The 72089-nt window shown below is 41.4% G+C and overlaps 2 protein-coding genes across 4 annotated transcripts; one reads left to right on the top strand and one right to left on the bottom strand.

Moving 5' to 3' along the window:
- Positions 1-32716: 32716 nt before the first annotated feature.
- LOC131251013 (F-box protein At2g32560-like) lies at positions 32717-37718 on the top strand. Its single transcript, XM_058251457.1, has 5 exons — positions 32717-33618; positions 34535-34614; positions 34823-35001; positions 35838-35912; positions 37470-37718. The coding sequence occupies exons 1-5, from the start codon at positions 32965-32967 to the stop codon at positions 37655-37657; spliced, it is 1176 nt and encodes a 391-aa protein (XP_058107440.1). The 5' UTR covers positions 32717-32964; the 3' UTR covers positions 37658-37718.
- Positions 37719-49141: 11423 nt separating this feature from the next.
- On the bottom strand, positions 49142-71339 carry LOC131251012 (heat shock factor-binding protein-like). 3 transcript variants are annotated; one of them, XM_058251455.1, is made up of 5 exons: positions 71212-71318; positions 51810-51863; positions 51505-51528; positions 50745-50787; positions 49142-49487 (listed from the first exon to the last, which is right to left on the bottom strand). In XM_058251455.1, exons 1-5 carry the CDS (start codon positions 71212-71214, stop codon positions 49345-49347), a joined length of 267 nt encoding a protein of 88 aa, XP_058107438.1. In that variant the 5' UTR covers positions 71215-71318; the 3' UTR covers positions 49142-49344. The 3 variants fall into 3 exon arrangements, 1 of the variants encoding a protein (XP_058107438.1); XR_009173546.1 differs by having other exon boundaries at positions 49142-50787; positions 50822-51528; positions 71212-71339; XR_009173547.1 differs by having other exon boundaries at positions 49142-50779; positions 71212-71338.
- Positions 71340-72089: the final 750 nt, after the last annotated feature.

The following is a 72089-nucleotide window of genomic DNA, read 5'->3' as shown; positions in this document are numbered from 1 at the left end:
CCGGATTATAAAAAGCTCAAAACAATAGAATAGATCCGGAACCAAACCGGTTTTTACAGTTCAGTTCGATTCTAAGGTGCAAATGGTCCAGTTTTGATTCTGATTTTCCTGGAACTATTATAATCAGTTCGACTCATCAAACCTTAGAACCGGACTAAACTAACCCGCATGCACCCCTATATACAATGATTTATTTTATATCTATTCCTTCCTCGCCACCACTAGTTCTCACATAAAAAATTTGCACATGAAACAACACATCGTTGGGTCATTTTAAATACTCAATGAGTAGCATCAATGTCAAAATAAGCAACATCAATATCAAAATAATTGGGTCATTGATTCAAGCTCGGGGAAGCTCAAACTCGGCTAAAAAATTTTCCGAGGTTCAAAAGCAGCTCAACCTGGACCCAGTCCAATTTCGAGATTAGCCAAGCCGAGCTTTTTCGAGTCAAATCAAGTGAGTTGACCGGGGCTACTCCACTCGTATTCATCTCCACACATGCATATACGTCACATGTGCCCATGGAACATAAGGAGTCAGTGGCAAATAATGCGATCCTCACTAGAGGATATGCCGAGTATACTCCGAGTCTTTGATTTGTACAAGCAGGGCCCCAGTTCAGTTATCCATTTTAGTCCCGAGCTTAAATTGAAGCCCATATCCATTGGCAAGTAAATCCCACCACAAGAAACGGTGGGAATTAAATGCCCACATATTAGACAACATCACGAGAAACGATGGGAATTAAATGCCCACATATTAGACAACATCACAACAAACTGTGGGAATTAAATGCCTACGCCTACTGATTAAACCACACCATCAGAATCGGTGGGAATTACATGCCCATCTTAAAAACTTTTATGGCGCACATAAATTTTAGATGAAGTTGATATTTGTGTTTTCCATTCATTTATGTGTTTGTTACCTCTTTGATGGCAAATAAACATAAATAGGGAAGCGGTTTGCGTAGCGAGAAATTCACTATGCTTAGCATGCTGAGTAAATTCTGTAAGGCCCACCATCATTTATATATTTTATCCATTCCGTCCATCCATTTTACCAGATAATTTTAGTGCTTGAGCCCAAAAATGAAGATATATAATTTTCTAATGGACCACACCACTGGGGACAATGGAATTGAACATTTACCTTTAAAAATTTCTTGGGGGTAACAGAAGTTTTGGATCAAGCTTATATTTGTGTTTTCCCTTCATCCCTGACTATATAATCTTATGAATAGGTTGGATGACAAATAAACATCAATGTGGGGCATAGCAAGGTTTCAACTATGGAAATCATTATCTCGCTGCTTCCCGTGGTATGATCAACTTGATCTTTGGATATGCTTAAGTTTGGGTCAACCCCTTAAATTAAATGAAAAGACGGATGGACGATAAGAGTAAATAGGAGCCTTTGGGTCTCCACTATTTCCAGTGGCGTGGTCCAGTTGAGCTTTGGATATGCTTCAATTTTAGGCTCCTAGTATAAAATGATATGTAAAAATGGATGGACGGCATGGATAAGTACACAATCCCCACCGTTGGTAATTGGTTTCAGATTGGATGATCCTGGCCGCAATTATTGGTCCTTTTCAGTCCCCATCAACGGTTATCCTAATAGGGCCCACATGATGCCTATGCCGACGCCACACCTGCCAACATGGCACATGCAGGACACACTTTCGGTGGATCATGTGAGCTCGACCATGAAGTCTCCATTGACGTGGCTCAAAAATAAGCAGGACCACTTATCATGTCGCCTACACGTATCCACTGAATATGGACCGTCGGTTGCTTTTCAAACCTCCAATTACTTTCTTACAAGACAGCCCAGCTACCTGGAAGCAACAGGATTTAATTGGGCCACGTGCTGCTCCTAGAGTGGACCACGGAAAGCAAGCTTTGAAAGGGACGTTGATTGCTTGGTATTTGGTAAGGACGGGAAAGGCTTCGGTGGATCTAGGATCCACTGAGGTGGGTGGATCTCTAACTATGGGCACACCTTGATGAATTTTCCTTACATCCACACCGTACATCCGTTTTGACAACTCATTTTAGGCATGATCCAATAAATAAGTAGATCTAAATATTAGCTGGACTATGCTACAGGAATCAGTGGTGATTAACCGTTAAAAACTTCTTGTGGGCCATAAAAGTTTTGGATTACGCTGAAATTTGTTTGATACCTTCGTCCATGTCTTTGTGACCTTATCAACAGGTTGGATATGGAAAATAACATTCCCTGTCCCCAGAGGGGTTTTTAACAGTATATATTCAATCCCACAATTTCCTATGGTACACTTAAGGTATGGATCTGCTTCATCCCAATCAAATCTTAAAATTATCTTTCAAAATGGATAGACAACGTGGATGTGATGTGATGTACAAAGGAATATAATATAACGGTTATTTTAGTCGAAAATAGATTGATGTGATGAATAATTATAGCACTTGCTTCTATTAGAAACATATGGTTATATCATAATGCGAAGACTATCACATACTTTTTGTGGCCAATAATAATCAATATTATTAATAGTAAGTAATTAATCAATCCTAATTAAAATAATAATTTTTTAATAGTAAATTAAATTTGTGTATATGTTATTTCATCTTGGAAAAAATATTATAAATTTTAAGCTTGAGTGTGACCTTTTATTTTTAGGTCCAAAAGTTAGGCTCAAGCCTAGCCAAAGGTCCTAAAAATTAAATCCAAGCCCAAACCATGGTGGGTTTCAATTAAGGGCTTGACGCACCGGTTGAAACCATTGATAGCCCAAAATTTTGGTCCATGTGAATCTTTGTGGGCTGCAAAATGTCTAACTTGCAAATGAATCATTGCTATTGTGTAATATATATTGTGTTTAGTTGCTTACATTTACAAAATCTATTCCTAAATTGCCTTATAATGAAAATTTCTAATATTATATTACACGATTAATTCATGCAACAGAGAAATTTTGATACTTTGAAAACATCACTGGCGCAAGAAATTTTTATACTTTAAAAAAATTACAGATGATATTATAGGCCTTCAAAAAATGCACGTTGTCATTTTGATTACATATAGCATAAGCATAGATAATTTTACTCAACAAATCAATCTTTTGATAGTAATGACTTGTGAATCGTAAAATGTCTTGGGAAGGAATTTAAATATTAATTTGAAGGTCTTTACATCATTCTTTGGATTGTCGCTAGTTGGTAGCATACAACTGAAATTTTACCCATGGGGAGCCCTGCCCTCAAGTTCTCTATATGCATAAATACAAGTGGGTACGATAGCATTTTTCTATATTGTTATATATGAACTATTTTCCATTGAAATAGTGTAAGGGAAGTTACATATATAAAGCCCCAGCAGGGGTTGTTTCCCTCATCAAATTGTATGAGATCCGATTCGAAGAATTGACTTGATAGAATATGCTATTTTAGGTATTTCTTTATACGGGGTATAAATATATATTCTCCATGGAAGTTGAATTAGGGTTGCGGAAGAAAAGCTTTTTTGGGTTATGCGGTTGTTAGAGATTTTTGAGTTGTAATCCTTCTTTTAGAAGATGGTGCTTTTGAGAAGATTCATGTGTGACGTAGGCACAATGCTAAACCATGTAAATTTATTTTGTTTTGTGTGTTGGTTTTCTCTGTCGCATCGGTTCATTTCTTATGTTCCTTCCATGTGTAAGCCACAACTAGCCCATCGTTCCTCTCTCTACATGCAGCATGGAAACGTCTCTCATCCTCTCTGCATGTACAATATTTTCTACTCAATCCCTCATTCTCTTTATCCACTAACATCACATGTGTTGAATATAAGCAAGCAATCACTAATGGGTAGGTCCACACAATTTTTTTCTCAACATAGATACACGAGAGAGAGAGATTGTGATAAAGATAAGCGCGATTGCATTTCGAATTCTTTCTATATCATTTGATCTCTCTCTCTCTCTGTCTCTCTCTCTCTCTATTAAAATATATATATATTCCCTTGATAGATGATATCATTGAGAGAATTCTGAGAGAAAAAATGAGAAAGGAATGCCAATAAAATATTAATATTTGTCTATTAAGCTACCTATGAAAGATTTAAATTGTTGATCGTGTTCAAGATTGACGCAAGGAAGGGCATGATGAGGAATATCACCATCTTTCTTAAGTGATTAAAATCTTAAATCCCCAAGGTCATTTCTTGAATCCAAAACGAAGAGAGAGAGAGAGAGAGACATAAAAGTCAGATATTTTATTGACCAATGTCTAATGTGTCTCATTTCTTGATTACATTAATATAAAAAATAAAATCCTAATTTGTAATTATCAAAAATAACAAAATTTTAACTCTAATGGAAGCTATCCAAAATAATAAAACTCATCTAAAGCTTAATTTGTTAAAAATAGAAAGTTCGGATAAACTTCACTAGATGAGTCCTAGTATGATTACAAGTAAATTTTTTAAAAAAAATGAATCTTAAAACTCTAAAATTAAGAAAATAAAATAAAAATTGAAATTACTAACAATAGTAAAAAAATAAATAAATTCCATTTTGAACTCGAAGAATGCATTTTCTCATGAAACGGATGGACACGACCCACCTTGTGATTCAATTGACCCCGGATGGCCTGTTACGATAATGATTGAAAGGTCGTGCATCTCGTAACAATACCCAGACCAAAAGTTCCAATTAATGGCTCATACTTCAAACGATAAATCCTCCCTACCCAAATTAAATTTCTTCGAACCAGATGTACCTGAGCCCAATAACATCATGCCTTATATAAGGCTAGGCCAAGTTCTAATGGAATACTAATGCTTCCATTTAGCCTTCTTTTGGTTCAGCTATACTAAATATGTATTTGTGCCACGTTCTACACCAGAGACCATCCTAATAATAGGATTAGAGAGGTGGTCAGACCACTTCCATCTCCGTTTTAGTTAGGTGAGCTCTAAACATGAGCCATTCATCTTTAACTTTATGTGAAGATCCCTGAGATAGTGTAGATACAGTTACAACATCTATCACACTCCTAGTATATGTAAACCAAATTAAACCATACATGGGCTCACTTTAATCAATTTATACGGAAACAATTATACAAGCCATACCGTAGATTGCAGAAGTGGATTGCTTGCGACAGCCTTCCGCAAGAGCTTCATGCAACGGTTAGCTAGGTTGGGCTCGGGGAGATGTTTGTGAGAAATTCATCTCGTCCATCTATTTTGCCGGATCATGTCAAGATATGGACAAGAAAAACGAAACATGTCCAAAAATCAAGTGAGCCACTCAACGGGAAATCTCAGCAGAAATAATAGGCAGGAAATGGCCATCATTGAAACATTCATGGGGCTGCAAAAGCTTTGGACCATGGTAAAATTTTTACATTTTCAATTCATCCAAGTAGGAATATGAGTAACGGTATAAATGGTATAGATGGCATACAAACATCATGGAAGACCCTGAGAAGTTTCAATGCTAGGTATTTCCCTGCCTGCTATTTCCTGTGATGTGGCTCATTTAGTTTTAGATGTGACTATTTTTTAACTAATAGACGAAACACATGAATAAGATGGATTTCTAACAAACATACAGTGCCCCCACCTAACATTCCATCTAAGGAAGTTCCTGCAAAAGCCTTTCACCATTAATTGATACCTGACGGACTATTCCAATTCAACCAGCAAAACTTCAGTTAGCATGATTACAATTATAAAAGTGCAAGGTGCCTGCGCATCATCTATCGCCGGAGTACCAAATGCCTCTTCTTAAGAAGACGACTTTATTCGTCACAATTAAATTTTGTACGGCTATTTATTCCATTATACTTTCAAACTGGCCCACCTGAGGCTCCAAAATCTTCCCAAAATGTCCTCATCCAAAATAATCACGCCATATTTCCGAAAATGCCCTCCCAGTCTCCCACCCATTAAAGCTACTAGGAGAGTTCTTTGATACTCTGGCAGCATACGAAGCTTGATACACAGGCACTAAAAAATGTACAGGTGGCATATAATAACTCAAATTAAACCACAGAAATTGTGCGTGTGCTGTCACTCAGTGACAATCCCAAAGTCAGATTGGTTTTAACAGTCCGGACCCATGATTCATGGACACTTGTTTGTTAGGATAAGACAATTAAATATTTTTCGTTTTAACCGTCCAATAAACGTCCACCAATTAGATGGCCAGATTTTTTATTTTTTTAAAAGTATAATTTTTGGTTCATGATACATCTAGATTGTGACCCATGATTTGGACATTTTACTTTGAATTACTTGAGCGTCGTGTATGCAATTTATGTATAATTTATAAGCGCCTGTGTATCATCCATCACTTATACCGGAGTATCAAAATATTTCAAGGTTACTGAAAGCTCACCTACCAACCAATATGTGAACAGGAAACGGATTGGCTACTTCCCCTGCCAGCAGCCCCGTGGCTGGTGGTAGTTGCTCCGTGGGCCCCACCATGATGTATGTGCTTCATCCATTCCGTTCATCCATTTTTACAGATCATTTTATTGCTTTGTCTCAAAAATTAGAGGGATATAATCTCATATGGATCACACCACAGGAAAACAATAGTGATTGGATATCTACCATTAAAATCCTCCTAAGGCTCACTGTAGTGTTTATTTGACATCCAATCTGTTGATTAGGTCATACAGACCTAGATGAAGGGAAAAAACAAAGATAAGCTTGATCCAAAACTTTTATGTCCCCCAAAAAGTTTTTAATGGTCGATGCTCATTCAACACTGTTTCCTGTAATGTGATCCACTTGAGATTGGGATATATCTCATTTTTTCTCTCATAACCTATAATAATCTAAAAAAATAGATGGACGGCATGGATGAAACACATACATCATGTTGGGACCCACATAGCACCGACCTTCCGAAGGTGATGGAGACTTACTAATGGTCACGAGAAAAGGTTTGGTGCTCTTGCAGAGAATGATAGTTCATGCACATGAACTCAGAATTTGCATACGTGGCATTTAAGTAGCTCATGTGAACCATCCAAATCTTGGGGCCCATCTTATATGGATTACACACACACACACACACACACACAAAAAAAAAAAACCTGAACTTAATTGATGTTCTAGACGGTTGGATTATGGATATTTATTGGACGGTTGAAATGAAAAGTAGTCATTGGTCCATGTTCAGCTAACAAATGTCTGTAAATTGTGGGATCGATATGGTTTCAGATTTATGGCGTTTTAAAAGTGGGCCTAGTGATTTGGACGGTTTATTTTGAGTTTTATATTCTTCAAGAGTGCAATTGCTGAGTGCATGCGTGTGAACTATAACATTCTGCCCAAGCATTAAATATATTGCAAGGTTGATGGAGACTGCGGCCTAACGCGAATACGGATTTGCTGGAATGCATCTCGACGTATTGAAATACGGTGCATAGCCTTTGAATATGGATCATATTCGAGTGATCCAAACCGTTTATATTATAAATCTTACTTTGAATGGTAGAAAAATAATTATAAATCTTAATTTTCAATTGGAATATTTCAACCGTTTGATAATTAGACTCTTTTTCTTTGAACATGAACGGTCATCCCATGCTTGGGCGGGGGATCCAAGGCGTGCTCCGTCAAATAAACGGTTTAGATCATTGAAAAAGGCCCAAATCCAATGGTTACAATCCCAACCGATTTTTTTTAACACGTGGGATGGATTGGAGCCACTGGACTCAGTCGTCCAATCCAGGCGATCCAAATATCTGGGCCTGTTTTAGGTGAGTCATTACTGCAAAAGTAGAAATAAAAAAGAGAAATCCTCACACACAGCTACCTGCAAGCTCAATCAGTTGGCATGTGGATCCGACCATGTTGTTTTTACGAAATCTCGACCGTCCAATAAGATTGTCCCACCAAGAAATTCGGATGCTCTAAAATTCGTGTTGATCCAACCATGAAAATAGAATTACATACGTTGGTAAATATAGAATTTTTTGGATGGTTATACATGGTTTTCTACTATGTGTCTCACCCAATATTTAGATCCACCTGATTTTCGGGGCATCCGCTTTAATGATGGGACAACCTTGCTGGGCGGACGACAAACACCATGGTGGGCCCCACACGCCAACGTACATCTAGTTGTGCGTGAGCATGTGTCATAAATAAATATTATAAATGTCTAATTTCTGGCCAATAATGATTTAATAGGAACTAATCCAACAATAAGATGATCCGTTCTATCTATCCTACTTTTCATTTATACCCCCATCTAATTAGAGCCGTTCGCGAACTGAGTTAGTTGAGTTAAACAGCTTGACTTGAGTCAACTCGGCTCGAAATTAGGTTCCAGCTAGGGGTGCGCACGAACCGGGCTAGCTCGGTTAGCTCGCCCGACTCGACTTGAAAAAGCTCGGTTCAACTCGATTTAAAGCTGAGTTCGAGCTGAGTTGAGCTGATTTTTTTTAACTCGAAAATGAGTTTGAGCTAGCCCCAGCTCGACTCGACTCTGATCGAATCCAGCTCGAATCAAACTCGGATCGAACCAGTTCGGTGACTCGATTATTTTGCTATTAATATTGCTCACCAAGTGTTTGATGAAATGACTCAACGAAGTGTGGCCGGTGGCAAGGAAGGTATGTACATAAAACAAATACTCTTTTTTTTTCTTGATTTTTATGTTGCTTAAAAGGTGTTTGCTAAAATACCTATAAAACAATTGCTTTTGTTTTACATACAGTAAGATTTAGAAGTTGCAGTCCAGGTGTTTGTGAAAATGCCTCAATGACGAACTCGGCTCAATCTTGGCTCCAACTCGGCTTGAGCTGGCCCAAGCTGCTGACCAAACTGAGCCGAGCTGGCCAGTCAGGCTTGAGGACCGAGCCGAGCCGAGTTCAAGCTGAGGTTAGCTAGTGGCTGAGCTGAGTCAAGCTGAGGCCAGCTCGACTCTGTTCGACTTGATGAACACCCCTAGTTCCAGCGAAGTCGAGTTGATTTTTTGAGCTCAAAAATTGTCTAAGCTAGGCTGAACTCAACTCAAACTCGACTTGAAACTTGACTCGAACTTCACTCAGTTCGAATCGATTCAAACTTGACCGAGCTTAGCAGAGCTGCGCAGTCAAACTTGAGGACCAAGCCGAGCCGAGTTCAACCTGGGATAGCCTGTTGGTCTAAGCCTTGCCAAGTTGGGCTAAGCTTGACTAGCCGGACTCATGTACAACTCTACATCTAATGCTGAACCCAAGATTTAGATGGTCCAAATCATGATGTATATACATGCCATGTGTATGTTATAAGTATGCGTGCCTATGCATACTTCGAGCCCCACTTGGCTACGACCCTCGATCCAATGATGCGGGTGAGACTTTGACCATATGCCCACTTTGATGTGTTCATCATCTATCCACGTCGTTCATATATTTTTATGGCTTATTTTAAGTATGTAGTCCCAAAATGGAAGTAGATACAAATTTTAGATGTACCACACCACCACAAACAATGGTCATTGAATGCTCATCAATAAAAACTTTTTAGTACCCACCATAGTGTTTGCTGAACATCCAACCTATTGATAAGGTCACATACCTGGATGAAAAGAAAAAATAAATATCAACTTGATCTAAAATTTGTTTAAACTCATGAAAGGTTTTTAATGATTAATGACCATTGTTTCTTGTAGTGTAGTCCACCTTAAATTTGAATGTAGTTTGGTTTTGGGACCATGAGTTGAAATAAGCTGTAAAAACATATAAACCACGGGGATATACATTGAAGTAGGCTCTTATGGTAACGGTCTCAACCACAACGTTGTCTCTTGGGTTAGAACCAACTTGCACTCACAAACTCTATAACTTATCAAATGACTTCTTTCATCTGTAAATATAACTCGATCAAGGCCTTTTAGGGTATATTAATTAAAATAACTCTCCATTATGATGCAATGAAAGTGCTGATATTAGATTTCTAATGCATTTTATTATTTTTTTTGTCATCTGGGCACCTTTTGACTTTTGGAAGGATGAAAATACTCATCTGACAGTCATCCTCTCATACGATGTTAGCTTGTCATGGAAGTTGAGTGGGTCTTTTGAAAATAGAGTGTGGATCTAACTAAATCAATGATTAGGGCCAAACCTCAATCAATTTATTCTGTTTACTTTAATTGGACAATCGTGATCCACAATAAAGTTATTTCAAAAAATAAAATAAAATTGGAGTTGTCTATTACCCACAACTATATTAACATTATAAGTTAAAATATTATGACGTGATCACAATATTTCAAAATCACAAAAAATTTAAAAATATCACAATAGCATCCTTATATCAACTTGAAAACAATAAATGCATTTGGGGCCATTTGGCAAGCATCCTAGCGTTGGGTAGATAGAGTAATCACGGTATAGTTATTTTATGATGGTTAGTGTTCCCAGGACAATGGAAATTTAGGGGATATTTGATTTGTTGTATTTATATAGAATATATCAAATTTTAATAATTAATACTTATCCTGGTAAAATTGGATATAAGATATTGACATCTTTAGCACATTGTGCCTCAGAAAATGAAGCTATAAGATATTGAGGTGGCAAAATTCTATAGGCCCCACCATGACATATGTGTTATATTCATGACGTTCATTTATTTTAATGGATCATTTTAAAGCATGTCCCAAAATTGAAGAAAATAGTAAAGTCACACCACAAGAAATGGTAGTAATGATCACAACTATCATTGAAACCTACAGAGAGCCCACTATAATATTTATTTGAGCCTTGGCTTATTCCCATCAGGTGGATATGAATAAAGGCAAAACTCAATTATTAGCTTGATCAAAAACTTTCCTGCCTTTCAGGAAATTCTTAACGGTTATTGTTCCATCCTCATGATTTTTTGTGGTGTGATCCACTTAAGCTTTGGATCTACTTCATTTTTTAGCTCATGATTTAAAATGATGTGATCAAATAAATGAGCAAGATAACTAGTTCTATATATAGAATTTCCAGTGGAGAATCCTTATTTGTCACAAACAAAGAAACTTTAATTACATGCATTGGAATTGGGCCACATCATGATGATTGTATTAAATGATGCGCCCAAACACAATACAAGCAAACAAGATTTTTCTGTTTGTCACAAACGAAGGATTTGGATTCTAGAATTTTAGCTTAGAAGTACTTGATGTGCGTTTGAATTTGGTTGATTTTCATGATAAAATTCTACCATCATTCCAAACACTTATATGATAAATCATAATTACATTCTTTACTTTAAATTTATATAAATTACTGCAAATCAAACAAGCCCTACTTGCCGATTGGTCAATGGCTAGGAAAATAAACCTTTACGAAAGCACTATTTGGTGTTTGGATGTACTGCATGTCCTCATCTGCCTTCACACCATTTCCTATGCTGGGCTCACCGTTTGGTGAAACGCCACCGCCACCGTTAATGATGAAATTCTCCAAAAGTATAAAATAATGGACAACCGTCCAAAAACATTCAAAATCACATGATGGGCCTGATTTTTGGAATATACGGACACCACACATTGCTTTTTGAAAAGACACCATACTCGGTTTTTAAAGTTTGTTCAAGTGAGCCCACGCTCCAGTGATCCTGACCATTGTTATGTCCAGGACCACCTCGGATGGTCCATCCCCCAAATATCATCCAGATTGGACTAACCCTGCGGCCTTGATCATGGACCGTTTATCTGTATCTCTTCTGAGCCATCGATAAATTGAATGGTCCAGATTTTTCTTTCCATAGTCCATCCATTGTGGTGCCCACCATATCAATGGTCTGGATCACCGAAACGCAGGCCTGGCTAGTGCAAGTTCAAAACCCGAGTACCCATTCACGTGCACCGCCTGAGGATCATATGCTTATAATTCGGCTTACATAAATAGCTCCAAAAATGGTGGGTCCCAGTTATTAAATATAGGGGGAATGAAATAAATGCAGCTCAGCGCTCTGATCATTCCACACGCGTGTAGATCCGTAAGATGTGGGTACACGTGCAAATATGAAACACGTGTGTGAGATATGATGTTATCATAAGGTTAAACTTTCCTAGTCGTTCATTTGTTTTGATATGATGTGGCCCACCCAAGATAAAAATGGACTGATTTTTGTGCTAGGTGATTAAAACGATGTATATCACCTGATGAATGTCTCAGATCTCAGACACGTGTCAGTTACACTGCGACTCTTGCGCCCGAGTGTGAATGTGTACATTTCCTACACGCAAACCTCTGTCCATATCAGTATATCACCTACAACCAGCTGCATGCTACCGTAGCATGTTGCCCCATCTTTCCTTCCCAACGTGTCACTTCATATCACATCCGGTCCATCCACAGGGTGGGCCCCACCATGAAAATAATATTCACAAAATGACCGTACGATCTAAATAAACGGGCGGTTGATTGTCTGATTAAAAACATACTGGTGTGGCCCACCTAATCAGTGTATCGGCCTGATTTTCTGGATTCGTGATCTTCATGGTGGGCCCCGACGTTTGTACGGGCAGGAAACCCTGCGTGGTAATTTATCATGCAATCGGTTGTAGGTGATATGGGTTCTAGGATAAAACTCCTAGATTGAGAATGATGGAGAAAGAAACGATGGCCCTCTTCCACATTCAACGGTCAAAGGAATCCATTGTTCTGATGTTTAAGATAATTTGATCCACACAAATATTTTTAGCCGTGGTCAATCTCGTGGGACCCACCTGATGAACGATCTATATTGATTATTCATCCATTGGTAAGTGTGGTGCATGGGATGCATGCATTGCATGAAATGACCATCATCCGACGTTCATGGGATCGTTCCGTCTGGAATCTTCACATTATGTGTTTGTCTATTTCGGACCGGAACACGGTGGTGGATGTGGACGAGATCCGAACCATTCATCATGTAGGCCATTTCAATGAAGGATCATAATCCAAAAGTACACCAATCGACGGTCTTAACCATTCCTTTGAAAGGCCGAAAATAAAATCGACTTTTTACCGTCAAACCTTAGAAAGAAAAAAACCAACGGCATCTAAGGGCTAGGATTTGTTCAATCAGTGTGAATTCTGGGTTATTAAACCATCCAATGTGAGGCCCACCTGATAAGCGGTTCAGATCTTCATAAAACGAGTCAGGACAATTGAAAGACAGAGACTAGCACTCTACCATTAAGTCGTCGGTAGCGTTGGAACCCGACAATCGGTTCAGATCTTCGGATCATTCCTTTCTTAAAAGGGAGGACAAAATGACCATTTCACTCTTGTGATTTATCACGAACTATGAAAACTCCAAGGACAAAATCGTCGGTAGTGTATTAGGTGCGGCACCGGCTGCACCCAACATGGTGAGACCCTGGCCGTGGGGCCCATATTGATGTAATTTTTTTATATCCACGCCGTCTATCCGTTTTTAAAACTCATTTTATGGAATTTTCCCGAAAATGAAGCAAGTAAAAATCTTAGGTGCACCACACTGAAGGAAACACTGGATATTGAATTCTCACCATTGAAACCATTCTAGGGCCTGAAGTAATATTTATTTTCCATCCAACCTGTTTATAATATACCACAGAGCTGGATGAAGGGGAAAAAATAAATATCCTCTTGATCCAAAACGTTTTGTGGCCCATAGAAGTTTTTAATGGCCAATCACCACTATTTCCTTTTAGTATGGCCAATCTCAGAAACACATGTGCTTCTTTTTTTAGCTCATGCCATTAAATAATCTGGAAAAATGGATGGACGATGTGGATATACTATGTATACATCAAAGTGGGCCCCACAGGGAGGGGCGCACCGTGTTGGGTGGGCAGGCGGCGGTACCTAATCCGCTCAAAATTAGGATTTTTAATATAATAGCCCTGTGCACTGATGTCAGCTCTAAAATGGTAAATTTCTTGTAGGGCAAAATTTCTTTAACCCTAAGATGAAATTTTGCTTTTTTTCCTAATGAAGTTGTCCTTCTATCCTTTTAGAACATGCCACGTGGCTTACGACATAAGTTTTAAGAAGATATTATTGGTCCCACGAAGCCACATATGGACCCACCACTTGGGAGATCTGAACTATTCATTCACCTCAGAGCATCCTTGGACATAGGAGCGCATTGATTTGATCTTCATTTGAGGTCTTTGTGGCCCTCATTAGAGATAACGATGGCCTTTTCTTACAGCTATTTTCTCCAATGTAGTTCATCCCTAATGTCTTCTTCCCCGATTCTTATGGTCATGCCATGAAATTATTTCACCGAGATAATGGTTGGAATGGATTTCAAGGGAAATGCATGATAGGCCCCATAGTATCATTTCCTAAGCATATATGTGGAGCCAGACCCACATTTTAATCAATTTTCAGGTTTTCGAATTTTTTTAAGGAGAGAGGACCACTGTCACCACTGATTTGAGAGAGAGGGGGGGACCACCACCACCACCAAATTGAGAGAGAAGGGACCACCACCACTAAATCAGAGAGAGAGGGGGGGACAACCACCCCCACCAAATCAAGAGAGAGAGGACTACCACCACCACTGAAGAAGGCAGTTAAGATCGTTGCTTCCACCTCCATGAGACCCACTTTGACAATCATACGACATGTTTATGGTGATAGTACCTTGATTCCGACGACATTCTGACGACATTATGAGGTGATAGTACCTTCAATCCGGCGACAATCTTAATATTGTCGATTGATTTCAAGCTTTTCAAGTTTTCCTTCAAGGGAGTGCAGCTGATATAGCAGGTAGATGTAAGAGTTCATAGTGTGGATGTTTTTTTAAAGTTTGTTGGTGTGGATCACACGTGGGCACTATGGATCCCTCGACCAGTATTGATCCCGCTTAGGCACCGTGGATCCCAATGACCCACTATGAATAGCACTTGGTGATTGTGGATCCCGCCTGGACACCCTTTTTGTGAATGTTGAATGAATGAATATGCATGTGGATGTGGATATGTTTGTGGGTTATGAATATTGAATTGTATGAATATAAGTGAGGATGTGGTTGGTGGATGTGAATTTTAAATTGAATGAATAAAAATGTGAAAGTGCATATGGATGTGAATATGAATGTCGAGATGTATGAAAGAAAATGTGGAAGTGGATGTGGAGATGGATTTGTATGAATGTGTCTGCAGAAGTGCATTGGTTGTGAATATTAAATTGTATAGTATAAAACTGTGAAAGTGCACGTGAATGTGGAGTTGTATGGATAAAAATGTGAAAGTGGAAGTGAAGTGGATTTATATGAATGTAGATGTGGATTATATAGTGTAAAAACATTGATGTATACGTGAAAGTGGATGTTAATGTTGTTTTCTATCGTTTGCATGCGGATGTGTTTATTAGTACTGAATTTTATGAATGCACATGTGAAAGTGCATATGAATGTGGCTATGAATTTTGAATTGTATGGATCCCTTGAGCAATGTGGATCTCACCTGGGGGGTGGATCCCCCCCTGAGCACTGTGGATCTCACCTGGGACTCACACTGCTCAGGGTGAGATCCACAGTCCCAGGTGAGATCCACAGTGCTCAAGGGGGATCCACCTCCCCCAGGTGAGACCTACACTACTTAAGGGGATGCATACAATTAAAACTAGCATCTTCATCTACATCAACATTCATATTCACATCTCCATCCAAATATATATCTTAAATTCAGTATCCACATTCATCACTACATCCCCGCTCACATTTGCATTCTATTAATTTCAAGTCCACATCTACATCTACATCCACATTAACATTTTCATTCATTCATATTCAACATTTACATTTACTTTATGTATTCAACATCTAATATCTGGTTCCTTCAATTTAATAGTTAGATACACATACTCATCAATTATATTCAACATTCACGTCTTCTCTTATTCTGTGGATGTGCATGTGCATGTTGTTGAGGGTCAAATATTGCATATTAGACCCCAGTTATTACCTGGATCTACAAGCATAATACCGTTTAATGGCTGATTTAATCGTGTTTGTGATGCAGAGTGTATGTACGAGCTTAGACTGAAAAAAGGATGATAAAGCATGGATTTGACGCTCTAGAATCACCAAGGCAAGGAATGGACCCCAGAGGAGCAAGATCAACGGATTTACATGCCAGAGATCCGAGAAAATCGAGAAACTGAAGCTCGACAGGCCCGAAATTGGTCCAGAATGCAAGATCACAGGGTTCCCACCATCCGTTTAGCTCGAAACTTTATATCTGGCCTAAGGAACCCAAATTAACCGTACACGTCAAATTTTAGTTATTGGATCCTTGTGGAAGTGGCCCAATGGACATATCAGCCCATAAAACTCTGATTTAGGGCCCACCTGATGTATGGATATGCTCCATTTTTTATCCCAACCATTTAAATATTGTGAGAAAAGAGATGGACGGAGCGAATTTATTACATGCATCAAGGTGGGACCCATTTATGTGAGAGAGAGTATGCACCGGATGTGCACTCGCGCCAAACACGCAGTTTGACTGCGTTTGACCCACACCCACCCGATTTTCTTTCACGCGCAGCCGACCACGGGATGTAGCAGTGGGCTACCATCATCATGTATTTAGATGATCCACACCATTCATTCACTCCAGACTGTAAGCTTGACCATCGGCTCGGTGACGGACTTCCACATGACAGCGGCGACTAGTTTTTTAACTGTCCAAACGGCAGACAGATGGTGACAAGATAGATCTTGCGGGCCACACCGAAATCGAGCCAATCTTGTCACTCCCGAACGGTTTCTCATTGTACATCTAATGAACGGTGTAGATCTCTCAAACATCAAAGAAATATGGGCCCCACAGTATTCACCGCAACCTGCTTTACGCAGGGATTGCGCGTTCGCGAGTTCCGGACGTTTCGGAACGTTGTGGCCCGTCACCGTTGATCGGTCCGTCCATCTGAAAGGTCAAAATTGTTCCCACGATGGGACCAGCCAAAGTCAAGATGACCGAATGGCTCAGATCTTGTATGAGCAACGTCCATGGGCCGAACAAGCATCACCTTACGCAACTCCTCTTGCATTTCTGCGTTTCCTGCGCACGTTGCTGCGCAAGGTGAGTCGGTTCTCCGAATCCAGCAAGCTCTCTAGCCTACCAGCTTCCCTGGATATAAAAGAAGGAGAATAGAGAGAGAACGGGGCATTCAATTCCGAGGGGGAACAGCTGGAACATGAAGCCTTCATAGGAGAGAGAGTTTGTTTGTTTTTCCTATTTTTTGTTTGTTTTCTTCTTCTTCTTTTCTTTTCTTTTTTGAGATTTAGCCTAATCATGTTTATGCGTGGCTAAACCTCTTAGCTAGGGCTAAGAGGTGAAGCTCGTAGTCTGATGGGAGAGATTTTGCTTGTGCCTCTTGTTTAGACTGACTGATGTTGATTTTAGTTCAGGGAACAACTAGGACGTGAAGCACAGGAGAGAGAGTTTGTTTGTTTTTCCTATTTTTTTGTTTGTTTTCTTTTCTTCTTTTCTTTTCTTTTTGAGATTTAGCGCAATCATATTTATGTGTGGCTAAACCTCTTAACTAGGGCTAAGAGGTGAAGCTCGTAGTCTGATGGGAGAGATTTTGCTTGTGCCTCTTGTTTAGACTGACTGATGTTGATTTTAGTTCAATTAAAAAGAATACTTTCAGTTTTTTTAATGGTTTGTTGTGACTGAAATTACAATAGATCTGCGATGGCTTTGAGTATTTCTTCCTCCTTTTGATGTTTATGATGTCAGAAAGCTCTGTTATTCACCATCGTCTCATGGGCATGGTCGGATGACGGTACCCTTCCTAAGCTTCATGCATTGTTGATTGGTTGGTAATTAGCTTAATTCTGTTGTTTGCTTTGTCTCCTGGGCATGGTTTGGTAATGGAATCCATTCTAATTCATATACATTTCATCTCGTGAAAACTAGATCAAGTAAGTTCAGTTTAATTTCCATAATTCTTGATGCAGGCATAAGATCTCCCTGATCTCTACAAGTAGATCCTCTGAATCTCTAGTTTCCTTCTTCTGAATTTCTTAAGTTTTAGAGTAATATTTCACTATTATTCCTCAAAAATCATTCGATTTAGATTTCATCTTAATATAGTTCTCGTTCTACTTAGTTTCAGATAACGTACAGGTATCAGTCCCTTGGGATTCGACCTCGGTCTCACCGAGTTTATTACTACATCACATCCCTATACTTGGGGAGTGAACACATGTGAGTATGAATTTTGAATTATATGAGTGCAAGTGTGAAAGTGAATGTAAATTTTTGATTGTATGAATGAAAATATGGAGGTAGATAAGAATGTTGAACTATATTAATGTAATTGTGGATGTGAATATAAAAGTGGTTGAGGTATGTGAATGTTGAATTGTTTGAATGAAAATATGGATGTGAAAGTGGTCATGAATGTTGAATTGTATGAATATGGATGTGGGAGTAAATATGCATATGCATGTGGAAGTGGAAGTGCTTGTGCATGTGCATGTATATGTGGAAGTGGATGTGCACTGTGGAATGGGTATGAGGGGGGTGAATCTCCCATGAGTAGTGTGGATCTCACCTGGTGGGGTGGATCACCCCTAAGCATTGTGGATTATCTACAGTGTTTAAGGGGGATTCACCCCTCATAATTGCAATCCACATTGCTCAATTGGGATCAACCCCTCCTAGGTGAGATCCAAAGTGTCTCAAGTGGGTTCCACCCCTCCAAAGTGAGTTATAAAGTGTCTTAAGTGGTATCCACACCCTTATTCATATCTTCATTCAATTCACTTTTATGTTCACATATTCATTTAAATTCACATCTTGAATTCAACATTCACATTCACACCTACATTCACGTCTGCATCCACACCCACATTTTCATTCATTCACTTTTAAATCCACATCTACATTTACATTTATCCATATTCAACATTCACATCTATTGCTGCATTTAATATGTATTTTTATATTTTCATTCATACAATTCAAAATACCCATTTACATTTATATTTTTATTAATTCTTGTGTTTTATGGGTGTACTTCTACGTGAATATCCATGCATAAATAACATTGTTCATTAATAGCAGACCAGGATGCCCATCTTTAAATAAAACAAAGAAACTCGTCTCAAAATCACCCATAAGGAGACTGGCGATAAGGAGATTCTATTTGAAAAAAGATAAAACCCATCTTCGTGTAGGAATTTTAGTTTTCTATTTTTAAGAGTTATATAATTATTTGTATGTGTCATTCATGCGACCAATTATTTATAAGAATGTTGTGATTTTTTTAGAATGAATGCACTCATCATTTTTTTTAATGATTATTAAATTGAATGAAGGTGGAAGATAAGGTACAAGTGTTGGCAAGTAATTCGATAGGCTCAATGTCAAAGAAGACAAAAAAGTTTGTATCGAAATTAACCACGCGAAAGCTGAAGATAGATAGATTTTAATTAAGAAAGAAGAATCCATCTTAGTATAAGAATTTGTAGACAGATCATATTCTTTGAAAAAATGAGAGAAGATGTGAACGTTGAATAAAATGGATGAGTATGTGTATGTAATTACCGAATTGAATAAATTAAAGAGTGAATGAAGATGTGGAATGCATGAAGTGGATGTGAATATTGAATGAAAATGAATGAAAATGTGGATGTGGATGTGGATGTGGGTTTGGAATTTAAAAAATGTAAATGTTGGTGTGGTTGTGAATGTGAATGTAAATGTGAATGCTGAATTGAAAACGTGGATGTGAATAAAGATGCGAATGTGGATATGTATAAAGATTTTAGTGTGGGTGTAGATCTCACCTGGGGGTGTGAATCTCCCCTAAGTACTGTGGATCCCCCTGGGACTAATAGGTGAAATCCATAATGCTCGTGGGGGATCCAAACCACCAGGTGAGATTCAAACTGCTTAGGGGGGATCTACCCCCATCAGACCCACTCCTTGGTGAGATTTCGGACTCCCATGTGAGATCCATAGTACTTAAGGGAGATCCACCCCCTATGTGAGATCCACACAGCTTAATGGGATTTATATAATTCAAAATTTACAACCACGTTCACATGCACTTCCACGTGTGCATTCATAAAATTCAACATTGACAACCACATTCACATGCATACCACAAAAAATAACATTCACATCTACTTTTATGTCCACATACTTCCACACTTTTACACCATACAATTCGCATCTACATGCATACAAATTCACTCCACTTCCACTTCCACGGTTTCATTCATATGACTCTACATCTATATCCACTTTCATAATTTTATACTATACCATTCAAAATTCGCAACCAATACACTTACACTTTCACATGCACATACAAATGTGAATGTTGAATATAAATAAATGAAAATGTTGATGTAGATGTAGATGCTGACGTGAATTAACAAAATATAAATATGGGTGTGGATGTCAATGTGAATGTGGTTGTGGATGTGAAAATGAATGTTGAATTGAATATGTGGATGTGGATGAAGATATGAAGGTAGATGTGAATCTCCCGTGGGCAGTTTGGATCTCACCTGGTGGGGTGGATCCCCCTGAGCACTGTAGATTACACCTTGTAGTCCTAGGTGCGATCCATAATACTCAAGGGATACTATCAGGTGTGATCCATAGTGCTCGGGGGGGATCCACCCCACCAGGTGAGATCCACACTACCCAGAAGGGATCCCCCCTCCCCCCATTCACACCCACATACACATCCAAATTCCCTTCTACTTCCACATGCACTTCTTCCACATGCACTTAGGATCTCACCTGAGGGGGTAAATCTCCCATGGGCACGGTGGATCCCCGTGCATATTCTTACATCTACTCGCCATATTAGTTGTCGGAATGAAGAAAATCTTCAATATGTTGTCAAAAAACTTCAAAATGCCATCGTAGGATTGTAAGAGTGGATCCCAAGGAGGTGTAAGCAACTATTTTAACTGTCTTGTTCAATAGTGACTCTCTCTCTCTCTCTCTCTCTCTCTCTCTATTCAGTGGCGGTGGCGGCCCCTCTCTCCCAAAAATAACGTTTTGAAAACTCTGAAATGGGCTGGAGCGTAGGTCCGGCCTCACATATACGCTGATGGAATGATATTGTAGGGGCCATCGGGCATCTCCATTGAAATTCCATCTGACTATTACCTTAAGAAAATAATTTTAGGGCATGGGCCTAAGAATCAAGAAAGAAGACATCTAAAATGTATTGTTGGGGGCAAAAGATACAGAGTTCGGAGACTCGGACTTAATACCTCAGGTCGCCAAAGGATGTGTCAGATCCAAGGCATGGTTCACTAAACCGAGACAAAAGTTAAGTCGGTTCGGACGACACATCAGCGATCCGGGCATGCATCGGGCCGATCTTCTTATCGGATCGGCCAGCGCAAGATAGAGCCTCATCCCGAATATCTTCGGATAAGATCCCCGACCCCGAAGCTCACGGGATCGGATGAAGACTGGAGATGGGCACGATCCTATCTCCGTGATACCAGGAGAGGATCCCGCACACGATATCAGGAGAAGAATCCTCGTACGATTAAATGCTCCAGCAGCTATAAAAGAGGAATCTCCATCGTCTTATGAGGTAGGCAAAAATTCTTTCTCAAAATCCCTCAATACATTTAGACCCGGAATCCAGGCCTGACTTTGGCATCGGAGGGTCCCCTGCTCAAGCCAGGGTCTCCTTTGTCCTCTTTCCGTGCAGGTATATGAAGGTCTAAGAGGACGAACCAGATTTTTGCATCAACAGTTTGGCGCCGTCTGTGGGAACCGTACAAAAAAGCCATCTCATATTTCTATATTGAATTCCATGGTGATGACTAGAAGGACGGTCCCAGAAGAAGAGATCGCGATTACAGGGCATCGCGGTCCCCGCAGCCCAGAACCCACCTAACAACCGCCAACGAGGAGCGACCAGAACAAGCAACAATCAGCGGGGTCGCAACGATGGGCGGTTGGACCAGGAGGTTCAAGAAATCCGGTCTGATATGAATATGATGAAGCAGATGCTGGAACGAATGTATCAGCAGCAAATGCAGCCACTCCCGCATCCTCAAGGGGAGACAGCGCACGTACCGACTGCGGCGGTTGATCCTCAACCTTCCGCGCCGCAGTCTTTCCGGCCGAGCCAACCCCAAGGTGAATCAGAACCATCTCCAACGCAGTCGGCCAACGCTTCCCTACCCCGACCGATCTTCGACACGAGATAGAGCGAAGAAGGCGCAACCGCCCTTCCATGGAAGGTACGGCAGAGAGCAGTGAACCTTGGAAAGCCGATATTCAAAATTTTAAAAGAGAAGTGTGGGAAGAAATGGCGAAAGAGATGTCGGACATGAAGCATGGCCGGAATATGTATTCGACCAGATCCGAAGCAAAGGCGTCCCCCTTTGTGGACTCGGTAATGAAGGCTCGGTTGCCTGAGAGGTTTCGATTACCTCAAATCACTCCTTTCACCGGCAAGACCGACCCGACGGAGCATATCGAATGCTTCAGAACCTATATGGAGCTCCACGATGCCTCGGATGCAGTAATGTGTCGGGCCTTTTCTCTTACATTGACCGATGTAGCTCGACTGTGGTTCAAACAGTTGAAACCAAAGTCCATCAGCTCATTCGTTGAGCTGAGCGACGCCTTCCTCACCAACTTCATCAGTGGAAAAAAGAAACTGAAGCCCCCTGCACATCTGAACAACATAGTTCAAAAGCAGGGAGAGCTATTGAAAGATTATATCAAGCGTTTCAATTTTGAATCCCTTCAGGTTCGAAAACATTCAGAAGAAACGGCTCTCAATGCGCTCATGCAAGGAGTTAGAGATAAGCCATTCCTGGCATCTCTAGACAAAACTCCGCCCGATACTCTGGCAGAATTTATGGCACGGTCGGATAAGTATGCAAACGCCGAAGAAACATGAATTCTACGTGAAACTAAAACTTTGGTCAAAGAGTCGGCCAAAAAGGAAGCCGACTTGGCCGGAGGAAGGAAACGCAAGAATGATCAAGCGCATGATGAGCGAAGGTCAGGCAAACGACCAGATCGAAGATTTTCCACATATACCCCCCTGAACAAGACTTAGGAACAGGTATTGATGGAAATCAAAAGCGAAGGCTTTATCAACTGGCCCAGTAAGCTCAGGAGTAATCCTAATCGGCGGGACAAGGATAAATACTGCCATTATCACCGTGATCACGGGCATAACACAAGTGATTGCCGTCACCTAAAGGAAGAGATCGAACGACTCATAAAGGACGGCCGACTCAAAGAACATGTGGTTAAAGCTGGGGTAGCTGAGGGACGTCCGACCGAGAGTCAGCCTATGGAAGAAATCCGGACAATTATCGGCGGTCCGCGAGGTGGGGGCGACTCAAACAATGCTCGAAGGAATCATGCAAGAAAACTTAGTCAGCCTAAGTCTGAGCTTATGATTATAGATCGGCCGCCGAAGGAGAAGAAAATGGAAAGATATTGCATTTCGTTCACAGAGGAAGATGCCCGAGGTATCTATCACCCCCACGATGACGCATTGATTGTCACCCTGACTATCGCTAACCGAAAAAGTGTTCCGGATACTCGTCGATACGGGGTCATCTGCAGACGTGTTGTTTACTCAGGCGTTCGACAAAATGGGGATCGAACGATCCATGCTACGCCCAGTTCGGACCCCGTTAATCGATTTTTTCGGAGGACAAGTACTGCCCGAAGGGATTGTCTCGTTACCACTCACTGCTGGTAGTGCCCCACATCAGACGACGATGATGGTGGAATTCTTGGTCGTCGATCAACCCTCAGTATACAACGCAATACTCGGCCGACCTTCATTGAGTCTCCTCCAGGCCGTGGTATCCACATACCATCTTTCACTGAAATTTCCGACTGAGTCGGGAGTAGGAATTGTCAAAGGAGACCAGCAGGATGCGAGGCGTTGTTACATGATAGCTGTAAAGGGAACCTCCGACAAAAGTCCGATCAACATATCAACGATCGAATCATTGGACCCTCGGGGCGAGAGTCATGAACGAGGGCAGCCGGTCGAAGATCTTATCTCAGTCCCCTTGGTCGAAACAGATGGATCCAAGACGGTACGAATTGGCTCGTCTTTACAGTCCCCCTTGAAAGAAAAGCTGATAGCCCTGCTCCGTAGGTACGCCGACGTATTTGCCTGGTGTCATGAAGATATGCCCGAAATCGACCCCTCTGTGATAACTCACCGACTCAACATCGATCCGTCATATCGACCGATCCGACAGAAGCGACGACCGCTCGGCCCTGAACGATACGCCATCATTGAAGAAGAAGTCAACAAACTCCTCCAGGCTAATTTCATAGAAGAAATACACTATCCAGAATGGGTCGCGAATGTCGTGCTTGTAAAGAAATCCAACGGGAAGTGGCAAGTCTATATTGACTATACTGATCTAAATAAAGCCTGCTCGAAGGATAGCTTTCTGCTTCCGAGGATAGACCAGCTAGTAGATAGTACCGCCGGACATGAGCTCCTTAGCTTCATGGATGCATATTCAGGGTATAATCAAATTGCAATGCATCAAACAGATAAATCAAAAACTACCTTTGTCACCGACAAAGGCTTTTATTGTTACCGAGTGATGCCATTTGGTCTGAAGAATGCCGGCGTAACTTATCAAAGATTAGTTAATAAAATCTTTGCTCGGCTTATAGGCCGAACCATGGAAGTATACATTGACGACATGCTCGTCAAAAGTATACACGCGGCAGATCATGTGAATGATTTGGAAGAAACGTTTCTCATCCTACGGAAGTTTCGGATGAAGCTGAATCCGAGTAAATGTGTTTTTGGGGTGGGCTCTGGAAAGTTCCTCGGTTTCTTGGTTAGTCAGCGAGGAATAGAGGCAAACCCTGAGAAGATAAAGGCTTTGATTGATATGGAATCCCCTAAAACCATTAAGGACATCCAAAGGTTGACTGGACGAGTCGCAACACTTAATCGGTTCCTGTCCAGAGCCACGGATAAATGTCTCCCTTTCTTCAAACAGTTGAAAGGAAGACAAATAATGGGTTGGACGGAAGAATGTGAAGCGGCATTCCAACAATTAAAATCATATCTCGGTTCTCCACCTCTCTTATCAAAACCCGAATCAGGGGAGTCCCTGCTCCTTTACCTAGCAGTATCCGAGGCAGCGGTTAGCTCGGCTTTGATACGAGAATCCGAAGGAAAGCAACTGCCGGTTTATTACGTCAGCAAAGCGTTATTGCCAGCAGAAACGAGATACCCAAGCTTGGAAAAAGTGGCCTTGGCTTTAATAACTTCCTCTCGCCGACTCAGGCCGTATTTCCATGCTCATACCATCATCGTGATGACCGATCTTCCACTTCGCCAGGTATTGCAGAAACCAAAAGCTTCCGGCCGACTCACGAAGTGGGCTATCGAACTGAGTGAGTTTGACATTCAATACAGACCGAAGGTAGCAATCAAAGGGCAAGCCGTAGCTGATTTTATTGCCGAAGGAACACCACCAACCGAACTCCCGGCCAACGATATGCCAAAGGATGTTGCAGTTCCAGCAATGACCACTCCCCCGACCCTACCCTGCCCTATTCCCTGGAAACTGTTTGTCGACGGTTCTTCCAACTCGAAGGCAAGTGGGGCTGGGGTTGTGCTGGAAACCCCCGATCATACCTATATACAGTATGCCTTACGACTTGGATTCCAAGCGTCGAACAATATAGCAGAATATGAAGCATTGTTACTCGGCCTCCGACTCGCCGCTAGCATGGGAGTCACGCACCTAAGTGTTTTCAGCGATTCTCAGTTGGTTGTTAATCAAGTTACCGGTGTATACCAGACACGGAAAGACCAATTGAGAGCATACGTGGAGAAAGCGAAAGAACTTATCAATGGATTTCAACTCTGTCGTGTCACTCGGATCCCTCGTACAGAAAACGGCAAAGCCGATTTATTAGCAAAGCTCGCCTCCACCGATGAAGATGATATACCCAGGTCCGTCCCTGTCGAATACGTCGATAAGCCGAGTATAAATGAACCAATTAGCGAGGCCGTCAATACAATCGACTCGGAACCATCCTGGATCGATCCAATCCGCCAATACCTTGACAAGGGAAAGCTGCCTGAAGATCGTGCCGAGGCTCGACGAGTTAAGATCCGAGCCTCCCGTTACACCATACTCAACGGAATCCTCTATAAGAAAGGTTACTACACTCCGTTGCTGCGGTGCCTCAAACCCAGTGAGGCGAACTATGTATTACGTGAAATCCATGAAGGAATCTGCGGAAATCACTCTGGAGGGCGATCTCTCGCCCACAAGGTCCTACGACAGGGATATTACTGGCCCACTATCCAACACGACGCTCGCAAGCTCGTCCAAAAATGCGACAAATGTCAATGGTTTGCGGTAATTCCGAGGCAAGCCCCCGAGGCACTGACGCCGATGACTGGTCCCTGGCCCTTCGCACAGTGGGGTGTCGACATCATAGGTCCACTCCCTATGGAAAAAGGTCAGACCAAGTTTGCTGTGGTAGCAGTGGATTATTTCACGAAGTGGGCCGAGGCAGAGCCATTACCTAAAATAACCAAGCAGAAGATCATCGAGTTTGTATGGAAAAATATTATCTGCCGATTCGGAGTACCCCGTACCATTATTACAGACAATGGAAGGCAATTTGATAATAGGAGCTTTCGCGAGATGTGCGACAACCTCGGAATCAGAAACGTCTATTCTTCACCTCATCATCCTCAAACTAACGGACAAGTTGAGGCGGTTAACAAGATTATCAAGCAACATCTTCGGACCAAGCTTGACCGGGCCAAAGGAGCATGGGCCGAAGAGCTCCCGAAAATTCTTTGGGCTTACCGAACTACAGCTCAAACCGCCACAGGAGAAACTCCCTTTTCACTCGCGTATGGCTCGGAAGCCGTCACTCCCGTTGAAATCGGATTACCTTCTGCTCAAATCACTTCGTTCAATGCGGAAGAAAATGAAGAACTCCTTACACTCGGGCTCGACCTTCTGGACGAACAAAGGAAGTGGCGCGGCTGCGCACGGAGGCACGGCAACGACAAGTGGCTCGGTTCTACAATACCCAAGTTAAGATCAGGAAGTTTCGAATGGGAGATATGGTTCTCCGAAAAGTATTTTCCAATACCAAGGAATTTGGATCGGGTACGTTGGGACCCAATTGGGAAGGACCCTATATCGTCTCGGGCACCATCCGACCAGGAATGTATCGGCTAGAAGATCTAAACGGACAATCATTGCCTCATCCTTGGAACGCTGAGCACCTCAAGATTTACTATCCTTAATGTTTAAAGACTCTGAACTAAGAAAGATTAAAGCCAAGTCAAATGAATAAAACTAAGCGTTTTCTTTCATTCATCAACCATATGCGAGTACAACATTTGAATACATCGATTTAAAAAAAAAAACACAAGGGGCCCTGGTTACTGTCCTCCGGTAGGAACGGTACCCGAAGCATTCTCGCATGTACCGGCCTCATCCCCAGCAGTGACTTCAGCAGCGGCGTCCGGATTCTCAGATTCCGAGACTCCTCCACCCTCGATTTCTGAGAGATCAAGGTCAGGAAAAGATTTCTTTATCTTTGACACATTCCAGAAATCCGCTTTGGAACAAGCGATCCCTCTCATCCTCGAACTCCGCTGACTCAAGGAAAGCTTGGACGGCTTGGTCCCTAGCCTTCTCAGCCTCCCGAGTCTTCTCGTTGGCCTGCTGAATATGCCCCGCCGCCTCAAGCTTAGCCCGAGCCAAGTCATCTGCACAAGAAGCATGGACTGCGAGAACTCGTCGGTTCTCTTCTTCAGCTCTGGAAAGGAGAGCCAATACCCGAGTAACCTCGACTTTCGCTTCATCAAGGGCTCTCCTGGAGGAAGCCGCCTCGGACTTCTCTTATTGCAGTCACGGCAGCTTTCCGGGGAAGGGCCGCCTCGCCTATCAGAACGCCGACCCGAGTTTCGGCATCCTCGCGTCGCCCTTCGGCTCCGACAGAAGAGTCTGCAGCCGACGAGTCGAAGATAACTCTTTGCTGGCCTTAACCAAGCAGGGAGGGAGTTCAAAAAGCACCCTTGCTGCATGGCCGATGGTTTGCGATGAAGGAGCGTTGTAGAGACTGATGAACCCTTTTTCGCCCCCATGGGCTAAGGCCTAGGGAACCATCCCCGACACCACCTTCTGCAGGACGGAGGGCCCTTCTTGGTTCGTTTCCTCCCCTCTGGAGGATGCAGTCCTCGTCTCTTCTTCCCCTCTGGAAGACGCAGCCCTAGTCTCTTCCTCCTGTCTCGGAACATCCGTCGCAACGTGTCCCGAGTCGGGTGCCGCCTGAGGTTCCGAGGCTGCGGCCACCGTCACTTCCACCCTTTCTTCCGGGTCAGAAATTACGACGACAGTAGGGGCAGAAGAACTCGCAGGCTCCTCCTTCCGCACCACTCTTTGTCTCTTCGGCGGCCGAGGCTCCGACAGAAGAACTGATCGCGGATGAGCCTTTAACTTCGAAACCGCCCTAAGAGGAGGACGAGCTCCAGTCATTTTCGAGGGGGCCGATTCGGGAACAATCCTGAGATGGGGTCGAGCTTCGGGCAAATCTAAAAATAATATTAAAAAAAACGAAGTAAGTCAGGAAAAATTCAGAAGATACATGAAGATACATTTTCATTTACCTGTGACGGCCGAGTCTAGACCTGCGAGATGAAGACGCTCCGGCTGTAAGAGCACCTTCCAGGACCTATCTGTCAGATCCAACGTCCTCAACTCTTTGATCCGAGCTGAAGCACTGGAGCCGAGCTTCTGCTGCTTCTTCGGAATATCTGCCAGACACAAGCCCGTCAGACTCAGAATACTACAAAAATAAAGAAGGGCAAGAGAGAAGACCCAAGTCACTTGCTCTCTGGAACGCCCGAGGAACACCAGCCTCGCAGGACCCGGACTCAGCCGTCTCCCAGCGACCGCAGGCCCAAAACCAACGTTCTCTCCAATGTTTGTTGGAAGTGGGAGGGTCAGTTATTAGGGAGCCGCCTCCGCCCCGCCAAGCAGCGAAGACATAAAAGCCGGGGTAGTTCGGGTTCACGCGCACTTGGTATAAGTGGAGAAATTCGTCAACTGTTAGCGGTGGCTGTTCCATCTCAGCCCACAACACCGCACACCCGAATAAGTTCCTCCACCCATTCGGAACTATTTGCCCCGGGGCAATCTGAATACGAGATAAAACTCCCCGGACAATGGCCTGAAGGGGCAGACGCAAGCCGCATTGCATCGAGACTTGGTAGATCGCGACCGCCCCAGCAGGAGGATGATCCGGCAAGTCATTCGGACGGGGGAGATAAGTGATAACCGATTCGGGGATGTGATATCCGATTCAGATTCTGTCTAAATCTGCCTCAGTTAAAACTGAAGGAACCGGGCCGCTTAGATCATCCCCCGATCCTTCTCCTTCAGACTCGGCGTGTGCCGACTTATCAACAGGAACCGGCCCAGAGGTTCCCTCGGCAATCAGTATTTCCTCTTCCTCCTCCTCTTCTTCCTCCATATCCCTTGAAAAATTAGGCCTTCCCGGGCGGGTTATTAAAGACGACCCACCACGAGAAGGATCAACGGAAGCAGGGCGCTCCGCCGGAGCTTCAGTGACCCTCTCAGAAAGAAAAGCAGCGTTCGCATCAACTGCTATCTCTGTCAGTAAGGAAGGCGATTCCGCAACGTTCCAAAAATGTTGCGCTTCGCCTTCATCTCCGGAAACTCCCTCCTGGGGACTTCGAGAACCTCTAGCCGCCATTATCACTAAATAAAGAGGAAGGGGAGACTCACCGGAGGGAGGAAGGAAAACAGAAATGGCGAAAGGAGCCGCTGACAGTTAAGAAAGAGGAAAGGAAGAAGACGAAAGACCGAAAAAGCTCCAAAGGAAATGCAAAGCGGGAATGACAGTAGAAGTTCGAAATGCGGGACCCCCACCGTTTTATAAGATTGCCATGTGGCGGAAGCAATTAATGGGGAAATGATTCGACGCCTGCATCGACTCCCCCACTCGACACATGGCGCACGTCGACTGACGACAATAATGCCCTTGCTACGTGTCCAACCCTCATTGGCGGGGTGAGCGATTTGACGGCTGTCGGCGCATGCGATGTCAGAAACTGAACCGTCTCCCGTCAAAGGCGACACAGAATGCATTAAATGACTACTTATTGTCTCGGACTAAGTTATGAACCGACTCAAAACTCGCTACTCCTAAGTGTCATATGAAACACACGGAGTAAGGGGGCTTACTGCTGGGGGCAAAAGATACAGAGTTCGGAGACTCGGACTTAATGCCTCGGGTCGCCAAAAGATGTGTCAGATCTGAGGCATGGTTCACTAAACCGAGACAGAAGTTAAGTCGGTTCGGACGACACATCAGCGATCCGGGCATGCATCGGGCCGATCTTCTTATCGGATCGACCAGCGCAAGTTAAAGCCTCATCCCGAATATCTTGGGATAAGATCCCCGACCCCGAAGCTCACGGGATCGGATGAAGACTGGAGATGGGCACGATCCTATCTCCGTGATACCAGGAGAGGATCCCACACACGATATCAGGAGAAGAATCCTCGTACGATTAAATGATCCAGCAGCTATAAAAGAGGAACCTCCATCGTCCTGTGAGGTAGGCAAAAATTCTTTCTCAAAACTCCTCAATACATTTAGACCCGGAATCCATGCCTGACTTTGGCATCGGAGGGTCCCCTGCTCAAGCCAGGGTCTCCTTTGTCCTCTTTCCATGCAGGTATATGAAGGTCTAAGAGGACGAACCAGATTTTTGCATCAACATGTATCATATCAGAATAAATAATCCAACAAATAAATGTCACGGTTCTCTATATTAGTGGCTACAAATGCTTCAGATGAAGATGAAATCAATGCCATCCAATATCCAAACCTGCCTCAAATTGAACAAATATATCAAATCAGCCAATTGAACAAATATATCAAATCAGCCAAGGATGGGCCTGAGCGTTGTTTTCATGGGTATCACCGTCCCTTTTTCGAAACTCCCATCATAGGTAAGGATGCAGTAGGTGGTGGGGAAAGATAATTTTGTCTTTAAAAATCAACCCAAAGACTCATCCCCTCACAAGACATAGGACTATTTTGGAATTACTCTTCTACGTGGCTATTACGTTAAAAATCGGCCTCAAAATAATCATTTCATCGATCACGCATCGGTCGGTGAAAGCTACGGGGCATCATATGGCCGAGCCAAACGATCGAACTTGAGGATTCGCCAACTGTATTCGATCATGTAAGATGTAGAGAGAGCTTCACCTCACACGTGCTAAATTGATATAAATGTGCTCAATCCGGAACGTTCATCATTTAACTAATCATATAAACTGTAAGTATACGCCAAATACAAACCGTTGATCATTGTGTCCATCCTTCTATATTTTGAAATGATAGCATTAAAGATCTAAGAATAATATTCTAATTTATTAAAATGAACGGTTTAGATTTCGACGAGGTCAGCTACATTATCAATATCTGAAGCGAATACCTAAAAATTGTACGCGCTGGAATTCGCTTGTAACTCTCAACTTCCCGTTCCAGGCTTACCTTGCCGTTCCTGCCGATTGCACCGACGAGTCCGGTTCAGTAGTCTGCATGACTACATGAATATATAATCCTTCTAGCACCCACTGTAAATGGGGCCCATATTCTATGATCGGATCCATTCACTCAATATATCCCATCATAGGTGGTTCATAGAACCAAAAAAAACCAGTGATACTCTCCGTACGATTAATATATATTCATTTGCATGGTGGAGATCACTGGATCGCCTAATCAATTTCATATTGGATGATCAATGAACGGCTACGATAACTGAGTGTGAGCTTCACATGCAAAGTAGGCTCTGCAAGCTACAATTTAAAAATACTCCTGCGAGCTACCAGTCTTTTTTTACTCCACCCCACTTGATTGACCTGAGGTCATCCCAACGGTCTACATTTTTTCACTGGTGAGCCGAGCATCTTGTAGTACGCCTTTCAAATGAAGTTGGCTGGGAGTCAGAAAAGCAGCCCAACGACCATAAGACACTCCTCCATTTTTATTTTTATTTCTGATTATTTAAGAATTTCTGAGATCTGGGTTCTTTTCTTTGGGACAGATTGAGGTGGTAGGAGGTGGATTTGGTGGTCAGTGATGGAGATTTGGATGAAGTAAGGTGGGCCCCACTTCATCATCTCCCTCCCCCACCATCTTCCTTTTCTTTTTTTTTCAGTTTTTGTCTCTTGTAGTCGGTTTGGGCTTTGTTCTCTTTCATGTTTGGATGTTTGTTGTACCTAATCTAGTCCAATTCTCAACAACCCACTTCGTATTTTTGCTTGATTTTTCAATTTCTGTTCTTATTTTGGATTTTGGTGTTGTTGGTTTTTCTTGAAATCCAGAGATTTTGAGATATGGGTCTGTGAATGCACAGACAATGGGCTAATCCCATCAGATCCCCATGTAACCAGACGCCAATGACAGATCTGGAATCTTCAACTGAGAATTGCAATTGATTGGATCTCTCTGATTTACAGCTGTCCCGCCTGTCATCATACAGTCCGACATCTGCAGACAGAGATTTACCAGAGATTCACTGTATCCAGATGCCAGCAATGTGAGGAAAAAGCATTGGCTGCTGTGTTTTTTAATCTTAACAACTCTCTGGAGTGTCTGATGTCCCTCTTTTGACGTAGCTGCATCTACCGCGGCCTTGTTTCTGTTTCGGTGTTTATAATCATCTGTTCTTTTTTAATAACGCCTTTAGCGGGCCCGCCAGTAGGCTTAGTGGGCTTCGTCACACTGACATACACTGCATCAGTAGGCAATCCTCTCTCTTTTTGTTTTTTGGATTTTGGTTTTTTTTTTTTTTTGTAATGATCATCATTGCTTTTACTCAATTGGGTTCTTGATATAATCTTTTAAACTTCTATGCAAAAATTGAATTGACCCATTTGAGAATCTCCCTTATCTGATGCTTTTCTTCTTAATATCTTGCCTCTCCTTTCTCATCCTCTCCAATTCATTTTCTCTCCTGCCTTTCCCGTCATGGGTGAATGAAATGATATTGTTATTGGGCTTGCTCTTGCGAGAATTGGCTTGTGCGTTCGTGCGCCAGTTGAGTGTCCTTAGATTTTCATCGACAATGTCTTTCAAGAAGAATGTGGAGAAGAAGAGCCTCCCAAAAGTGGAGAATGTGGAGGTGTCGGAGGAGTTTACGATATTGGATTTGCCTGAATTGCCATTAGAATCCATCTTGGGGAAGCTCCCACCGTCCGCTTTGTATAACATGGCATGCGTCTGTAGATCTTTGAGGGATCGGTGTCGGAGCGACCATCTATGGAAAAAGCACATGAGTGAGAAGTGGGGTAGAGTGATGAGCCACGCCGCTTATGGGGAATGGCAGTTGTTTATCGCAACGAGGAGAGATTTAGGTGCTTTAGATGTGGGGAAATCTAGAGGTTGGCTTGGGTCTTTATCTTGTATGTGGCATGTTTCGTGGCTCAAATCAAAGATCGACAGTGGTTTCAAGCCGAGGAGTTCTTCGCCTGCAGATTCAATCATGGCCTGCTATCTCTCACTTGAAAGCGGCAAGTTCTGGTTCCCAGCTCAGGTCTATAATCGTCAGGTATATTGATAATGAACCGAATTCCTTCTGCGATTTTCCATGTTTTCTGTATTTATTGATTGTTTTCTAATCTCTTAAGTGTCTTAAGCTTGAGTTATCGGTTTTTATCAGATACCACGGCTGTGTTTGGATGCAAAACTGAATTGATTTCTGAAATTTCATTTCAGTAAAGAGGAAACGACCGAATTTTAGTGTTGTTTCCTTCAATTGCAATGAGGACATTGCATCCAAATCGCATACCATTTGAAAATTAATATAATTGTAATTTGGAGCCTAGTCATTTTGATGTGAATACTTGAGAAGGAAAAAAGCAATTTGTATATTTGCTCAAGTAATCATAATTCAAATCATCAGTGCATCGAATTGCAGCCTTTTTTCTAGTTTTGTATGCTTAAAGATCTGATTTTGTTGCGTTGGGGACGGTCTTTGATGTTTCTTCCTATGATATGATTCATGTAGTATTTGGTGTGTTCCAGAAAAGACTAGGCTTATATGAAAATTCGCAAAGTGCAGATGCACCTCTACACGTGGCCACCGGCAAGCATGTGGAACATCTGAACTATCCATCAGGTGGGCAACACCATGTAGACAATCTTGCCCAGAAATCAGGAAGGCCAAATTCATCAGGGGAGAGAGATCCTAGTCGGATGTGAACCTTTGAGATTTTTTTTCAACCACCTGTTGTTTCCATGTATGTGTTGCCCACCTGATGAATTGGCCGGTTTCATTTTCGAGCAGGGTCATTTACATGGTGGGTCCCACCTGATGCACAGCTCAGGCGATACATACACATGGCCATTTAGTAGGCCTTGTTGCATGTAGAGGTGTATATGGGCAATACGAAACTCTAGCCTGGTGAATTCTATGATCTTTTAAATTTAGTTGGTGTCGCTTAATCGCGCATGCTTCTCTGCAGTATGGGCAAGTTGGGTTTATGCTGTCATGTTACGATGCGAAACTCAGTTACGATAGCTGCACGGACACCTTTCATGCAAGGTACATGTGCTTGAAAAGATCACCATCCGTTTATTACAGACTTTCATTAATGAGATTAGTCATCGGACGTGATTATTTAATTCTTATCTTTACAAAAGCACACCGAAATACCAATTCGATCTTTCGAAATATTAGCAGTTTCTTTAGAGGTGTGTTTATGAGATTGTTGGACCTGTGTTCACCTTCAGATGATTTCCTTTCCATATAGGTACCCACCTCATGGGCGGAGGAATATGGAGATAGAGGAAGGAGTGAAGTGGGAGAGACTAAGACCTCCACCTGTGAGGACTCCTGCACATGAACTTCATGTCTCAGACTGTTTGGATGATTTACGGCCCGGCGATCATATTGAGATTCAGTGGAGAAGGAGCAACGAATTTCCTTATGGTTTGTACTTGAAATCCACACCATTCACATTTTTATAATTTACTTATTCTGTAAGTTTTGATTTCGTTTTGAGTCTCAAGACATTTAGTTCGACTTGTGATTTTAGAGTGTGTTTGGATGCTTCTTTGAACTGAAATGCGATTCTGTCAATTCATGATATAGGAAATTAAACAAAGTGGGGAAGGCACCATTTCAATTCATAAGGACAAGCATGCCCCTAATTGCAGTTTCATGTGTTTCAAGGTCTAGAGCCAGCTTGGTCATTTGCTCTTGATTGAATTGCATTGTTGTAATTCAATTCAATGGGACATCCAAACGCAGCTTTACATAACTAGACCCAGCTTGGTCACTTGCTCTTGATTAAATTGCATTGTTGAAATTCAATTCGATCGGACATCCAAATGCAGCTTTACATAACTAGACTCATCTTGGTCATTTGCTCTTGATTAAATTGCATTATGAAATTCAATTCGATCGGACTTCCAAATGCAGCTTTACATAACTAGACCCAGCTTGGTCATTTGCTCTTGATTGAATTGTATTGTCGTAATTCAATTCAATCGGACATCCAAATGCAACTTTACACAACTAGACCCAGCTTGGTCATTTGCTTTTGAATGAATTGCATTGTCATAATTCAATTCGATCGGACATCCAAATGCAGCTTTACATAACTAGACACAGCTTGGTCATTTTCTCTTGATTGAATTGCATTGTCGTAATTCAATTTGATCGGACATCCAAACGCAGTTTTACTTAGCTTCGAGCAATAAATTTACTCCATTTCTTCATTTAGATGTGCAATTTGATAATATCTGAAATGTATCACATGGCAGGCTGGTGGTATGGGGTTGTGGGTCACTTGGAGCTCTGCGATGGAAACGGGAATCTCTGTTACTGTCATAGCAGTGGTGAGAAAATCAAAGCATACCCTTTTGGCCTTTTTTCTTGATCTTGTCCATGTTCTTTCATCTAGAATTTGGATTTTAATTGGATAATCAAACAGTTCAAGATTTGAAATTTCATTGCATGCTTCGAGACTCGAATCAGCACAAGAAATCTTTACTGTCATAGAGTCCCATCGTAAGTGAGTTCAGTGATTGAAAACATCCTTTGCTCCACAGTTCTGATTCACTTCTGGCTTGGGCAGATCACGACCAGATCAAGACCCGGCGGTCTACATTCCTGTTCCTGCATGTGTAAACAAGGCATTTTATTGATTGAATTTATTTCAATTTGTTATGCATGACTTACATAACAAGCATTCTAGATGCAAGAGATCTTCGCAAATTTTCATTCAATTAATAATATTCCCAAGAGCATGTTTGATGTTAAGACTGCATATGATGAATTTAATTGCAATGTTGGGAAACAACCCAACTGGGGGCCGGCGCCAAACCGTTCTTAACCAACATCTATCCCCAAACTGAAATTACAGTCATTTCAGGCCAGCTTTGGAATGCATGGAATTGCAATTAGGGTTTTACTTGTCAATATGAATTGAAATGGTGACACCTCCTCTTTTGCCACTTCCTCTGTAGTGAACATGGTTAAAAAGCTCAGTGACTCGGGCTCGTCCAAGTCAAAGCTGAATTGGGTCGACTTGCCCGAGTTGGGGGTGACTTGGGTGGGGACTTGTGGTATCGAACCGGTTGGGTAGTTCCAAATCCAAGTCAACTTGGACTCATCCGAGTCTTAAAACCATGGTAGTGAATAGGACTGTCATTCATTTCAGTCTAGCAAAAAAAAAAAAAAAAAAACTCCCTATAACTGTGTTTGGATGTGCAACTCAATTAGATTGCAATAATTAAGTAGCAACAAAGTGAAATGTCTAAAAGATGGTTAGTCCCCCTTTCTTTAGAGCAAATTCCCTAGTCCGAATTGTGACTACATCAATTTTAGTTGGGCCTTTTCTTTTCTTTTTTTCGTGAGCCTTTCCCTAGATATAGGAAAAAGCCCTCCAAAAATAGGTGTATGCCACTATAAGTGGCACACACACGGTATTCTTTAGTTGGGCTTGAAGCAAAATCAATTGTAATAAAATCAAGAGAAGTAACATTTCTAGTTGAAAGCTCTTGTGATCATTTGTTCTCCATGAACCAAAGATCGTCAAAGAAAAACAACTCTTTTTAATTTTAAAACAAAAAACAAAAAACCATACTTGCCATCTAAGAAGCATCAAGCAAATTGCTCTAAAAACTCAGCCGAAGAGGGAGATAACTGCTAACTCTTTCACAAAAGACTCAATTGCAATATCCCTTCCTAGATATTCAAAAATGATAATAGAGTACTTCTTAATTAGAACCAGTTGACTCATCCCTTTGGAAGTTCTTGATATGATTTGCTTTCTCCATTCTACACACATTTCCCTTAGCATTAAAAATGTAATTGTATTTTAATGCAAGTTTACTTAAAGCTTCTATATTATAGCGCTCCGCATTTCAATTTCTAAAACCCCATGCTGGCAGATACTGTGATGCTGGAGTTCAACCAATACACCCCCGGTTCGCGGTGGAGGCGAACAGCCATAAATAGAAAAGACCATCAGGAAGAAGGCAACGAAACAGACGGGTTTTACGGAGGAATCAGGAAACTGCACACCATGGAGGAGAGAGCGATGTGGAAGCAGCTGTGGCCCACCCATGTCTTGGAATAGGTTGGTGGGCCACGGTGCAGACGGATATGAGAGTATAATACGAAGCTCCTACTTCATGTTAATGAATGTTTTTTTTTTTTTGGCAAGTCGGTATCGTTGATAGCCCTTTCATGTGGGCCACGGGCCATGCAAAATCCCATATTTAGAATAAATGTGAATTCAATGTAACATATTTACTTGGTCATACTACTATATGGTTAAATTTCGATAGTATCTATTGCCCAATTGGAGTTTCTTATTGTTGATTGTGAAATTAACAAATAACAGCATTTTCACATGTTAGTAGATTTGCATTTTGCGCCGCGTTTCATTGTATTTTCGGTTCTGTTTCATACATGGGCGTTTTGATTTTGATATTTTCTGAGGGAGATTGATGTTTACATGCACCTGTTTGATAGGTACACGCTTTAATACAATAGTGAAAATAGGCACTACCAGGTCATTTTTTTTTGTTTTATTCACACCTGACGCACTCACACCACAGTAGGATTTCACCACAATGGGTACTCGAACCCATGACCTTGTGTTGAAACTCTTGTGCGTCTACCACCAAGGCATGACTTAGGACCCTTGCACTACCATATCATGAAAAAGTAGAAAAGGGTGTGTCGGAGGGGTCGCTTGCCAGCGTTGATATCAGGAGACTTGAATCCTTGAGATTTTGAAACATTTAGGTGTGTTTGGAAGCTTGGATTTTGAATCCTATGAAATCTAGAAATTATATTTGGTAATTGGATTTTGACTTAGAATTATAGTGTATATTCATGTGGAAATGAATGAGACGATGTAATAGTCTTAGATTTTCCAACATAACCAATGTGAACTTGGGACTGTAGATTAGTGACAGTTGGGGTCTAGATGCAGCTAAATGGAAGCGGATTGTGTACTCAGTAAACTCTGTGGGGGCCACCATGATTTAAGTCTTTACTCAGTAAACCCTGTGGGGCCCGCCATGATTTAAGTCTTTTATCCATGTTGTCCATCATTTTACGGATTGAGCCAAAATTGAAGCATATCCAAAGCTCAAGTGGACCACACCAAAGTAAATAGTGTGAATTGAACGTCTAGCATGAAAACTTCTTAGGGAATACAAGGGTTTTGGATCAAGCTGATATTTGTGTTTTCCCTTCATCCATGTCTGTGTGACCTTATGAACAGGTTGTATGACAAATAAATATCACTGTGGGGCCCTAGGAAGGTTTCAATGGTGGAAATCATTATTCCCACTGTTTCTTGTGGTGTGGTCCACTCAAGCTTTTGATATGCTTCGATTTTGGGCTTATGTCCTAAAATGACCTGGAAAAACAGATGGCCGGTGTGGATAAAGACACATCTATGATGGCCCCCAAAAAGTTTACTTAGTATGCTTAAGCATATTGGGTTCTTTAGTACGCAATCTGCTTCCCAGCTAACCTATGCCACATGTATTATTCTAAGTGCAAGTGTGCCAAGCGCCATACACAACTGGTGTAACAAAAGGAGGATTTTAGATTTTGCACAACAACAATTCACAAGGATTCCAAAATAACATTTTTTTTTTCTTATTTTAACTCCTCCAAACGTGTTTTAAAAGGGTTGATTTTGTTGTAGATGTCTTCAATCCAACTGAGATCAAGGGTCCGTCAATGCCATCAAAAGACCACTCGATGCCACCAAGAAAATTCGAAAAAAATTCATTTACTCGTTAGATAGTTTTGGAATTGCTTCTTGATGTCATCGTGATGGGGATATCACGCGCACACGAGCACGCACGCCGCCCCCTACGTATGTATGCGAGAAGAAGGAGGGTCCCACCGTCAATCTGGATCGATGACGATGTTCAGGAAGGGCCTCGTAGTTAAAAGACAAAGTTTTGATTCAAAAGAGTGGGCCTAATAGTCAAGAAAAGCCCATCATGGGATCTCATGATCATGGCACACTAGTCGGATTAAGTTCATATTTTAGATTTTATTTATTTATGTTATTTAGAACATCATGAATGCTTTAGATTTTTTTGATTGATTTTTATTTTGGTTTACTTCATCGCCAAGTAATAAGTTGCGCACATGACGCGAGTTTTAGGGTATAGGGTTTTCTTATAAATAGGCACCCCTTGTAGTTCTTTTGATTGATTGAAGCTAATAAAAAAAATTGTGGCGTTTATTTTCTACTCTCTGAAATTCAGAGTTATGCAAAAATTCAAGTGGGTGCGAAGCCCTCCCTTCATCAAAGGACCAACTACCATGGTGCGAAGCCACATCTAACACAATCCGCCCCTATCGCCTATCATCCATATACCCCCCTCTCTACGATCATCTTCACTTCGAAGCCGCCAGTTTTTTCAGCAGTTCTTCTCCCTACAGCCAGTTTTCATAATCTGGCCCTGCATAAGTGTAACACCCTGGAAATCGGGGGTCGTGCATATACTCAACTCCCGAGTTCCCGGGGTCACTTATAGCCAATTTTCATTAATATGCGATCCAGTCTAAATGCGCAGCCTGGAATCTCCTAGAACATGAAGTACATCCACACAAGTCCACTGAAATGAAAGAGACCGAATACAAATATATATATATATATATATATATATATATATATATATATATATATATATATATATATACATGTCCAAAAGAATACATGGGTCACATAAGATGCTACCCAACAAAATCGCAAAGAATAGTAAGTCCAAAAAGGAATAAAATTGAGCCCCCTGCTCAGCAATCCAATTCCGCCTCTCAAGCTGGCGGAGAACCGTCCATCAACTAGAAGTAGGATAACTCGTCCTCCTCCTCGAAACTCGCCTCACCAGGCTCCTCAAGCCTTGAGTCACCTACATCTATGAACGGGTCTGGTTGGTGTTTTAAAACACCATCCCAGAATGGGAGTGAGTGATCAACTCAGTGGGTGCTATTAATCTTAAGTTATCACAGGCATCAATTATAATATGACCTCAATGAAAAGCAGTCAAGCATAAGCATCACTAATCTTATTAATGCGCATGCATGCAGGATGATATGATGCATGCCCTCGCCACAACGCTCCCTCGAGCGACTCCATCTAACGATCGCGTATGACAACACTCCCTCAGTGCGACCTCGACTGCCGAATCGCCACCCTAACTAGTGCGATGCAATGCGATCGTATTAGCAAAGTTATTAGTTAGGTCCATTCATCCAGCAGATTGGGGATTCCGGTACACCCCACGTATCAACGCCCTAAACTGGTTACGAGGCCAAGACCCCTCAATGCGTGAAGCCGAGACCCCGCGGTCCGTGATCCCGTCGGGTTCCTCATCCCCGACTTCAAGCACATGAGGAGTGCCAAGAGAAAGGGATCGCTCGCGGTCACTACGGGGAGGCGCGGTACCCTAACGTAAGCCGACAGTTTGGACATAGTGTCTCATTCCACCATGCCCAACTCACGAGGCTGTAGACCAATTTCAAGTGGGTTATTGATGGGCTACAACGGTTATAGGGTGTTCCAGGTTCCATACATGTGTGAGCAAATAGGGTTAACAAATAAGGTTGGTCAGATAGTATGCTAGACCGCATGAGTCAGGCGAGCGTGCGACGAGTGACATCGGGTGCAAAGGACCTATGTAGTCGAACTACAGCCACCCGAACACTCCCGCCCAAACCCACGGGTCTAGCCCTGATATAGTCCTACCGATGGGACTACCGTCTCTCCTCATGTTCCTCACCAACCCAAGGGTACAAATAGTGATTCCTAGCATGCCGACTACCAATGTATCATCTAGCATAAACAACATCATATCCTCATACTTCTCACATACAATTCAAATTCTCATGGCAAACAAGGCTAACAGTATCATGAAACAAGTGCATGTGAGATGTGGGTGTGTGTAAGGGAGTTAAGCACTTCCTCCATCTTAGGAAATCATATACATAAGAGTAATGAAATCATACATAATATGAAGCAACAACATAAAAAAAATCAACACGGCATGAGCATATGATCATCCATACACCAAATCATGTGAGAAACACGAACGACATCATAAGAGAGAGCCAAACATGTAAATCCATACCATTCCAACCAACATACAATTCCTAGGGTTTCCCTAGACTTTCAAATATAACATCCAAGCAATCAAAATCATTAAGCTCGTACTAAAATTGGTGCTAGGCCACCTAAGAACAATAGTCTGCACCTCCGGATTATTGAAGGCTTGGAAGACGACCTAGGAAGATGGATTTTTTTGGGGTTGAACGGCCGGAATCCCTAAAGCAAGCATTTGTATGTTAAAATCCATGTCAATCTCTTCTCAATACATGGATTTCAAGAAAAATGGATGAGGGATTTTACCTAGACGACCAACGGACGATTCTTGTGGTTGTGGTGTAGGGATTTCCTTGGAGAAGGGGTAGAGAGTTGCAAGGTTGAGCTTCCTTGGGCCCCACCATCAACAACACCCTCCTTCACTCTCTTCTTCCTCTCTCTTTCTCCTCCTCTTCTCCCCTTTCTCTCTTCTCTCTCTTCTAGGGCAAAATCGTATGGGGAGAGGGGGTGCCCAAATGGGGCCCTTTTATAATGCCAGATTTGGTGGAAATGGCCCCAAGTGTTGGGTTTTTACTATACTAGACCTATGGGAGGATCTTTCTAAGCTCTAGGGCCCACTATGAGGTGTACATATTGATATACACCGTAGGATAGTTAGCCCTAATGATGATCTACGTATGAACATGATTGGCCCACCATTTGGATGCGTCGATCGACAGATATGATTAGAAGTCTTTTCAACGGTCACCAATGGTCGATCGGGGCCACGACTATACGGATATGAGCATGGAAATATCCTTACTCCACGTGTGAAGTTTGATCACAGACCGGCGGTCCGAAATCCTCAACTTTGCATAAGAGTAGACGACTTAATTCACTTAAGTTCCAACTCCTTTCTTTAGGGTATTTGCACTTCTCATACACTCATCCTTCGGCTTAAGTTGAGCGGTTCTGGACAGTACCTCGGTTCGACTCCCGCGATGGGCGTCAAGCCCAGTAAGATAGACATTATTCTATAATTTTGGAACTAGTGGCCCGCCAATGAGCGGTCTAGAGTTTGTTTGGAGAATCGGGGCAGTTCTGGTGGCCTTCTGGCCATGAAACTTATAGGATAGGTGCTCCATGGCCCGATGAAGGGCCATGCAAAATTTGGGGACGATTGGATATGGGGTTTGGTCGCACGGGTCTGATTCGTGATCAACGATCACCGTGCCATGATCGGGACTCAGATTTTGTGGGCGGGCGTAGACAAATACATTAGACCTTCACCGTAAATTTGAAAGAAATCCGATGGCTGACATACCTGAAATCCTAGTTTTATTTACCAGTGCCAGAATCCAATTCTGGCATTGGTGAGTTGCATTTGGCAAGTGCCATTGGGACGGCCTAAATAGTTTATTTCTGGGTGTCCACTGGGTCCATGGTCCTTGATGGACCACAAACCCAGTGAGATCTATGTTTTTCCAAATTTTTAGATTTTTTTGACCTTCCTCGGCTGCTGCACGGCCTACACAAGCTATTGCTGAGTACAAACCGATCATCTGACTTGATGGCTTGCACACGGTCTGATTGTGACCAGACTGGACCACTCATGTATAAGCTAACGTTGAGTGCTAATTATGGTCAGTAAGTGATCATATAAGTTAATTAAAAAAAATTTCAAGGATTTTTGGAAATTCAAAACAGTGAAAATTTAGGATGTTACAATAAGGGCTGAAACTTTGGCGGAGCACCACACACAGACCGCATCTCGGATCGAGCTGAAAATCAAGGGTTTTGGAGTCCTCCCCTGGCTGACCAGTAGAGTTGGGCATCGAACCGAGTCGGATCGGATTCTATCCAACTCGATTCGGTCCGAAATGTAGCTGGCCTAATCCGAACCCGATCCGATCCGGGACCGAGTCCGGGACACAAGACTTAAACCGATCCAACACACAATTGGCCTGACCCGGACCGAGTTTGACTCGGTTAGGGAAACCGAGTCGGATCGGGTTGGGTACGATTCGGATCAGTTTTTTTCAACGGTGAAAATCATTATCCTCGCTGCTATTTTCAGTGTGATTCATTTGAGCTTTAGATATGATTTGTTTTTTTCCAAATGCTCTAAAATGATCATGAAAAATGGATAAACGGTATGGATATAATAAATACTTCAGTGTGGGGCCTATGTGATGTTAATCTCATTTGAAATGGATTGGCCACTCCCCCTGCCACCAGCCATGGGGCTGGTGGTCGGTGCTCTGTGGGACCCATCATGATGTGTGTTTGTAATCCATTCCATTCATCCATTTTTAAAGATCATTTTAGCACTTGACCCAAAATGTAAGAGGGATATAAATCTCAGGTGGACCACACCACAAGAAAACAATAGTGATTGGATATCCACAATTAAAATCCTCTTAATGCCCAATGCAAAGTTTATTTGAAATCCAATCTATTGATTAGGTCATAAAGGTCCAGATGAATGGAAAAAATAAAGAATAGATTGATCCAAAACTTTTATGGCACCCAAAAGTTTTTTAATGGTCAACGCTCATTCAACACTATTTCCAGTAATGTGTTCCACTTGAGATCTGGATAAACTTCGTTTTTTGTCTCACACTATAAAATGACCTGGAAAAATAGATGGACGGCATGGATCAAACATATACATCATTTTGGGGCCCACAAACCACCAACCACTCCGTTCCCATTTAAGTCGTTCGTACAACTCGGAGCTCGAGGCACTACAGGCATTTACGTGCTATACACGGCGTGCAGACTGCAGCATGTCATGCACGAAAGTTCCTTCATTGCTGCGATTATGTTAGGTGGGTCTTATCATAGAACGTGTGTTATATCCAAACCGTCCATCCATTTGGCGAGGTAGTTTTAAGGCTTGAGACAAAAAATAAGGTAGATCTAACCATCAAGTGGACCACACTGAAAAAAGCAGTGGGGATTTAACGTCTACCATTGAAAGCTTTTTTGGGGTCACAAGCCTCACAGAAGTTTTGGATCAATTTGAAATTTGTTTTGCCTCTTAATTCAGGTCTTTGTGACCTGATGAACAGATTGGATGGAAAATAAACATTATGGTGGGCCCTACGAATTGTTTAACGGTGAAAATCATTATCTTCACTGCTATTTGTGGTGTGGTCCATATGATCTTTGGATATGATTAATTTTTTAATAATGTTCTAAAATGATCTCTAAAAATAGATGAACGGTGTAGATATAATAAATACATCACTATGGGGTCCATTTAACTTTGAACTCCTTTGAACCGTTAGTACAACTCAGAGCTCGAGGGAGTGTTAGTGCTCGTCTTCGCACGACATGCACCTCCAGCTATAACCTATAGCCTACATTAGCTATCCTATCCTACAGCAGCTATATAGCTGTGTATGGTGCACCAGCAAACCTCTTGCTATTATACTAAGTAAACTTTGTTGGAGCCCACCGTGAATACATGTGGTTTATCCACACCATCCATTCGTTTTTTCATATATTTCAGTGGTTAAACCCAAAATTGATGCATATCCAAAGCTCTAAGTGGACCATACCACTGGAAAAAAATAAAATTACTGATAAGAACTACCCCGGATGGGTCGGTTCGGATCCATTTGGATTGGGTTTTCGGATCGGATCGGTCCGGATTGACCACAACCTGATCTTGATCAGAAAAAATGTCGGATCTGAATGCCCCTACCCGATCCGCACCGATCCAGGTCGTCGGTTCGGTTTGGAACGGGTCGGATCGGGTCTAATCGGGTCGGATCCAGCGGATCGGATCAAATATGCCCAGCTCTACTGACCAGACACTAGGAGTCGGTTTGGGAAATCAAGCCACGCTCGCACGTGCGCCAGGCCTAGCCCGCTATCCGCATGCACGAACTATCCTAGGTTCAGGTTTCCTCCTTATTTTCTCCATTTTCATACCTATTTTCCTAATCCTAACCCTAGATTGCATTATCATTAATTTATTTACCCCTTTCGTCGCCTTAGGGTTCCTTGAATTGAAATTGAGGAATCCCTTGAATTAGGGACTGATTGTTGTGCATGTGTGGCTGATTTCTATTTCCCTTTGAGCATCGTTTGGTCCATAATTTTACTGATTCAGTCGTAGCCTGTGTAGGCCTGGACCCACTCAAATTCCCCTTATTTGAATGTTTAAGCTTTTGTGTGGGATGTGGAATTATTATGTGAATGTTTTTGAATTAGTATGATCTAAGCCTGAAATTTTGTATATCATATTTAAATTTCATGTCCTGCATCACATTGATTGGTATTCAATAGTTGTTAATGTCATCAAAGGTCCCATTGACGGTGCGTGCAAAATTGTGTAAGTACATGAGTTGTTTCAAATTCTAATTGTGATAGTATATATATCGAATGTAATCGAGATTAGGGTATTCTAAGTGAAATCTAAGATGTTTCTCAAGTGTTCCAGAGCAAAGCTAAGGTTTTGAGAAAGGATTTCGGGTTGTTTGGATCAACAAGTCCATCCATCTCTTGCAATACCATTTCATAGTGGATTACTTGTCGCTTTGTGCCGTGGTTTTTTTTCCTGCGAGGCTTTTTCCACATAAAACTCATGCGGTCTCTGTGTGCTTTTGCTAGCGTTTGATTTCATTTGGTTTGCTTCCACACGGTCCTCAATAAATTTAGATTTTGAATCCATTCCCTCCAAAATCCCGGAAAACAAAATGACCTAAATTTCGAATCCATTCCCTCAAAAATCCCTGAAAATAAAATGACCCCTCCAAACTTGGCACCCTCATTGCTAATTGATACCTATCACACAGTTGGCCAATTAACCAATTGGCTCACTGACAGTCATGGCATGGAAGCTTGGATGATCTGAAGTGGTGTGTCACACTACCTAGACCATGTATATTTTGATCTGTCCTGTTCAAAAAAAGCTTTCCAATGCAAGACAAGTTCTAAGAACTCACAGCTCTAACCGGACTCGACGAGAGTCCAAGATCTGAATTGGCTTGAAGCTTAAAAAGAGTTCAATATTAAAGAAGCCCAAGGTAGTTCAGTTTCCAAATTCCCGAATATCGAAATTGAATATTGCAAGTACCATTTCAAGTTTTTTGTTTTAAGAATTCAATCAGAGATTTCAAGCTCTAGACCAATTATCGGTTTTGCGGGCACTTGATTGATTGATTGATTAATGGCCTTAAAAAATATAAGTTTCCCGACTCAGCGAATCTTTCTACCTGATTGATTTTGTTCTACTTTTTTCTAATCTTTTTCAAGATGATGAATGCAGGGTTGAAGTAAAGAATCTAAGCACATGCACTTGTCTTGATGAAAAAGCAAAGTTGCTTTGAATCCAACATAAAAATTGTAAAAGCTCTCACTTTAGAAGCATGTCTGTTGTTATACCTAACTTCTCACCACCAAAAGTAAAACTAGTCTGAAAGTTGTTTGTTTGCTGCTAATCACTTTTTAAGGAGGAATTATATGACAAGTGGGACCCAGGTTTTCGGGTGCAGCTTCTATGGATCCCTGACTGTGTGCCCCACCATGTTGTATGTGCCTTACATCCATGCCATCCATTTTGACAGCTCATTTTAGGGCATGCTCCCGAAAATAAAGCAGATCCAAATCTTAGGTGGATCACACACCCACCATTAAAAACTTTGCAGGGCCACTGGAATGTTCATTTGCTATCCAACCTATTGATAAGATCACAAAGACCTGAATGAGGGGACTACAAATATCAGCTTGATCCAAAACTTTTGTAGCCCACGAGAAGTTTTTAATGCTCAATCACCACTTTTTCCTGTGGTGTGGTCGCCCTGAGATTTGGATCTACTTCATTTTTTGAAACATGCCATAAAATGAGCTGTCAAAATGGATAGGCACATACAACAGGGTGGGCCCCACAGGGATCCACCCACCTCCGTGGATCTACATATCCACCAAAGTGTGGCCCAGATAGGACCTGTGGATAGAGTTGGGCATCGAGTCGAGTCAGACCGAGTTAGGGCTGACCCAACTCGATCCGGTTTTGAAATGGGCCTGACCCGAACTTGACCCAACTCTGTACTGAGTCCAGCATGCCTGACACAATCCGAGTCCAGGTCTAGCCTAGACTAATCTGGACTGAGTCCGACCCAGTCACAAGTACAGAGTCAGGTCAAGTCGAGTCAAGTGCAGCAAGTATCCCCGAGCTAAAATCACAACTCAAAACCTAGATTTACTTGCCGGAATTGCAACCTCTCCAACAACTTAAAACCTAGTTTTTTTTTTTACATATATGCATGAGTCGAATTTCGGATCGAGCCGAGTCAGTACCGAGTTGGATTTCGAGTCGGTTTTCGGGTCGAGTAGAGTTACTAGGTGACCCGAACTCGATTCAGTTTGAGTTTGGATTGGACAAAGTCAACTCGATTCGGATCGACTCACCCGCTCCGTTGAAATGGAGTCAGACGATTCAAGTTTGCTGAGTCGAGTCGTCACGTAGAGCAAAGATGCCGACTACAGATCATATAATTCCTCTATAACCTCACGACATCATGTCACTCCATGCTCTTCAAGGGCATTAGGCACAACATAACACTTATGCAGGATTTAATAATGACATGTCTAATTGTCTAAAATAGATATAGACCTTTTAAATGGCACACGAGAAGACCTATAATTCATCCGAACTGATCATTCATTCATACAATTACGAGTACACCATGGTAAAAAAAAATACATACCAATCAAGTGATCCTAAGCTTCCATTCAATAGCATGAAAATGGACAGTCAAGATTGACCACAGAAACAAAATAAATCCAATCATTATCTTGAAACATCTAGTGGATAGATGCCAATTTGTATTTCTTATGATTCTAAAGTGACACTTTGATTCAATGATTCTAACCATGAGATATATGGCTTATAAACAACTCCCAAGTAATACTTTGATCAAATGATTCTAACCATGTGATTTATGTCCCATAAACAACAGACGGATGTAACAAATCAGCCCCATTCAAAGGGTTAGTATAATCCAATACAGAGTGATTCTTGCACCATGGCTTGCTCCAGTTTTATGAATGAATGAATGGTTCATATCAACAATAGATTAGTGTTGTTTAAAAGGTTTGGAGACATTGCTAAGGTCCCCATGAAGATGGGGGCATTAGGCACACTCACACATGCAGATGTGCTCATCTATTCCATGTGGGGCCCACTTCTTGCACCACGACAGCCACACAATCTAAACTAATGCTTATCATGTACCCTGGGGCACACGATTATTTGGTCAGTAGAGGTACTTAGACATCCTTAAATATAGAAGATTTGTATCATTCTCTGTGAGAGGATATGCACCATACACCGGTTTTCAGTTTGAAATTGTGTGAAAGGCGCATACACGATTCAGTGATCCATATCATTGATCTTCCAGGCCCCACTGTGGATGCACCATGCCCCCAAATTATCCACAATCCACACAAGTTGCAAGTTTTGAATGCTTGGGAAATGCAAACATCATATCCTACTTCTCTGGCATGTGTGAGAATGAAATATAAATCCTGAAAAAATACATAAACACCTGCAACACTCAGACAATCAAGTAAAAGTTCTAGTTTCCACACCTTCAATCTCCAACAAAACAGTAGATAGAGACATCAAGCAAGTAAAAGGCCTTGTGAGTCATCTTTCAGATCAGAGATTCCATCCTTGCAACTCAGCAATCTCATGTCGAACCATCTGTTGGTTTGGTTTCTTCGGGCTTCGTTTTAGCAGGGGCCAAAGGGGACGAGCTGTCCGCCCCCATTTCAGTTTTGAGGTCATTGATGCTCTGCTCCAATTCATCTATCCTGGTACCCATTTCATCGAGTGGCTAGCAGTCAAGGAAACTCCCGAGGCATCCATTCATACAAGTCGTGCAAATGAAAAAGGCATTTTGTGGAGTTACATTTGGATACATGGGCAGCAGCATTGCCAATCTGAACTGCCCATTCAATCCAACAAACTCTTCCTGTGCCAGAAGGAAAATCACATCCATCACATGATTCTAACTTTCCATGGTCTGGTCACTTTCAACATAAGCATCCATTTTCAAAGACGGATTGGATGGATAGCTTCATCTGACCAGAGTAATGTTATAATGTCTAGATCCATAAGCAATCCAAGGTGGATTCAACCAAATTGGACTATCGAATTCCTGATTGGACCTACTCTTTTAAAGACGATCTTCACCATGCATTTCCGAACAAGGTGACACTCAAGATCAATGATAATGATTGTCCAAATAACCAAAATGAAACTAGATACATGGAAAGGTTCTCACAAACTCGGTATATTAAAGCATTCTTCAATAAAATGTGCATTAGTCATTGAACCTGCGTTTGGTTGCACCGTCAAATTTAATTGCAATAATAGCTCAATGATGCAGGTGGCCAAATTGCAATTGCTTTGCCTTGACATTCATATTGAAAGATAAGGCTCCCGATAGTAATTACATCACTTTCACGTCCGATTCAAAAGCAGTGCGACTATAATGTGAGGGTTACATCCTCATTATGAATGAGGGGATAAGTCATTATAGTTAGGCAAAAAAAAAAGGCATTATAGTTTGGCTGTTTCTTAAGCCGAATGATTGCAATTTTATTCGGGAGCTTCACTAAGCCAACACACGTGCAATAAAGCTCACGTCCACCCCACACATGTGCCAGCATGGCATGATAGATCCAAGATCCAATCCATCGGTTGGTATGGTACCGCTATATTGATATCTCAGCCCAAGAATCAGGTTGATCCATTGGTCAGGTGTGCCACAGTTTGCAAAACAAATGTTTGGCTCTGAAAAAGTTGGCTGGAGTTTTCTAAACCATTGACATGTTTCAATATTTGGGTCCACATGCTGACTGGACCAGATTTATTTTTGGGAAAACATGTACAAGGTAGAACCAACCTGATGGATGGATTCAATCTTGCACATATGTGCCATGCTGGCGCTCATGTGTCATGACACATAAGCTTTATTGCACACGTATGTGAACTTAGAAAAGCTCTTGATTAGGTTGTACCACCTGAACACAGTTTTAACTTTCAAGTTTGCATTGCAAGAAAGCACTGGTGAAAAAAGGATATTCTTTGAGACAATCGACTCAGACATTGCCTGGAATCTGCTTTGCTGCAAACAAAATTATTCAGTAACAAACAAGTACCCTGATTTTACTCCTAGAGAGATGCTATCATGATGCACGCTTCATGCTTATTCTCTGAAATGCCAATGTATCAACCCCACTGAACGCATGACAAACTTGTATGGTGATTGAGAGGCTGTTGATCTGGTGGACCCCAAACAAAAGATTGTAGTGATTGGACAAGTCAGAAGGTTTGATTGTTGTGCATTTAACCTGTTGAATGTGGACCCTTCTTCTTTTACTTCTTTTGTGTGGGTGTGTGTTGATAATCCCTTTTAAGGCCGCTAATTGGATGGCTACCCTTTGTTTCACAAACCTTCTACCCCAGTGACACTCCCGCCTCAGATCATGCTTCGGACTCACACTTTGACTCCTGCATTCTAGCTGTTTATACTAGACAACATTTTGAGAAGGACACTACCCTGCGCCCACACCCAAATCTATTGTCACCTCCTTCATGCTCCATGCAACCATATGACTACCACAATAAGATTCCACTGCTTTTTGGGATATGGGCCATCCATGCAATGGACTACCGGATCAACAGTCATGATCTCTGTAAGCAAGTGTCACGGACTCACGGTACAATAGAGATGTTTCCATGTATACTTTACAGAATTCCATGAAGCACCTGCATCATGGTAGCATTCTTGATTTTCTGAATTTTCAAATGGAAGGTGTTACAATGTGGACAAGAAACTCACCATCTGCATCAGAAGGTTTTGCACCTAGAAAATCAAAGGGAACAATACATCGTGTAAGCAAAGAGAAGATTGTACCGGGACTCAAATTTTATTCTCATTCAACAGCTTGAGAAACTAGTATATGAACAAGAGAAGCAAGCAGATAAAGAGCCACGGGATTTTCCATTTGCGGAATTTGTAAGCCCGCTATTGCTTCATTTTATTTACATTTGCAGATACAAAATAAAAGGGCTAGATGAATTATATTCATATTTGCATAATGGGATGGAATTGCCTGCTCCAAGTAGCAAAAGAAATGAACTCACAAAGGCAGTCATGTCAGCAGTGCTTTGTTTTTGATCGTCTGATTCTTGTCCGTCCTGCCAAAACCAATCATATAAGATCCTACTAAACATGCTCCAAAGAATACAATGAAACAATGAACTATTGTGCAGAATATGAGATAGAAAAGATAGTTATCTTTGCCAAATATATATATTTTTTTAATGTCATTTAAAGAAGTGAGAGATTCCGAAGGGGAGTACTCACAAAACCCAAAATCCAAATTCAAAGAAAAATTGCAAGTGGTGACTTAACATTAGAGGAGGCGCTGATTGTTTTGGCAAACAAGAATCCACATTTCAATATTGTCGTAGTCCAGATTTACCTAGGCACCTGGGTGAGTCCCTACTCCCTAGACTACTAGACCTAGGTCTATGATTCTATCACCTTGGCTGTCACAAATCTAGGTGGTTGCCCAGGGCTTTGGGCAGTTTCTTAGGAAATCGCCTCAGCTTCGCCCTTGGCCAAGGCAGTTGCCCACATCTTGGTTGGAAATCATTGCTCGTAAGGATTTTTTAATTTGTTCCACCTTTCAAAAGTGGGAAAATTAGTGGTCTCATTCATCATTCTAAACCCCCAAAAGAAAAAGAAAAATTTGTCCTTATCGTTCATGATCATAACCTCAGGGTTTGTAACTTCTATAATATTTTTTACCACCCACTGTTCTTGACATACCTAGTTATCATAATGGCTTCATTTTATGTAATTGTCGAATGATGTTATAGTTTTATAGTATTAAATTTGTCACATTGAGATTAGGTTTCCTCGCAAGAAATTAGTGTTTTTGTCAAAGTCCATCTCCTCTATTCACTGGGTGATCATTTAAGGTGCCTAGGGAAAACCTAGAGCCTTAGAGCCTACCAACCAATGCCGCCTCCTGACTTTTGGGGGTTCCCTACACATTGCAGGTTTCATCAGATCAACAATCAGAACCAACCATGGGCCCCACTCTTGCAGACTAGCATTGGGAAGATGGTAACTGGAAAGAGGGTTCAAGTTGTATCTAGATGCCTTTGTTTCAAGCCCAAACACTCACTTCACATTGATTTAATTATTCCATTTCTCCTATTAACCAAAACTCCCCATGCTCCCAACGGCTGGAGATAAAAATAAAGAAAGAATTCATAAAAAGCAAGTATTATATCAATTGTCAGTTAAAGAAAAAAGGAGCAGAATGCAGAAGTGCATAGCCGCTACCTTTTCAGTTCACCTCAGTCCTCGGATGTGTGCCCACCGGCAACTTCCATCAAGGAGACCCCCTTCCCCTTTTTTTATTTTTATGCTTAGTCGGTGAGGGTCCAAGTATGTTGTTAGTAAGGGCATGAGAGCAGGGCATGATCACAGTTTTAGCAATTGGAAGGGAGAATAACTATCCATTTCACGCCTACACTTCGTGGATATAAATGGGCAACTGAGATGTTTTGAGTCCATGACTCCATGTCAGGTATTAATGTGAATTTGCGAAGTTCTTTGAGGTCTATAGTGCATTTCTCAAAGCTCAAAACATTTCTCGCTAGTTTATTGGAGTGAACGATAGTAGAGCGGCCTATGATTTATTTAGCTTACCTATCAGGGCAGATTCCTGATCAAAATCAATTTGGGATCCGATGATAGCAAAGTTTGAAAAGAAATTGCACTCTTGGAAGCATAATTATCTTTCCTTCTAGGGTTGCATCACTCTTATTAAGTCCTCACTGACCAACCTTCCAGCATACTGCCTTTACTTTTTCAAATCATGGGGTCAGCTGCAAAGAGATTACAGTAAATGCAAGGGTAATGTTTTATGTTCAATAGCACCTGATAAAGTGGCAAGGAAGTTAAAATCAAGGGAGTTCAGGAATTGCGAAGATTAAGGAGAGCCTTGGGCTTTGGTCTCAAAACAGTGGGAGATATTGGGTGTGTCAATAACCAAATGCTCTTTGGAGTAACATCATGTGCACAAAATGTGGAGAGAGAGAGAGAGAGAGAGGTCAAAATCAGGGAGGGGATGGGAGAATTTTCAGTTCTTCGGTGTGGAAGAGCATTTGTAAGTTGGTTGATATTTCTGAGCTAGGTCACACCTTTAAGGAAGGATTTGCTCTAGTATTAAGCAGAGTATGATTTTAGAGGACTGCGTTGAAGTTGCTATCCAGGGCTATCTAGAGTTTTGTCAACAACATGGCAAGTGGGAAGGGCAATTATGAGTTTTTGTGGCAAAATAGTACAAAACATCTTCTTAAGAAAATTGGACATGGGGGTTTTGATAATCTTTTGTGGTTATTGAAGGACGTCTTTATGTCTAGAGAATGGATGCATAGGAGATATTTGGTTGTAACACGGACGGTGATTCTCTACATAAACCTATTTCTCGACTCACATGTCCACCTGTGGAACCCCTCCTTGTGCTTCTTTGTGGGAGAAACCAGAACCACCTAGGCTTGTAATTTTTTGTTGATTGTCAACAAAATCCTCGCTCTTGACCATCTCCAAAGTTGCCACCACCATCTTCCTGACATTTGCTTTGCGTGCAAGGCCATGGAAGAGTCGGGGAATGTTTAGCACTGTTTGTGATAGCCAAAGATAGGTGACCAGCATTTCCCAAAGCTAGAATTGGCTTCCTTTCAAGGTTAGAGGCATTGCAATGTGGAAGTTTCTTCCATATGCCATCCTTAGTAGGAATGTGAATAGGCTGAATTTTGGTCCAGGTCAAGGTCAGGTTGAGCCTAACTAAAAAATATAAGGCCCAAGATCAAACCTGACCAGAACAAGAAGGAGCCAAATTGTCCACATCCAAGCCCAACCCAATTAGAAGTTTGTCAAGCCCAAGCACAACCCCTTGACCAATTTCTACATGCATATTAAATTATTAATAGTATATAATGCATGAACATAAAATAATGTACTTTATTTTTAGGGATTTTGACCAAAATGGCCTCAAGGTTAGGTCAAATGTAGTCAATGGCCACCTTTTTCAAATTTTTTTTCTTTCTTTGGCCCTGAGAGCCTTTTCAATTTTTCAAAGGGACGAAACTGCCCTTTGCGTTGAGCCCAACACCCGTTAGGGCATGATGGCGAGAGCGATTTATTTTGCGTACAGCGAACTGACCCACCATGATTGATGTCTTTAATCCATGCCATCAATCCATTTCCATAGCTCATTTTGATGCATGAACTAAAAATTGAAGCATATCTAAAGCTAAAGTGGACCATAGCATAGGAAAAAGTGTGAATTGTGTGCCAACCATTGAAAACTTCTTGGGTGGCCAAAGAAGTTTTGGATGAAGCTGATATTTGTATTTTTTCATAATTTGACGTCTTTGTAACCTTATAAAAAGGTCGGATGACATATAAACATCATCGTGGGTCGTTGTAAGGTTTTGACGGTGAACATCATTATTCTCGTTGTTTCCTACAGTGTGGTCCGCTTGAGCTTTCGATATGATTCAATTTTGGGATAAGATCCTTCAAAACATATTAACGAAGTGGATCAAACACATACATCTATGGTGGGCCCCATGAACTTTAATTAGTATGCTTAAGTGTACTGAGTATCTCAATATGCAATCCTCTTCTGTGCAGGAGAAGCTTGGTTCAAAGCAAATCTCGATCCATCATGTTGGATCGCATGATCATGGGGCCCATTGGAAGGTATATCCAATCCATTGATGTTGTTTGTGGCCCACAATTTCTTAAGGAAGACATTAACTTCACCCTGTTATGACCTCTCTGTGGCTTACAACGATCAAAAACTCGCAATGGTGGCCGTCCAATGCCAAGTGTTTCATTATGGTGGGGTCCACCTGATCAGTAGATCTGGCTCATCCTTCAAACAATGGCCTTCCACTAAATTCCGATTAGAATGGACAGAGTGGATTGGACTCAAAATTCGTGATGGAACCTACCGACATTGTACGGAGCTCCTTTAGGTAGGGCCAACCCCGACCGCAGACCCCATTTACAACCCGAACCTCGACTCTCCCTCTTCCTTTCAAACTTTCTGTTGTGCGACCCAGTACCACCCCCGTCCGGCAAGTGTTTCTGGTGCACGAAGTTCACCATCATCTTCTCCGCCGTTTAAGCACCTTCTTCAACGTCTTAGGCCGAAAAAGGATGTGCCTTTGGTGGACAACGCTATTTCCAACAGATGGCAGCCCTAGGTAGGTGGAGCATCTCTGAAATGGTTTTCTTATGTATCTTTTTTTTTGTTTTCTGAATAGATTTTGTTATGGTTGTGGTCGAGGGCGACGGTTGAGGTTGTTGTCATGGGAAGAAGTGATTTCGATAAGGGTTTTGAGGTTCAGTTCGACAGTCGTAGATGTCATGTGGAGGACATGGAATGAGGTAGATTGGTGTTTTTTTAATGGATTGGCTTTGTTGTCATGTTGAAGGGTGAATGAAGGAGATAGACTCTCGTGGTTGTCATGTTGAAGAGGTCTGTCAACCTCGACCAATAATACATGACAACCATTAACCCAAGGAAATTTCAACCTTCATCCATTAAGGGTCGAGGTTAGCATGCATCGTAAACAACAATAGTTGTGGGTATAAGGGTCAAGGTTATCAATCTATCTGGATAACAACCTCGACCCTTAATGGATGATAACCTTGACCCATTCCGACTGATTGTCAACCTTGACCCATTCTGACTGATTGCTAAACTCGACCCTTAATGAATGATAACCTCGACCCATTCTGACTGATTGTTAAACTCGACCCTTAATAAATGATAACCTCAAACCCTTAATAGATGACAACGTCGACCCATCCTTATTGGTTGACAACCTTGATTACTTGGACCAATGTAATGTAGGTCCTGAAGAAACCAAGGACTACTTGCTTGGACTATGAGAACACAGCAGTTTTCCCGAAGTGCTCTGCTCAGTTTTTGAAGAATTGCATGTTAAATGATTTTGGCAGCTGTCCTATTAGAAAAGAGATGTTTAGGAATACTTGTATTTGTTGGATTTCCTGGTGGATGGATGGATGGCCCACGGTCAAATAATCCATTGTCTTATGCAGAGGCATATTAGTGACCTAACTTTCAATTTTCAGGACACCATCATGAATTTCACTGAGATGGACTTTGCCCTCATTATGAGAGGTGTGGACCCTATAGATCAAATGAGTCTGAAGTGGGTCAAGGAACAGGGAGAGAGAAAAGAAAGGGAATTAGGTAGACTTATTTATAGAAAGCATCTATGAAGGAGCATTTGAAAGAAGCCTTTCTCTCACTCCACAAGAAAAAGAAACACAAGGATGTAATGAAGCTGGCGATTTTGATTTGCGTCGAAAATCTAGTAGTTAGATCTCCAAGTAAGAATAGTTGTGTAAATAAGTACATAAATTTGGTAGTTAACTTAGATGAGTTCAATAGGTACACTTAGGGCGTTGTGGGGTACCAATATTTGAAAAAATGGGCTAATACTGCAATAAAGGGTGACTGCCCCCCTTCATACAACATATGTGGATGTGCATATGCGCTACAGGTAACTTATTGTTATCCTAATTCATTAAGGGTGTTTTGGTGTTTGTTTCCTATTTTTTAAATATTCAATACATGTCTTAACTTATGTGTAATGCATCATTTTGTGAATTAAACAGATATAGGCATACAAGCGATTCCCTCAGCTATCCGGCGATAGGGGATGGGTCGTAAGAAGAGCTCCCGTCCAAATTCTCTGAATCCTCAATTAGAAGTCATACAAAGTAGGCTGGTGTCCAGTCATATCTAGAGTCATCACACACGTGCCGGTAAGGGTGATTACTTATTATTGCGTGACAGTAATGTATTATGGTTATATCGTGTAACTGATAGATCATTATTGCTCTTGCAAATGGAGATTGCCAGAGAGCTTACACCCACCAAGGACAAGGAAGAGATAGACGTCAAAAATTACACTTCTAAGAAAGAAAAGGCTTCTCGAAAGGACAAGAGGACATAGGAGTCAGTGGAAAAGGTTGTGAAGAAATATGTGGCTAGGAAGAAGTTGGAGAGAAAAGAAGTGAGAGATGAAGTGAGGAAGTGAGAGGGGAACAAAGTGAAGCAGGCAAATTTTAGTGTCTCAATTGAGGAATAAGCAAGAAAAGTCTTTAGTCAGCACAACAATACGAAATTCGCTCTAAAGATTTTTGAAAATAGACTTGGGAACATCACACTAGATGTTGAGGAGTTGAGAAAGGAAATGAAGCAACTAAAAGAATAGAATGTCTCATTCTGTAAAAAGATTAAGCATTTGAGGAAAGAGTTTCATGCTAGTAAGGTATATTGGAAGCTCAAACGATGTGGCCCACCATAGATGTATACGTTTGATCCACTCCATTAATCTGTTTTGAATGATCATTTTAGGGTGTGATCCCAAAATTGAATCATATCGAAAACTCAAGTGGACCACACCACAAGAAACAATGGAAATAATGATGTTCACTGTCAAAACCTTACAACGGCCCACGGTGATGTTTATATGTCATCCAACCTTTTCATAAGGTCACAAAGACGTCGGATTATGGAAAAACACAAATATCAGCTTCATCCAAAACTTCTTTGGTCACCCAAGAAGTTTTCAATAGTAGGCACGCAATTCATACTTTTTCCTGCGTTGTGATTCACTTTAGCTTTGGATATGCTTCAATCTTCAGCTCATGCAATGAGCTATGAAAATGGATGGATGGCATGGATTAAAGACATCAATCACAGTGGGCTCTATAGAGTTACTGTACTAAGTACACTGTACGCAAAACAAATCCCTCCCGCCATCATGTCCTGACGGGCGCTAAGTTCAACGCAAAGGGCAGTTTCGTCCCTTTGAAAATTTAAAAAGGCTCTCAGGCCAAAGAAAGAAAAATTTTGAAAAGGTGGTCATTAACTACATTTGACCTAACCTTGAGGCCATTTTGGTCGAAATTCCTTATTTTTTTATCATAGCCAGGACCAAGCCAACCCAATCTAGTGGACTAATAAGCTTTACCTAAGCACATCTAGATTTTTTATTATTTTTTTAAGTTGACAAAATTTATTAGAAAGTTCGCAAAAAAAGAGCAGAGAATACAACAACTACACCCATCTAGGCCCAACTTTTTAAGAATTCGGAGATTCTTCTAACAATCTCCTCAGCCCTGGGCTAGATATTTTGAAAGCAGCAATCATTCCTCTCTCCAAATAGCCCAAAACACAGCCAAAATGAGACCCAAGTGCATCTAGATTACTTAGCAGGCCCCAAATTCAGACCCAACCTGAACAGACAAGCCTTGAAGTCTAGGCCCGAGCACAACCCATGACTGACCAGGCCCGAATAAACATCAGGCTGGTTTGACCCACCAACACCCTGATCCTTTGGAACGAAAGGAAAGGAATAAGCAAATTTTCAAAAGAAAGAAGAGATATCAAATCGAGGTGTTTGGGAACATAACAAAATTCTTATCTTAGTTGGGCCTTATCTTCAAAGAATAAGGTGTTGTTATGATGGATTCTCTCCAAATGGAAGGGATCTTGTTTAGTGGCACTGATGGGCCTTGAGAAGCAGCCCCTTTGGGATCATGGAAGCTTAACGTGGACGGTTTTTCCTGAGCCGAGGACCCTTCGGGTCTTGGTGGTATCCTTAGAGATACGGGAGGAGAGATTCTTGCAAGGTGGAAGATAAAGTGCTTCAAGAGAGGGCTTCTTATGCTAGATAACTATTAGTTCAAACACTTTGGTGGAGGCATAACCAAGGAAGGTTTGGCAGCATGGAGGTTGGCCTTTATTTTGCAAAAAATAAAATAAAATAAAAAATAATAAAAGTTGGTATGCAGAAATCAAAGACTTATTGTCAAGGTTCGACATTTTGTTTTCCTTTATATCTAGGAAAGGCAATTGCCTTAGCTAAAGAAGAGGTTGCCTTATACTTTTTTTTTGCATTAGGTATCTCATATCTGGGACTCATTTCCCCTCTGAAGTACTTTCTTATTCTAAATACAATCATTATTCATCACGAAGCAAGGATTCATCTCAAGAGAAACAAAACCGAATCTTCAAGAGTCTATTGCATACAATGAAAGAAGCTCAAATCAAAGTAAAACACCAAACACATTATTTGATTAGTAATAAAAGCCTAGAAACGAGAATGGGGTCCGAGGGAAATAGAAGATATCATGTGCCTTATGTACACAATGGACCTTGAAACGGGAAAAGGATAGGAAGGGGGAAAAAAGTTGTCACTTGATAACCAAATTTTCAATTTTTTTTTGTTTGGTAATTCATGCTCAGTTTGTGCTCTTCCATTTTTCAAGGGAAACAGATTTTATTGAAAAGGAAAAATAACATCAAGAAGCTAACCACAACAGGGCAGCAGAGGGAGCATTACAACATGAACAATGCACGCTTCTACAACACGAACTAAGTACCAATGCTAGCTAAACATTGACACCAGCAAACACGGTCTAGCTGCACCAGATTTAGCAGGCTGTCTACCAACTCATTCACCTCTCTCTAAACCTGTATAAAAGAGATTAGCTTCCCTCTACATAGAATCAATACCTTCCTCAATTAGATGAACCAGCATCGATGGAGCTCCTTCAGAATCAGCCCAAGTGATAGCATTGAAAGAGTCAACTTCTACCATGGCCAGAAAGAACCTCTTGTCCACTATAAAACTGCTTGCAACAGAGCAACCACTTCAACATAACTGGAGCCTTGGATACCAATCGGCCCTAAAAATGCAGCGTGAATGTTCCCATTGTGGTCCCAAAAAACACCTCCGTGCCTGCGAAGCCCGGTTTACCAAAGGTGCATCCATCACAATTAACTTTGAATACACCATGCAGAGGCAGCTTCCAAACTTCCTGTACCTTCTGATTCCACTTCAGGACTTCACGACAATGCATGTTTATGGGTTTACAAACTGCATCCCACGCAACCAGACGGAACTTGGGACCCTCGTTGCTATTGTTCCACAGGGATCTTTTCTAATGGCTTCCATCTTTGAGGGTTTTTTTTTTTTTTTTTTTTTTGTGAGAAATGATAATTTATTAAAGAGCCAAAAGGAAGAAAAATAGCAAAAACAAAAGAAAAGCAAAACAAACCCAGCCACATGAGGGTTAAGAACCCCAATCCTGAATAAACAAAAGCACCTTCCTGACAATAGAACCTAAGGAATTACTAATATTCCTGAAACACCAACTGTTCCTTTCCAACCAAATAGACCAGAGCACCGCGACAAAGGCAAGCCACCACTTTAACTTGTCTTTAGAACGGGGGGCGTGCCACGGAAGGAACAACTCCTCCATCATCTTTGGCATGACCCACGGAACATTAAAGACCAGAAGAACCCCATCCCAAACCCCCTTTGCAACAGAGCAATGGATGAAGATATGCTTGACCGATTCCTCGTTGTTCAAGGAGAGAAGGCAAACGTTGGGCAACACCAACGCTCTTGCACAAATTATCCACCATCAGAATCATGTTCCTGCCTGTCAGCCGTGCGAGTGCCACCACCTTTGAATGATCTAGCTTTGAGGATATTTTAACAGAACATATGAAAATGGATAGGATATACGTCAGAAGGCTTGACAATACCTCTTTGATGAGAGTGATCCTTCCACCCAAAGAAAACAAGACCCCTTGACTGGAACCCATCAGAGACTCAGGCTTTGTTACCTTTGGATTCAAAGATTGAAGTTTTAATTCCCTGCTCTGCAAAAGGCCTCTCCAAATTCGCAGCTTGAAGTTCAGAGGTAGTTTGGAATTGAAGGCTTGAATTCCTCCAAAAAAAGACTTCTTAAAGTGTTCCATGAAGCATTTGCTGACTCCTACAAATGATAAGATCCCGTCTTTGTGCTTGATCGCTGAGATGCAATTGACCCTCCTAGCATTCGCTACTTTATGGAAGTACGTCATGTTCCCCTCTCCTTCTACATACCTCTCCCTTGGCAGCTAATTCCAATGGATTTCCTCCCTCCTGAACAGAGCCTCCAACTCTTTGATGATAAGCATCTTCCTTTCCTCTTTCTCAGTAGATAGGTTACCTTCCTCGTCTCTTTCCAATTCTGCAAATGCTCTCTGCAATTCTGCTTCTTTCCTAAGGTACCGTATTCTCAAACTGAACCTTACTCCAATCCTTCAATTTGCTTTTTAGGAGTTTCGGCTTCTCACAAAATACGTAACCCACCTTACCTTGAACTTCGAAATCAAACCACCACTCTTTCACGGATGACTGAAAGGAAGGGCAATAGACCCACAAGATCTCGAACCAACGGGCTTAGCACCCCAAGATTCGAACTTGGTGGAAAAGAATAGTAGATTATGATCGGACATTCTTCTAGAAAGGGCTTTCGGGTAAGCTTCAGGAAACTGTACCTCTCGGCAGCTAGAGATAAGAAATCTGTCGATTGTGCTCATTAAATGGTTCCCCTGTTTGTTTGTCCAGGTGAATTTCACACCATGAAGGGGGATATCCATCAGCTCTAGGATGTTGATAAACTGATTGAAAGTTTGAAACGAATTATGCTTGACGTCATTCTGGACGCCCCTCTCTTCTTATGGCCACACCTAATGACATTGAGGTTACCCCCCAAGCACCAAGGGAGTGAAGGGACCCTCCACCTAGCTTGGACCCCTTGCAACACTTCCTAAAATTTTAGCTGCAGAGTAGCATCATTTAGACCATAGACAGCAAAAAGGCACCATGGGCTCCCACCCACCAACACCCACTTGATCTTGCAACAGGGACACTGCCCACCGACCGATTACAGCGTCATTGCATCACAGCTCTTGATGAGCAAGGCATCCCATATCACGAGAATGCTCCCTAACCTCTCTTCTTACATTAGGTCATTCAAACAACCCTCGTTGCCCCAGAGCTCCTTTACGAGAAAGGCATCATAGAGTTCTTCTTCTTCTTCTTCTTGTCACTAGGAAAATGAGGATTGTTGAGACTCAAATATTGCATAATTTTCCCCATTTATATCTTGGTTTTATGAACATGAATCAGCTTAATATTCTATTTTTCTCATGTTTGTGTTGCATGGTGAATTTAAGAGCTTGGATTGAAAAGGGTGCTAAAAGCATAAATTTGATACTCAAGAATCACCAAGGCAAGGGATGGATCTTAAGAGACCAAGATTGAGGAATTCACATGCCAAAGATCCAAGAAAACCAAGTGAGGAATGAAGATAATCAAAGATTTGAAGTGAAGGAATCCTAAAATCGTCTTGAAAAAGCGTATTCTAAAACTCTGAAGTCTATGTTGGAAAATTGCGAAGAGTGAAGTCTATTTTAGCAAACTGGGTAAATTTGAGGCGGTTTCTAGAGTTTTCCAACTTTGTGCGAAAGTTGGAGTTCCCCACTTAAAAATAGGGCTTCACGGGGCATTCTTAATCATCATTCAAGGCATTCTAAAGCAAGATCTAGGGTTTTTAGAGAGTTTTATCTAGGATTTTTGGAAAGTTGCATAGTTTTAATTTGTTTTTCTTTACGAGCTTTTATTTTTTCTTGTTATTTTTCTATTTTGCAATTTAATTATGTTTTTCTAAGTTCCCTCTAGCGCAAGCTAGAAGGCAAGCACATTGGTTTAATGTTTTCATAGTTATGATGATTGATTATTTTAATGATGAAAAGAATGGTGTATGCATGTTATCTATTGTTTAGGTTTAGTTTTTTATCCTAACATGAGATCCATATGTTTCCATCATATGAGATCTACATTAATGGATAGGCTTACCCTGGATCAATTAGATTTCCTAGATATGAGAGATTCTCAACCTACTACATTTCTTTGATTTATTATCTTATAGATATGAATTCTTAAAATCACTGACGCTTGAGAATATATATCAATGGTGCAAATCAATGATTTTTTAATCTTTTATATCATTTATTTAAAATGTTTAAATTGTTTTATTTTCCGATTAGGCCGACCATAATGCTTGTGTTATCCAAGTCATCATGATTTTGGAACATTAACCTATGTGTGGAACTTTGAAGCTAGGGTGTTGTTTTCATTCAGTTGAATTACATCCATTCAAAACTCACAAAATCAAATCATCAGTTTAGTTTTATTACTTAGTTTGTTTTGCATTTGATTTTCTCCTTCTCGCAATTCATCTCCCTGTGGGATCAACCCTGTATTCACGGGATACTACTTATGAACCTCTGCACTTTGAGGCAAGTTCTCAAGTGCCAATGATTTTAAGAATTCATATCTATAAGAGAATGAATCAAAAAAATGTAACAGGTTGAGAACCTCTCTTATCTAGGAAATCTAATTGATCCAGGGTAAGTCTATCCATCAATGTGGATCTCGCATGATGGAAACATATGGATCTCACATCAAGATCAAAAACTAAACATAAACAATAGATAACATGCATGCACCATTCTTCTCATCATTAAAATAATCAATCATCATAACTATGAAAACATTAAACCAATGTGCTTCCCTTCTAGCTTGGGCTAGAGGGAACTTAGAAAAACATAATTAAATTGCAAAATAGAAAAGCAACAAGAAAAAATAAAAAGCTTGTAAAGAAAAATAAATTAAAACTATAAAACTTTCCAAAAACTATAGATAAAACTCTCTAAAAACGCTAGATCTTGCTTTGGAATGCCTTGAATGATGCTTAGAAATGCCCTGGGAAGCCCTATTTATAAGTGGGGAACTTCAACTTTCACACCAAGTTGGAAAACTCTAGAAACCGCCTCAAATTTACGCAGTTTGCTAAAATAGACTTCACTCTGCGCAGTTTCCCAAAATAAACTTCAGAGTTTTAGAATACGCTTTTTTTGGACGATTTCAGGATTCCTTTTCTTTACTTCAAATCTTTGATTCTCTTCATTCCTCACTTGGTTCTCTTGGATCTTTAGCATGTGAATTCTTCAATCTTCGTCTCCTAAGATCCATCCCTTGCCTTGGTGATTCTTGAGTATCAATTCATGCTTTTAGCACCCTTTTCAATCCAAGCTCTTAAATTCACCATGCAACACTAACATGAGAAAAATAAAACATTAAGCTGATTCATGTTCATAAAACCAAGATATAAATGGGGGGAAATTATGCAATATTTGAGTCTCAACAAGGATTCTCACTCGTTAACTTTCACCATATCCCTGGTTGCTTGCCTTTTATCAATGCAACCTAGCCTTCTTATGTTCCATGATTAGATATTCATTGAACCTATTACCCAACTCAACCCTACCTCAACATTACCAACCTGCCTATTAGCAAAGTTTACAGTACAGTGCAAGTTGATAAGCTCTTTATGACCTTTAGGGGTCTTTAGAGATTGTTTGACTGCAACCGTCGATCTCCCAGCCAACCTCCTTTCCTCTATGCTTGACAAGATAGCTCTGAAATTACCCTCCTCCCATTTTATACCAACTCCCAATTCTTTCACTAGTTTCTCCAATATCTTCTTGACCCATGGAGACTCCCCTTTCTTTTCGCCTGAGGGAGGAACAAGCACAAGACTCACAACCACCAACATGGTCATAGATTCCTTCTCTCTGACCCAAGACACCCTCAAGCCCAAGGGACTTAAGACTACCCTCCCCTCCTCCCACCCTTCTACTATTGCCACTGCCAACCCGAAAATCTTCCCTTCAACACTCAGATTCCCAAACTAATACCCCATCTCCCATCCCAAAAGCCTCCTAACCTCCCATGCCACCTACATCCCCTTCAAACGGCATGACTAACCCTAGGCGGGCATTGCCTCTTCCACCAATGAGGATTTGCACTCTCTTACACTCATCTCTTTTCCAAGGAGAACCTAAATCCAAGCTCACGTTCATTTCCAAGTCCAAGATCTCCGCATTTGACGCTAGATGGGGCTAAGTATAGGATGTCAACATCCCACTACCAACCCCCGAAAGAAGGCCAACGCTCCAACAATCATTGGAGGACACAAGACCCCCCAGTTGTCCATCAATCAAAGCTTTAATTAGAACCTTGGAAGATCCTAAGGCCAACTATACCCTATTGGACACCTTAGACAAAGCCCGTTGTCCCAATTTTGAAATATGAATCAAATTTGAATGGTATTCAAAAAACATCATAGCCCAATTCACATCCTCCTACCTCTCCACTATCGTATGGCGGATTTGAAGAGCAATGAGTTTCGATATATTTCCTCTTATTCATCAGAGTTGGCATGATTGCCCAATGACAAGGCAAGCAACAGCTACTTGATGAGTCATGTGATGCATCACATGAGCAGGATACCTCACCCCCACCAATCTTCTCCTTTCCCTTCTTCGACCAGAGCTAAGAACTAACTTGGTTATTGAAATCCAGCGAAGCCTCACCCACCTTCTCCGGTGCCAGGGATCCACCGTTGCGTGGCTTAGAGATCGACGGAGGTAAGCAAAGACCGAGAATGATAACCCATCTACGATAAGATTCAGTTCCTTTCCTAGTATTGCCTCCGATATCAGCAATATTCTTAGTCTAGCATACATCAAGTAAGAATGGTCTAATGTCATTGGATCCATTTCGAAGACATCCCAAATTTCGATCCAAGGGCCTTAATAACCGTAAGGTCCCTAGCAAGCACTAGTATACCAAGGAGACTGATCCCAATGCCTTTCATTTGTAAGAACCACCACCAATTTCCATCCTTCTACCTTAGCAAAACCGAGATTTCTTAGCATCCTCTCATCTTTTGCAAAATCCTCTAGGTCTTCTTTGGATTTAAAAGATGGGAGGAATGATGCGGGAAGGAGCCTCGCGACATTGATTCCTAAGGCTGCAAAGTTGGTTTCCTTGATGCCATCCACAATATTAACAAACGACATGTTATCGGTGGCAATGGTGGCCACCAAACTTAAGAGACCAGATTGGATCTTCTCTTCCTACCCCTCCAAGACGGGAGATGCCCTCTACAAAGCTTCCTTGTAGAACCCTCTATAGCTCATTGTCTTCTTTCCGAAAACTTTCTCATTCGATGGCCTGTGAATGGGCGCCCTATTCTACCTGCGATATTGATCCCATCATCTATAGTCATGGCTATGCTGATGGAGACCTTTCCCTCGAGGATTCCACCGTTCATCACCTGCATTACATTCGAGGCCTCTTCCTCATACTAGAAACGCACAAAAGAAAAGCCTCTGCTCTTGCGAGTTTGTTTTCTATAGGTATGAAAACATCAAACACCACTCCATATTTCCTAAAGACCTCAGCCATATCCTTTGCCTTGGGGAATATTTCTGACAGACAAGCTAATTCTCCCTTTCTTCCTTCTATGATTTTGAATCTTCAACCACCCTTCTTCCCCCATGATCAAATAGTGCCCTAGAAGACCACTTTATAAGGAATCCCCTTGCACTAAAAGCAGACCAGCAAAATGGTTGGCAAATTTATACATCCCTTCACCAAAAATTTGATGCATACACTCCAGTCAAACCCCTTTACCAGTGAAACTAGAGAAGAATTTCGCCAAAGAAATTGTAAATGAATTATAAACCCCTTCACCACTTAGCGCATGCATATCCCATGAATCAAATATCATGACCTTGCTTTTGGAAGGACTACAGTTTTGTACATGATTCCCAAAAGTAGCCATCTTCACTCCCAGCTTAAACAAGTGCACAACCAATGAAGAGCAACTAGACATCTTTTATAGATTGTCAGTTGCCTAAGAATCCTGAATTTTTCTACTTGGATCTCTTCAAAATTGTGGGTAATCCAATAATGCTGGTGTATCTTTCTACCTACGTAAATTGTTACCAGCTGTTGGCGCCTTTTCCCTCAAGTTCCCACATTCTTTGGTGAATTAGTTTGCCTTGGTACCACCAAGCTTTAGAAGAAAGAGCATTAGACGATCTTCATAGGTGAGACACCATTTACTTGTAGAGTCAATGAGGGCATTGACATAAACATCATTTCATGAGCTCTAGCCATGCAACTTGGCTATGGACACGAATTATAAAACTCGGGAACCCTACATATGTCAAAACAATATACATAATGCTATTGGAAAATGTATTATTATATATTTTTTACTTCATATATACATGAGCTACAGGAAAATGATTTAAGCGATTACGACTACATAAGTTTTATGTATGAGTTATGAATACTATTAAAATCAAGGTATCCAAAAATTGTGACAACAATTATGTAACAGTAATGGTGGCAACCAGTACGTGTATTGGGGCCAAAATAGTTTCTTCTTCTTCTTTTTTGATACCTTGATTTTAATAGTTTAGGGCCATAACGATCGATTTTGCTGGTATCGTAACAGTAATGATGGTGACTGTAACCGTTATCATACACCATGACAAGAATAAAAGATAAGTTTCTTCCTAATAGAAGTGTCAGCATGTACCAAGCAAGTGTGCCGACCTAACTCGATTGCCTGTCACTATAGTTTTCTCAGAAAGCAAGGGTGTCCTTGTTATGTTATTCTTTAGTTTTTAAGGAATTTAGCCACTTCCAATCAGTGGAATTGATAAAGATTGGGATAAAAATATAATAGCCTAAGAGAAGAGTCTAAAGAGTTGCTAAAAATAATTTTTTGATGTACGCCGTTCAATTTTAATGACCGCCAGGACTGCATTATATGGAAAGTAGACAAATCGTCTACCTTTTCGGTCAAATCTTTCTTCAAGGACCTTTCGGCCTCCACCAATGATTCCTCCATTCAGCACCCTCACTTCATTTGGAAGTACGCCGTTCCCCCAAAACTTCACGTATTCGGATGGCTGGCTGGGAAGAATCGCATCCTCACCATCGACAACCTGAGGAAAAAAGGAATGATCCTCCCTAATGTGTGCATTTGCTGTGTGGCCGCTGAAGAGACCGTGAACCATTTATTGATCCACTGTTCCTTCGCCAACTCTATTTGGACAGCCATTCTTTCTTGTTTCAAAATTAAGTGGTGCTTTCCTAGGGACGTAGACACGCTTCTTAAGGCTTGGCATGGCGTTCGTCTTCGCAAACCTCTTTCTAGACTATGGCGTATGGCCATTTTGGCGACTTGGTGGGCTGTTTGGATCGAACGGAACAATTGTTGTTTTCGGAATGAGTCGAAGCCCCCTCATTTAGCGTGCTCTTTTGTTAAGTGTTTTATTGCTGAATGGGCTACCCATATGGATGGGCCTGATGTTGATCTTCGGTTTCTTAACGCTTCCTAGGTGCTGCTATCTCAGCAGTCCCTTTTCCCTGTTTTTCTTTTCCTTTTCCTTTAATGCAAAGTTATCTTTCAAAAAAATAAATAAATAAATAAATTTTGATGTTGGTTTTCTTAGTATTTTTTACTGCACACGTGGTATGTATATGAATGTCCAAACCATTCATTCATCAAAAGGATCTGTAATGGACTAGAAACAAATAATTACAACGACCGAAGAATCCTTGCCATGTAAAAGTTGTCGTCATCATCATCTAAGCCTTATCACAATTAACTTGCCATCCCCACTCTATCAGGACAGACCCTTGCATGAATTTGGAATGTCATATTATGAAATAAGTTTCATGCCAATTACCAACCTAACACAAGCCTCCTCCTTTATCCGGGATGAGGACTGGCAATGAGAGCACAAAACTCCCAAGAGCACAATGTAATAGACTATTACATAGCTTCACTACAATCAAGCACCATCTAATAATCTCTTATATTAGCTCAATTACCATGTAAAACTTGAGGCACAAAAGATGGATCCAAATTTCAGCGATTTTTGCGCACCACTTTTAAACAGTTAAGATCTTCCAATCGTGATTTTTGGCCTGTCACCCGTTCATGGTTGCCCCTGATGAATAAGCAATTTGCATCACCATACACATACACCATGTGTGCATGTAGAAAGTGAAGGCACAAAAATTACAAGCTTCTTAGGGGCATTGGATCTCTTTCCTTAGGATCAAATACTCCAAGGAAGCAAAAACATGTTATGTTGAAAGGAATTAAAAGTTCTATATCAACTTCTTCTACCCTCTAGCAGGGGAAAAGGCTTTTGCTTTGGAGACTTGTAGATGCATATGAACTTTGGCTACTTTAGGGGCCAATTTCATCTCGCAAACAGAGAAGACAATAATTCTATCTACAGGGTGAAACCCACCTAATGAACAACTTTGATGTCTCACACATGGCAAGATGGCACTGGCACATGTGACCATGTGCAGATGCTGGAGATTCCTGTGGGCAATCGTTAAAGCCCCAAATTCACATATAACATCCACCACTACATGCATAAATTCATAAGCATAAATATTTGGAAGGAACTGATCCAGTGACTATAGAGGTATCTTATGCCCATGCCAATTCCTCCCATGTGGCATGTACATATAATATCGGTATTGTTCATTCAGTAGGTCTGATGGGAAATGGGCAATAGACTAGAAACCCCAATGTTTGGACGTCCCTATCCTTTAAGTAGTGACATACAAATAGAGTTTAAAAACACGAGCCGACTCGCCTGAGTCAACTTGACTCGAACATATTTCATCAATACTAGAAAAGGCTATCAACTTGGTCAAAGCTCAGCCAATAGTCCAGAAAAAAAAAAAAAAACTCAATAGAACTCGGGAGATAATCTATTACCCAAAACCCAAACAGAAACTCGACAAAAACCCGAGCCAGCTTGCCAAGACTTGCCAATATTTACGTATTATTGTATTTTAAATGTTAAGTATAACTGAAAAGTTCTCCAAATTATTTAAATAGTGCACTCAAGTCAATGCTAAAAGATAAATAAAATGTAATTTAGCCTGCATTCAGTGTGAAAAAAGCCCATTTCTTAAATGGTTTGGATAACAAGACAAGGCAGCTTTTGGTTAGTGGCCACTGGCCAGCCACAGAAAGCCCATGAGATACATTCTTCGGAACATTAAACACATGCCACGTGTATGGTACAGGATATCGATGGACAGATAAGCATCATATCTCATCTTCGGAAATGGCGACTACAGTCATCATGCACCAGAAAATGGTGGTGATTCATCCACCACACCCCTGGCATGCATCCACATCAATCAACGGTATCCAAACAGCGGGGCCCGTTGTGGATAGAGCCTGTTCAGAGCATCACACTGATCCCACCTCCGATCGGTGTCCATCAAATTGACGGCGAGAATGGATGTTTAAGATCATAACGAGGCCCACGATTTGCACAGATCGGGTTCCCATACATGCAACTTAAGCGAACTACAATCTACCACCATTTATAAAATTTGCAGGGAACTCATATCATGATCTACCACTGAGAAATGTAGAATGTACGTTCTTCATACACATGTGTACGTATGCGTATTCGTAGTCGTACAGAGAAAGTGAGTGCAGATTTGGGTTTTTAGGGCAAAGAAAATGAAAATCTCCAAATCCCTAAAATCCAGGATAACACGAGAGAAAAGAGTATAAATATTCGAAAATACGTAGAGAAGGTATTATGGGACAATGATATATACGTATCTGAAACGAAAACGCACGAAAAATACATACCATTTTTCAGAAGCTGTTCTTGCGCTGCTCTCTCTCGCTCTCTCGCAATCTCTATGTGAGGGGAAGACACTTCAAAAAGGAGGGGAAAGCATTGAAGGGATGAAATTCCAAATTTGCCCTTTTGTTTTTTATTTAAATACGGATATACCACGACAGCGGATTCAGTCAGATCTGGCCTTGGCCGTGGGGCACACTTTGATTTATGCGTTGTATATCCACGCCGTTCATCCGTTTTTACATATTATTTTAGCACATTAGAAAAAAATAGAGGTAAATATAAATCTCATATGGACCACACCACAGGAAACAGGGTGATTAACCATTAAAAACTTCTTGTGGGCCATAAAAGTGTTGGATCAAGCTGATATTTGTTTTTTTACTTCATCTAGATATTTTTGACATTATTAACAGGTTGGATTGATAATAAAAATTATGGTGGGCCTTAGGAAGTTTTTAATTATAGCTGTTCAGTCACCATTGTTTCATGTGGTGTGGTCCACCTTAGATTTGGTTATGCTTCATTTTTGGTTTCACGTTCTAAAATGATCCGTAAAAACTGATGGACGGCGTGGATATACAACATGTGAATCAAGGTAGACCCTACCTGACTGAATCCGCGCTCCTGCTGGTAATAGGTTTCGAGGTTTTTTTGATAGGCCCCACATACGCCCTTACATCAGAGCCGTGCATGAGATGGCCCGAGCCATGAAGATGGTCATATCAAAAAAATCTGGTTGGTTTATTAATGCAGTGGGCCAGAAGTGTACGTTGAGTGTGAACAGTTGGCTGGTTAATTTAGACCATCCATTCTCTCCGTGCAGGGACATCGCATGTGATGAGTGGACCAACCGTTTTTCAGCCATCTATTTGCCGGGGGA

This window comes from Magnolia sinica, chromosome 7 (genome assembly GCF_029962835.1).
Source record: "Magnolia sinica isolate HGM2019 chromosome 7, MsV1, whole genome shotgun sequence".
Lineage (NCBI taxonomy): Eukaryota > Viridiplantae > Streptophyta > Magnoliopsida > Magnoliales > Magnoliaceae > Magnolia > Magnolia sinica.
Note: the sequence above shows the minus strand (reverse complement) of the source record. Positions and strands in the feature narration are given on the sequence as shown.

Excerpts from the sequence above, each read along its gene's own strand:
- LOC131251013 (XM_058251457.1), top strand. The coding sequence starts at position 32,965 with ATGCTTTTCTTCTTAATATCTTGCCTCTCCTTTCTCATCCTCTCCAAT. Across the intron at positions 33,619-34,534 it reads CTCAGGTCTATAATCGTCAG|TATGGGCAAGTTGGGTTTAT; the intron begins GTATATTGATAA and ends GCTTCTCTGCAG. Across the intron at positions 35,913-37,469 it reads CTGTTACTGTCATAGCAGTG|ATACTGTGATGCTGGAGTTC; the intron begins GTGAGAAAATCA and ends CCATGCTGGCAG.
- LOC131251012 (XM_058251455.1), bottom strand. Across the intron at positions 50,788-51,504 it reads AAAACCTTCTGATGCAGATG|CAAAGCAGATTCCAGGCAAT; the intron begins GTGAGTTTCTTG and ends TTTTGTTTGCAG. Across the intron at positions 49,488-50,744 it reads TGAGTCGATTGTCTCAAAGA|TCGATGAAATGGGTACCAGG; the intron begins ATATCCTTTTTT and ends ACTGCTAGCCAC.